This window comes from Castor canadensis, chromosome 6 (assembly GCF_047511655.1).
Source record: "Castor canadensis chromosome 6, mCasCan1.hap1v2, whole genome shotgun sequence".
Lineage (NCBI taxonomy): Eukaryota > Metazoa > Chordata > Mammalia > Rodentia > Castoridae > Castor > Castor canadensis.
In genome coordinates this window covers 33,285,266-33,357,354 of record NC_133391.1, presented here as the reverse complement: position 1 = coordinate 33,357,354, position 72,089 = coordinate 33,285,266, and the positions used below count along the sequence as shown (strand labels likewise).

Here is a 72,089-nt window from a genome sequence, read left to right as displayed (position 1 = left end):
TGAACACCTCTAATCCCAGCTAATTGGGAGGCAGAGATAGGTAATAAAGTTCAAGGCCAACTCTGGGCAAAAATACAAGAGCTGTTTAAAAAATAACTTACTTCAACATGTGTTCCTCACTCATGTTTTCACAATTAGTTATGTCTCACAGTAAACTAAGACATGTGGACCTGTGATAAACTCATTCAGAAATACATTTAAAAAGTAACAAAACAAAGCCAAAAGTAAACAAAAAATATTGACATGATTGCCAGTTTGGCAAAGTGTAACATCCTAGAAGGTCTGTATCTCAGTCTCCAGTAGATGGTTATCGTTAAGCATTTTGTTCTGAGTGAAGCTGGCCTTTCTCTGATGTGTCATTCAAGTAAAGAGATTGAGTTAATGCTTTCTCCTTCAGGTGATTCGAATTAATATAGGCAATCATAATTTTAATCGATCTCAGTGTAAAGTTTCAGTCTTAGTATTCAATTCAAATTCAACTAAAGTGCTTTGAATTAAAATAATTTGGATTCATATGTGTGTTTTAAATGATAAAAGTATTTTCGGGGGCAAGTACTTTACCAGGTAAGCCACACCCCGAGCTCTTTTTGTTTCAGTTTCTTTTCAGACACGGTCTTGCACTTTGCCCAGAGCTGGCCTCCATTGATGATCCTCTTTCCTCCAACACCCACCTAACTGGGATTACAGGTATGAGCCATAAGGCCCTATTGTTTTTTGAGATAGGGTCTCACTAACTTTTTTTCCCACACTGGCCTTGGACTATGACCCTGCAATCTCCACCGCTCTTATGCTTGGGATTACATGCATGAACCACCACACCAGGTCTTGTGATATAACCTTTTGACATTTATGCTATAACCTGTGGAATAATATTGTGATATGAATATACAAGAATTGGTCCATACTTTTATGTGTCTCTTGCTGTGGCTGCACTTAGAACCTGTGCTATCTAGTAATACAAAGTATGGGATGTTCCATTGCTTTATATGTAGTTTATTTTAAATGAGGTGGATTAAAAAAAACACAAGAAACTTATATTTTTATATCAGGTCTTGAGGATTCATTGGTGTAAAGGCAGGAAAGGTTTTAACACACTTGGGGAAAAGAAGTCCCAGAGCAAGAGATGGAGAAGTCTTATAACACACAACAAAAGTGTCTATGGATCTAACAGGGGGCTAATGACAACTTCAAGTGAAGATGAGCAGCAGGGGGTGTTTGATTCCACATATATAATTACATGATTTATTTCTGACTATTTATGTAGGCAAAATTTACCAATCCCTCAGGAAGTTACCCTTAAGAACTGGATTGTTAAATCAGACTCACAGCCATCATCAAAAATTTCACCTAAGACCAAGTTTTACTAACAATTTCAACATATTATAATTGTGAGGTTCAGACAGAGCGGGGAAAAGTCTGGTCTGGCAATGAGCCGTGCAGTTCTTTTCTTTCCACTTTAGGGCACTCTGGCCCAGACTAACAGATTAACATATGACATCTCAAAAGGATGTTTGTGGTTCTATGACTTACCCAAAAAGAGATGCATTTCCAGATTTTACTCAGATGGTTATATACTCATGTGACATTTTCCAGGAAGCCATACTCTACCAACCCTTAGATTCTAGTTTGTTTATTTGCCATAAGCAATTTCAGATAGCTAATATATCCCAATAAAAATATTGCATGCATAAATATTTTAGCAAACAAAACCCTACAGTATTCATTAATACTATATTCATTAATAGGTTTTCTGTGGGCATACACTTCCAGTTCAGAATTGTCTTTCTTTCTCAGGGAGCCCTCCATCCCTCTTGAAAGGAAATGAATTTCAGCATGGTATTAACAATTTTCTTTCCACTCAGAGAAAGCACATCTTTTTCAAAAGCAGTGCAACTGAAATAAATTTCTCATTTGGGGATCTTGGAATGTATACTACTAGAATGTTCTGCAATATTTTAGTTTTTTCTAGGTAGATAAAAGATTTCACTATTCATATCTTAACTTTCTTTTCCCTGGCTCTTTGTTCAAGTTTAAACAATGTTTTACTTAATGAAGTCATCACTTGCTGTGACCAAGGACACTAGAAATTACAGTATGGTTACCTTTAGAAGACACAAGAGGAGTGAGGGAACTATAAAGGGAGATAGGTCTTTTGGTAAAATACATAACTTTTCAAAAGCAAACTTAGATTTAATGAAGCTCTGTAGTTAATGGAATGTCAGTCTGTGATGATTCTGTAGAAACATTTTGAGTGCAGTTTATTTGGAATATAGAAGGAATAAGTCACTGTTAAAACATGAAGTGGATATGCAGGATTATTGCAGCACTATTCACAATAGCTAAGTTATGGAAACAACCAAGATGCCCTACTATTGATGAATGGATCAAAAAAATGTGGTATTTATACATAATGGAATTTTACTCAGCCATGAAGAAAAATGAAATCTTATCATTTGAAAGTAAATGGACAGAACTGGAGAACATTCTGAGTGAGATTAGCCAGGCTCAGAAGACCAAAAATCTTATGTTCTCCCTCATATGTGGTCTTTAGATCTAGGGCAAATACAGCAATGTTGCAGGACTTGGGTTACATGACAAGGGGAGAACATATACGGGAGGTACAGGGTTAGATAGAAAACCCAAAACATGAAAGCATCTGATGTCCCCACTCTAGAGGAACTAATGTAGAAACCTTAAAGCAACAGAGGTCAACATGAGAAGGGGATCAGGAACCAGTGTAAAGATCAGTTAGAGATGAATCAACCTGCGATGTAACACATTTGTAAATGGAAACAATGCTAGGAATCTCTCTGTATAGCTGTCCTTGTCCCAACTAGCAAAAATGCTTTCTTATTATTGCTTATTTCTACTCGTCAATGGAACTGGAGAAAAGCGCAGAAAAGGTTCTGTCTGGAAGGGAGGGGGGGAGAGGGTTGGGGGCAGGGGCAGGGGGGAAGAAATCACCCAAAGAATGTATGCACATGTGAATAAATGATTAAAAAAAAGTTTCATGAAACAATAAAAAAAACAAGAAGTGGAAAGGGCAAAATTTATGTTCTTTTCTCTTAATCTAGCTATTTAGAGGAGACTAGAGCTTTCCACAGTTGATAGATTCTGGGAAATTGAACACAGTGTTCAGAATTGTCTTTTCTTAGGAGAATGTTGATGAGTTTTACCAAATCCTCAGATTCATTGATTGAGATCCAGCACTTTTGGACTTTCACAACCATGTAAGAGGGCAGCAATGATTTTTAGCAGTTCTCAGAGAAAAAAAATAGCTCACAGATACAAAGACACAGGCAGTATTTGTCAGTTTACCAAATATTCATGTGATAACTTGTGTTACAAGTGGAAATGTGTGAAAGGGACACCATGGCATGGAAAAGATTGAACTATTTTCTTATGAAAAAGGAAGGAAAGAATCATTCATACAAGGTAGCTTAGAAAGAATTAAAGTGAGGGTTTGCAATGTATGTGCTTGTGTGTGCATAGGCATATATTTAGTCATCATCTGTCTTGAACTGGTGGGTTTGAACTGGTGGGTCTGAGTCAACCATCTTTTCTGGATTTTTACTTCTGAGTCAGTGAGCTAAGAATAAAAAGAGAAAGGATGGTGACTACTGCAAGTGTAACCAAGCATGAATCTGAAAACTTATAAAAGTGGTTATGCTAGTTTAAAGTATAATTCCTTCTTCAATTCTATTACATTGGTACCATCTCAAAAGAAAAACTAAAATCAAAATCCCAAACTCCTTTTTAAATTGAGGCAGTTTTACATGAGGCAACAACTGAACAACCAAGGTAGCAATCAAGGCAGCGTTCAGGTTTTTTGTTACACAAAACTGAACTTACCTCACAACTTTTATTCTGATCCACGTTTGAAATTCTCACTAATAAGGTTGCTCACCTGATGACAAAAACTGAAGGATCTGTACATTATCTGAATAATACAGCACAGTAACCAATTACAATAATTAGCATGCTAGTAAAGAAGTAATGTTCAAAGAACTTTAAGGGAGTGGGCAGTGATGTTGAAAGAAGCTTTCCAGGCTAATGTGGGTGAGCCACTGAAGTATTGCTTTATACTAACTGTGAGAGTTTTAGAGCACATTCATGTGTTTGTGTGTGTGTGTAAGTGGAAGAATAGTTTCTATCTTTTTGAATTTTGCCTGCCACAGCTTGTGCAAAGGAAGATAAATGAAAATCTATGAAATCTATAAATGTAGAGATGGGCTTGATTTGAAATGTATTGCACGTGTGCTCTGTAGAAGGAATGCCTGGATTTCAATACTAACGGGCAATGGGGAAGTCACCCAGCTCCACTATCCCTGTGTTTCCTTACTGCTAAAATTTTTCAGTCTTACTACCAAGTCAGTTTTAGAAGTAAGTGAGTTAGCTCATGCTAAGTGCTTTAGCTGTTATTAAGAAAGAAAAGTTCTGAGTGGGATTTATTACACTAAGCAAATTTATCATTGGTTCATGCATCTCTTTTCCTATTTTCCAAATAGTTTAGGACAACTTTGACATTCAAACATTGGAAACAAACTCCCTTTCAACTTCTTTTGTTCTAGTCAAAGTGTTTGCATTCTCAAAGTGCAGTGATAATTTCCTGTGTTGTGGTTCCTAGAACATTTTAGAAGCTTGTGATTTTTTTTTATACTTGCTATGCATACGTTTTGCCAGCAGTTGAATCAAGAACATCATTGAAATGCACCACTTTTATTTTTCTTTTTTACATTTAATTTCTTCATCCTTAGCCTCCTGCTCAGGTCCATGATCCAACACCATTCTTAAATAAGCACGTATTGTGTCTTCTCCACATTGACCTTGGAACGTCATTTCTCATGGCAGGTATGTGCAGCTCAGTCATAAGATTAAAACATTAAAAATAACCAGAAAAGATATCTCATGGATTAGCTGACACCAGGACAATGCTTTAAGAAAAAAACGTAATTAATAGTGTTTACTTTTAGGCTTTCCACGTGTCACCACTGTCTGCAGTCATTATTTTTGCTGGTTTTTCATTTTGTAAATTGAACATGATCTTGTGGACCAAAATCCTTGTAATCATCTTCTAATAGAGTTAAATAGTGACTTTGGTCAGGAATACTTCTACATTCAGATTGAAACTTGAATTTAATTGGTTAAATTGTGAACAGTATATTGCTAGCATAGAGATTAATGGAGAGTGCCAAATATTAATGATAAAATGTTTAGAAGTTTTTGCAAATTTAATATTTGTATGAAGACAGCATAATGGAGACCACCAAACACTATTGAAGAAGAGGTGAGGTGGAAGATGAGTGATGCAAATTTGATGGGACTAGTTCACTGTACACATGTATGGAATTATCATGGGACCTCTCATAGTGTTATTGTATAATACTTCAAAAAAATAAAATAATTTTAAGAGTTAATACTTGTGTTGTGATACCCCAAGATTTCACAGTTTGGCTGGTCATTATGCTGTTGTTAATGGCAATAACACTCTTTGAGGGTGTGCTAATGTTGATGCAGAATCTCCTAATGTTGAAATATTTTAGTCAAAAAGTAATTTTGAATATGAACAAATGTAAGGTTTTTGTAAAAAGCAAAAAGAAAAATGTTTATGTATCATAATTCATTGTGCTGTGAAGTGAACTTAGGTCCCCACCTTACACACTGGTTGTGGACCTTTCATCACACAAAGTATCCTCTATGCCTTCTTCCCTTTACTTCTTTAAACTAGTTTGTCTGAGCAGAGCCTACACTGAGATTAGGAGAAGACACACTCTTAAGTAATACCATTGTGACAATGGTAGAGCATGATAAATGAAAGATTCGGGCTCTAGACAGATTTTTGATGTGGACTCTTGCTAAATTTGATACCATAAGAAAATAATAAATTATTATTGGATGATTTTTCTCATCTGTTCAATGGTAACCATACCTATGTTGTTATTTTGGTGAGATCAAAAAGTAAATGTTTAGCAAATCCACCAAATACAATATGATGTCTGTTCATCTCTTCTTACTGCAGATATCAAAGCTTTTTTGTCAATTTAAGAAATGAATGCTAAATTCACTTTACTGAGACAGAATTGGCAAAGAAACACATGTATGGATAGTTTCATAGAAGAATAAGGCATACCATATAAAAATGTTGGTATTGGGTGGTATCCTGAATGGAATGTCTTCCTTTTTGAGTGCTTCTTTAGGGCAACGTCTATTTTATCAAATAAAGAATATTTTTTAAAAAAAATTATCTTTAATTTTTTATTGTTGTGCTGGGAGGTATTTTGTGGCATTTACAAAAGTTCTTACAATATATCAAATATATCATACTTGAACTCATCCCCTCCAACAGTCTTCTTAATCCCTCTTCCCCCCATTCCTGGAACAGTTTCAACAGGTACCATTTTTCCATTTGCATATAGGTGTACACAGTGTTTGTACTCTATTCACCCACCCATACAATTTCCCTACCTCCTCTACCCTCCCACTGGTAGCAACCCCCCAAGCAGGACCTGTTCTTTGGATGCACCCCCATTTTCCTGTATCCTTAAGAACTTCAGCTGTTATATTTGTTCTTTGAGTCATTTCTCTAAATGCCTTTTTTTCTCCCTATAGTTTCTCAGATCATTCTGTGGAGATTGACTTCTGGGGTCTTTGGAGTAATGTGCCTTTTCTTAATGGCTACTTTGGGAATTTTGATGAAAATTTGTAAGTGTTTCTAAGCAAGTCTATATAAAGATCAAAGTAATTTAATAATAAAGTTTTAATTTTATTAATGTGTAATATTGTAGTTTTAAATAAAGCCATCCCTAATTAAGCAAATCTGTGATAATTTCTTATAGCATTTACTAAACAAAGCATTCAGACAGCATTATCTCTGGGACCCATCATAGAATTCCAAGAAGGTATGTTCTATTCTTTGGTAAAACTTATGATTGATAAAAGTCGAAGTAGACAGGGTTTTCTTTTTTCACTTACAGGACAATGAGGGAATACTACATGTAGTAATGCAAGTCTGCCTACTAATTTTAGCATAGTACTGCATCACTGTTCTTTAATGTAAGGAAAATTACATTACATTGGATGTGCATGTGATTGTCAGCTTTCTGTTACTGTAAGAAATGCCTTAGATAATCAATTTATTAGAGAAAAGGTTCATTTTGGCTCCCAGATATAGAAGTTTTAGTCCATGATTCATTGGCCTTATTAATTGTGGACCTATCCAAAACAGCATATCATGGTGGAAGCATGTGGTGACAGAATCATGGTCAGAAGGTGAAAGAGGGAAAGAGGAAAAGGAAGATGCCAGGGTCCTACAATCTCCTTTGAGTGTCCTACTAGGTCCTACAATTCCAAGGTTCTATCACCTCCTATGAGCAACAAACTGGGCACCAAGTCTCTCACACATTGGCCACACATGAAGATGCTCAGACCTACATTATAGCAGTGCATCATTTATGAATTTTATGAATAAAGAAAATACAGCCATGTGTTGCCTGTGTTTTCTCATGATTAAGTAATAAATAATAATTAAGCTACAATGAATATTACTGTTAATTCTCATTATGCATGTTTTCCTGTTCTTACCTTTTCTTCTACTCGTGAATCACTTATCTAGTGAAAGCTAGCAGCAAGTCCAGTTTTAAAAGCATATTTTTCCAAAAGCTGTTCTCAATTTACTGTCTTCTACAATTATACAATGCTCTTTTATTCTTATCCCAATGCTACAGTACCATTTATTTAGCAAAGATATGAGTGTTTGTTATTTTTCCGTGATTTTCATTACTGAGGAAAAGAAATGTTTTATTATTGAGGAAAAGAAATGTTGAATACACTATTAGTCATTGATCAGAGTTGAATAAAATTGGTTTATTATCTTCATCTTTGAAAAATAGAATATAGAAACATAACAGAATTATTTCAAAGTGCCTTTTCCTTTTATGACTCAGAAAATACGGTAAAATATTTTACTCCTTTAAATCTCTCATAATATATAGTTAGCTCTTTTTTTTCTGGCTACAAGTTTATTCAATACAGTAAAATCCTCCCCAATATTAGGGAGGTGGCTGACCAGGTCCATGACCAATTCTGCCTCCAAACTGGAATTCAGTTGCTGACCCAGCTCTAGCCTTGGCTTTTTTGTCATAGTCCTTAGTTTTGGGGAACTCTTTCAAAAAATGTTCTTCTAACAGCCCCCATCCTATAATCCGCTACATGCTATTTTAACATCCTGTGTTTGTTTTGCCCCCTTATCTAATTGAACCCATCCCCTCCAACAGTCTTCCAGTTAACTAATAACTGGAAATTTAGTAATCCTGAAGCTATCTCAGAAATATCTCAATGAGAAACAATTTTCATGTATGGTTTATTCACTTTAATATCCCCTGAACTGTTGTATATATAGTAGATTCACAAAGAATAGTTGTAAAAATGAATAAATTCCAAATTTTTTGAGTAATTAAGCAGTAAAAAGATTTAAAACCTTCAATGACATCTGACATTATTATTTTTTCCTTAGTCTCTGACTGCTGTTCTTGCTCAGACAAGTGGATTGGTTACCAATGCAACTGTTACTTCTTTTCTACTGAAAGCAGCACTTGGGAAGAAAGTAGGCATTTCTGTGCTTCTAGGAACGCCAGTCTGTTTCAGCTCAAAAACAGTGGTGAATTGGCATGTACTTTCTTCTTATTTTGGTGGGACTGGGACTTAAACTCAGGGCTTCACACTTTCAAATCAGGCACTCTACTGCTTGATCCACACCTCCAGTCCATTTTGCTCTAGCTATTTTGGACATGGAGTCTCACAAACGATTTGTTGGGGCTGACCTCAAACTATAATCCTCCTGATTTCAACCTCCCAAGCAGCTAGGATTACAGGAGTAAGCCATTAGTGCTTGACTTAATTCTTGTTTCTCATATTGTATTTGATCTATAATATATACTGAGAAGATACATACTTTGATTCAAGTCTTTAATCTGATAGAAAAATGAATAGTTATATTTTAACTAGTGACCTATGAATTCATGTACCCTGAAATAATCATTAGAAAACCTGCATAAAATTCTTCAAAGATTTACATCAAAGGGATAAAAAGTATGGGTAGATACCATACAAGGTGCAAGAAACTTCAGGGAGAGTTAAAGGAAGAAGCAATAGATCACCAGTTTGAGTAATTTTGGTCAAAGAACCAAGTGACTTTGTAATTTTTAGCTCTTCTAATGGAATTTATCATTTCTTTTAAAATTATGTGGTGTTTGTCATCTTTCTGGGATATAATGTGGAACCAGTAATGGTGTGTGATCATAAAAAATATTCGTTTTTTATGGAAAGTGAAATTCTCAAGGTGCATGCAGAATCTGTGATAAATATCAGCTGAGCAGGCTTTACTCATGAGATTTATCCCTCAAGATACTGTTAATTTGAGATTGAATTTGATCATTGCTTCTTTGGGAAGGAAGTATTCCAAGAAAACTCTATGACATTTTTCATCATTTCAAGAAGTTATATTTTGTAGTAATTTTCCTCATAAAGGAAATTTGTGTCTAAACCTTATAAATTAGAAGTTACAAGTTATTTTCATTTGTTTAATAGAGTGTTCTGATTCTTATTCTGAATACTACTTTCTTGAAAGTACCTGATTATCAGAGAAAATTAAAATATGTTTATTGTGCTTTCTCTGTCTCCAAGGGCCATTTTCTGAACTCCATTCAAACACATTTTTGGATTGGAATGTTTTATAATAAAGAACATGCAGCCTGGCTATGGGAAGATGGCTCAGTTCCCTCCCAAGATCTGTAAGTTTCTGGCCATTAAGGTTTTTTTTTCTCTTTTTGAATTTATCTTTTGTTCTGACTAGTGAAGGCACCATTCAGGGGCACTGTAGTTACAGTAACCTGTGCAGAGCATGAAGATATGCAAGGGACAATAGTGGTAACACACACTCTTCACAATGTTCACAATGTCCCACAAATGATGAATGTATTAGGAAAATGTGGTATAGATACACATGAGGTTTTATTCAGCCATAAGGAATGAAATTATGTTGTTTTTAGGCAAATCGATATAACTGCAAACTAAGCCAGTATAAAAAACTTAAAAAACTCTAAGGTTGTATGTTTTCCCTCATATGTAGAAGTGAGACCTATAAGTTAAATGTACACATAAATACATATATGTTCATATGTGATCATATGGTAAGAGAGAGAGAGCAAGATTGTATTAGGAGGTCTGTGTGAGTGGACTACAAGATGTGGGAGAGGAAAGAGAATGTTAGAGAGTGAAAAATATTGAAACTTCCCATCTATATATAATATAACATCTGAATATAATACAATATTCCCATCTGAATGTAATATAACATAAAGCAGTACACTATAAGCTGCTGAATAATAGGGGAGTATGGAGATAAAGAAAGAATAAGTAATGAGAGAGCTAATAATGATTAAAGCACGATATATACATGTCTGAAACGCCAAGGTGAAACTCCCTTGAACTATCAATATACGTTTAAAAAATGAGCTACAGGAAGGTACAGGGTAGGTACAGGTGGGAGGGAAGAGGCCATAGGAAAAAGGTGAATGAAGGTGAATGTGGTGGATGTATTTTGTATCCATATATGAAAGCAGAAGAATGAACCCTGTTGAGTATGTTCTAAGAAGGGGGGACGGGAAAGGAAGGAGAACCATGGAGGTAATAAATCTAACTAAGATACATTGTAAGCACATATGTAAATATCACAATGTATCTTCTTATTCAACTTTTATATGCTAAAAGAGTTTTAAAAAATAGCGGCAACAGAATGACAATCACAGCTCCACCTAGAACACCCAAATTTATGATCAAGTGACAAGAAAGCTAGTGTATTTGTGACCATAAGAACTTGGATATATATATATTTATATATATATATATATAAATATATTATAAAATATATGTATAAAAATATATATAAAAATATATATACTATACATATATATATATATTTTTTTCTTTTCACCTCAGTCCAGAACTTGGAGGCATACACACATAGTACAGGGAAAATTGTGTATCTATTATTTTCTTTATTATGGTGGAGCCTGATACTCTTAGCACTCTTCCACATTTCAAATATGTATTGAGAGCTTATTTTCCATATATTTGTTTTTTTGAATCTCATTTTCACTCACAAACATAGGATGTAATGCCTTGTTTTCGTAGATCAGATCAACCAATATTTCTTTTTCTGTCTTTTTAAACCAAAATTTCTTAAACAAAATAGAAGTAAAACATATCACACATCAAAACAATTTCTTCCTTTCTTTATTTTTTTTTAAATTTTAGCACAACAGGATAAAGTAGGGAGAAGTAGGAAAGCATCCCTATTCAGGATGCTCTTGCATCAAAGCCATTCTGATAATGGTAAAGTAATAATAATAATGATGATAATGATAATAACAACAATAATAAATAAAACCAAAACCAAATACTCTGTCCTCAGTTATTGAAAGAATAATAAATTGAGTTTTATGTAACATTGTACTCTAAGATATTGAAGGTTGTGACCATTGAAAGAAAAAAAAAGACTCAGTTTGTTAATATCTCAAGTATTTTTAAAAGCTATGTCACTAAATAAAAATAAATTCCTGAATATTCTTATTACTTTTTCCTCAAAATGCTAATACTTTCTTTATCATTACAGATTTCCAACGTCTCAAAAGATTAGTACAAATTACTGCATGATGTATTCTCCAAGCCGAAGTTTTTTGGAAGAACACTGTGAAAAGAAAAATAATTTTATCTGTAAGCAGCAACTTATTTAAATGGTTTTTTTTGAGGCAGAGTGGTTAAATAATAAAGATCCAGAATTATTAAAAGTGGTGTCTTTACTTTTTATGTTATTATTAGTTACCTCTTTCTTAAGTCTCTAAAATGTTTCAAACTGTGACTTATCATACACTTTTCATATATTCAAAATCATATACTGTAAAATTGATGGAATCTATATATATACCTCAAATTATAAAGTGAAAACTAAATCATCTTATGAATATTTTGATCTCATTCATATGTTTTCTGTTAAATATAATTTTATTTTTGTAAATTCTCTTTGAAGAAATATAAATAAAATTTAATCCACACCAAAGGTTATATATCAATATCATTTCAGTCTTTGTATGGCATACTAAATTGAAAATATCCAGTCTCTCCTCATTTTTCTGAAGCAAAAATAATTTTAATGCTCTTTCTCAATATTTGATATACACATTTTTGGTAGTACTTAGATTTGAACTCAGGGTCTCATGCTTGCTTGGCAGATGCTCTACCACTTGAACCACACCCCAGTCCTTTTAACTTTACTTATATTTCAGGTAGGGTCTTGAGGTTTTTGCCCAGGCCAGCCTGGACAGAGATCTTCCTACTTAATCTTCCAACATGGATGGAATTACAGGCAAGCACAACTATGCTCAGCTTTTGCATTCAGACAGGATCTTGATAATGCTTTGCCTAGCTGGCAGTGAGCCACAATCCTCCCAATCTCTGCCTTCCAAGTCTCTGAGATTACAGGCATGAGCCACCATGTCAGGCTATAAATACATTTTTTTATTTTAAAGCTGAAAGTGTCATATGATACTGTTTGCAAATGTGTCATCTTGCTTCAGAAGAGAATACATCTGTATATCTGCTCTATGTTCTGGAGTTGTATAGAACGATTGCAAGTTGTTGACCAAATATCACTTCCCATGTGATTAATTCCAAATTTTTCAAGAGTAAAGGGAATCAATGCCTTAGTCGTATGGATTAATAGTACTTAATTTTTGTCTTATGCATAAGCATCAGGTACACAGCCACTTGCATGTGCATTGAAAATCTTATTCCTTATCCTAAAAATTTTGTATCTAATACAATTCCATTCTTGTAATGGGAGAGAGTAACCTAGTTTACTCAGGGACTTCTCAGTTTGTTAAAGAAGGGATATGGACAACAACAAAGTGTAAAACCTGTGACATGGATGCAATTTCCCAGAATTTACACCTATTAAAAGCTAAATCCTTTTTAAAACTATTGTGTGCACCTGTTAAAAAATAGGTATTGACATAACAATTTGATGGTTTTTGTTTTGTTTTAGCAGCACTGCAGGTTGAACTCAGGGCCTCACTTGTTAGGCAGGCTTTCTATCATTTAAGCCATACTGGTAGCTCTTTTTGCTCTGATTATATGGAGATAGGGTCTCCCATTTTTGCCAGACAAGGTTTCTCCTATTTTAGGCTATTGCCATCACTGGGATGACAGGCACATGCCATCACATCTAGTGTTTTCCATTGAGATGGGCTCTCACAAACTTTTCTCTTTGCTTGAACTGGTCTGGAACCCTAAGCCTCTAGACCTCAGACTTCTGTATAGCTTGAGATGACAGCTACACCACACTAAGCTATTGGTTGAGATTGGTCTCAACAACTCCATTGCACACCCCCACATCAACTTGCTGGCGACTAGGATTATAGGTTTGAGTCACTTACACCAGTTTGATATATATATATATATATATATATATATATATATATATATATACATATATAAAACAATTGAGAACTCAAAGTCCATTTTTAACATCTAAAGGGTCAGGACTAGGGTCCTCCTAAATTTTATTTCTCAAAATATGAATATAACAGGACTACGAACCAAACTCTTTGCCTTATTGCATGAAGGTTGTCTTAGGAAAAATGCTCTGTTAAATGGTTCAAGACACAGGACAGAATATAGATTTCAAAATTTAACTTGGACTAGGAGAACTTATCCACTGCATTTTCTGAAGATTTGAGTGTTTTAGTTTTGTTTCTCAGTGATTATAAAATGATTTGTTTCTTATTGAAATTTAAGCATAGTATAGACAAACTCAATGAAAATCAATAATTTTTGGTATCAATTATCCTATTTCTTTATCTTTTCTCCATAAGGTAATTTTTTTCTGTTCTGTTTTTGCTACTTGGAGTGAGCTTCTCTGTATTGAACCAAAGCTGGCTTGTTTATTTCATTTTGGCCCAGTATGAATCTCAAATGTTTTTCTTTCATTAATTAATTCATTCATTTAAAATATATAGATAACATATCTTTCATTGTGTACAAAATTAGGTTTGAAGTGTACATTATGGAATGCTTAAAGCTAGCTAATTAACAAATGTATTCCCTAACATGTTTTTCTTTTTTTGTGATGAGAGTACATAATATCCACTCTCTCTATTTTTTGCTAATATACTGTCATTGTTAGCTATCATCACCTGGATGTATAATAGACTTTTGGAATTTATTCCTTTGATCTAGCTATAATTAATTGTATTCCTTTCACCACACGTAAGTATATGTTTACATTGTAGCTTTTCACCCCTTCACCCCATCAGATGTCCAAAACTTGCTCTTCCTTTATCAGAACATTCATTGTAATTAGAACAGTGAAAACAGAGTTAAATGTGGTGGATAATGCCTAATTTCGTAGAGGAAACTATGCCAGAATTATCTCCTTTGGCAGAAGAAAATTCCTATTGATACCTAATTATAACTCAGATGTTATTTTTTAGCTGTTTTGTCATTTCAGAACATTTTTATGGGAAGTTCTGGCTTGAATGGAGGATCACTCAGGCCGTGTATTTCTCACAATATGCTATCACCACATTAGTCATGCTCAGTCCAGGTTTACAGGGTCAGTTTAATTTTTATTTATTTATTTATTTGCAGTATTCTCTGTATTCTGCTTTTCTTCATCCTGGAAATAGACTTTGGGATGGGACAGGTTTCTTTTATGAATAGGATTTTCTAATAATTCTCTTTTGATCCCACTAATTAGAGATTCATCATATTTTGTCTGGGGAAAGTTATATTATTTTCCTTTTTTGTTTTTTCCCCTATGAAATAGGCTAGTGTGCAAATCACATGTGGTAGGATACTATTTCCCAGAGCCAGTTTGTATTCTCTTAACTTCAGATGCAATGAAGAGTACTCAAACCCAGAGGGTATAAATATTATGGATAATGTCTAATTTCAGTTGTGTTCATTCTAAAAGGTAAAAGCTCAGTAAAGTATATATTATAACCAATCTGTAAATGTCCACCAATGGTGTACCTGCGTAATGTCCTTCCACATTGTATCAGGGTTGATCTGGTGGCCAAAGCAATACAATACACCACTTCTGAGGCTAGGTCATAAAAGAATCGACTTGAGAGAAGCCAGTTATAGTATCATGAGCAGACCTGTTGAAAAGCTTGTGTGACAGGGAACAGTATGTTCCCTGTTCTATGGTCAGTCTACAAGAGCTAAAGTCTAATTCCAACAGCTTTGTCATGAGCCTTTTCAGCAAAGGTGCTCTCCACCCTTATGATAGTTTTCAGATGACTTTACCCTCAGCCAACATTTTGATGATTCTGAGATGGTACTGGGGTTTGAACTCAGGGTCTCATGCTTACTAGGAAAGTGCTCTACCACTTGAGCCATACCTCCACCTCAATCTTCCTTCTTCATCACTTTTTTTTTTATTAGGAGGGTTATCTATCCAAGAATCATTTAAATATTGTTTGTTTCTTCTGCAAGTGATTCTTTTCAAGATAATTTTTATCTACACTGTAATGAGTAAATATCAAAATTGCTTTAGTTCTTTCAAGCACTTTTATTTGAAGTACATAGTTTTCTTCACTGAATATTTGGATGTCTTTGTCATAAATATATATGCAATCTATGTGACAGTTTAATGCTGGTTTTTGTATTTTGGCACCATGTTTTCACAGTACTCTACTGCCTTAAATAGTGTATCTTTAGAATACCTCTTGATATATGACTTTATTCTTTTATTTTTTAAACCATTCTTGACCTTGAAGAAATCAATGACATCACACACATTACTTTTAAAGTTCTATTACCTAGGAGAGTAAATGAAAGTAGGATGAGATATTTGATAATATATTGTACATAAATAGAAAAATGATATGTGGTGGTAAGAATGAACTATTTTCCCAATACACAATGCCTGTACTTCATTGAATCTGAAAATCTAAGCTATGAGGGACACATATTGGTCATTGCTGAAAATATGCAAGGTATGTAAAAATAACTAAAGGTCAGACTTACAAAAGTCCACAGACCTATAGATATTTCAAATGCAAAGGCTTCCTGTGTGGTTGCATCCGAATTGCTTTTGTTCTTACATTCCATGCTCACCTGTTAGTCTCTATTATAGGAGAAATTGATAAAGCTGTTAGCCTGCACAATTATTGCTTTTTCTTTAAAGGTGGCTTTGGATTTTAAATATCAAAGACCATCAAGAATCCCAAGTTTTGGACTTTTGTCTCATCAGCTAGCATCACCTTCTTGTTGGGAAATATACATTCTGCTAAGATCCTGGTGTCTTCCTCTAAAATCCAGGTACTTATAGTTTTCAGATTCTAACTTGAATTTTTCAAGGTCTGGTATTTTTATATTTTTCAGCAAAATTGTATCAAGATAGTTGAATCAAAAGATGAAAAGTTAGATTTATATATATGGAGGTATGGGTTCAGATAAAGGTCAATAGAGGGATAGTTAATAGAGAAGAACAGACTTAATTGTACTATACTTAGGACAAAAACATGAGAAATAAGACTATAAGAAAATTTGGAAATGAACTCTTAATATCTGTAGGGAACTACTGTTGAAGAAAATAAACAAAAGAAAAATTCTACAGGAAGTTCAGAAAACCTGTTACTAGATTTGCACGTAAGTAACATCTCAAGCAAAGAAGGACTATGTCGGTGTTAAAATATCCTTGAAGTTTTCTTTACAGTATTTTTAGATTTTTTTCTTAGCTATAATTTATTTAATATATAATAGTTTGATATAAAACTGAATTTATTGGGCTCTGAGTGTGCATAGTCTATGAGTGTGGATTTTGATTTTAAAAAATTACATGATGTCTTCCGTGATTTTGGACACTGACAGTGCACAAGTGGACTAAGAAGTAATTGTAGCAATAACAAAATTATGAAGACATGACTTCACAGAAAAACAGAAGATGATTACTAGTTGGAAGAAAAATGGGAAAAGCAACTAGAGTTCTTGGGAAGAAGAGATAAATTCTTATTGAAATATATAAGAAGTTTTCTTAAAATAAGTGGGATTTAAATTGTATTTTAAATAAGTACTTGGTGACCATGGGCAACATGTGTGAGCAAATATATAGCAGAAAGAGAAGAGCTTGGTGGGAACACAAAGATCTGTAAGAGTCGATCATAACAAAGAGAGTGATGAAGGAGATGGTGTGAAGATGCAAATAAAGGTGAGAGGACATGAAGGCTGCAAACTGTAGGTCACAGGTGAAACTGGAAGAATTTCTCATATCATGCTTTTTAAAAACTTTAGTCATTATGCAGTGACTTTCAAAAAATTCAACATGAGTCACCTGCTTGTAATTTATAATTTTAAAGAATGCTTAATTTGAGTTATAGTCCCCCAATATGACAGAGCAACACATTTTCTAAATCTTTGTATATTTCAGTGATTGTCTCTTCTTAAAGACATTCACTGATTTTAAAGATGCTCTAAATTTTTTATTAAGCTTAAATAAAAGCAATCTCTGTACATCATCTATTTTAATGGTGGTATTTCTATGGTGTATGAATTTATAAGAAGAGTTTTGTGTTTCTTTCAATGTATTTCTGCTTTCCAGAAATGAGAGCAGAAGAGGTCACTTACTCTGACTTGAGAATTCAGTCTCCATCCCACTTGCAGAGAGCCCCCAAAAGATCTGAAACCCAAAGGAACACCTGTTTGGAACATCTTGGTGTGTGTCTTTTTCAGTTATTTTATTATTTTACCCCATATTATAAAATAATGTCTGCAATATGTCTTTCACTCACACCTCAAATGAGCAAGCTTTTCCAAGCAAGCAGAGCTATAATCTTCCTAAGCTTAAAATAGTCTATGAATGTGGATATTTTTTCTGTCCCATCCACAACCCATTGAACCACTCATGCATTCTGAATATGGATTTTGGCTTAAAAAATTATACAATGTCTACCCATGATCTTAGCTATAGAGATTAAATAAAGGCATTTAAGTGGGCAAATAGATTTTGTAAATAGATAAAAGTTGTGTTATATATCTTATTCTTTTCAAGGTAACAGAATTATTATAATGAATAATATGAAAAATAAAGAGATTTGACTACTTATTCATACCTTCTGTGAATTCATGGTAATTTATTTAATTTTGAGAATTATGTCTCAATATTTTACCATTTTTATGTTTCCATTTTACCACTACAATTTCACTTTGCTCTCTTATTGGTCACACAAGTGTCTGCATTTTGGGCAACAGTATCTTTTGAAGTACAGTTTATGTCCACATTTTAACTGACAGAAATAGCAGTGATGTGTACCTTGTGCAATTAACTTTCTAAATGTCTAAGTATTGAATTAATTCTTTAGGAGAGATTGTCACTAGTGTAAATATTTAGGTATATGAACAATTTTCCTCAAGATGTGGGAATTGAAAACCTCTCATTGTCTTAGGTGCTGTTAGCTGTGGTATCAGGTGCCACAGGTCACACCCACCGTCCATGTGTGGAACTTGTTCTGTGATAGAATTGATGATTGCTAATAATGTAGAAAGGAAATATGTTTTCAAAGATATTTTGCTTCTCATGTTTAAAAAAGTTTCTTTTTCATTTGCTTATGAATTCTGTCTCAGAAAATCTGAAAATCTGACAAATTTTCTTAAATACAGGGTAATGATACCATTTGATTCAGGAGAAAATTTTCTCTTATGGTATGGGTTGGAGGAGAAAGGAAGGGATACTATATATTAATTATTGAGGACTCTAACACAATTACTTAAATGTTTATTTAAGCTGATTGGGTAAATTACAACAAGTACGAAGAGTAAAAATCTATCATGCAATCATGAATGTCCATTGCTTTTACTTGAAAATCCGAAAAGGAAAGAATAAGCTAAAAAAAGCAAAGATTTCAAGTAGAGAAAGATAAACAATACCACACAATACCCACAAAGCCAGCATGATTGTCATGGGTGAGTCATTAAACAAGATACTCACTGATATTTTTGAGAGCAATTTAGTAAGTGACGGAGTTGAAAATGGAGATGTTGAAAGAAACAAGGGGATGTCAAGATGGAAGACAGTGAGTTTAAATTATTCTTTAAATAATTTTTAAAGAGCGATAGCTTTATAGATGCAAAAGAATGTAGGAAGAAAGGGTGGTTGCTTACTTTCTTATTTTATTGTTGACTTGAAACTATTTTAGGTCAGAGAGACATAAAATGGCGTAAAGTGGAAGGAGTGAGCATAAATGTCAGGACTAACCAGTGTCCTGAGAAATGGGGAAGAAGTGTCTAAATGTAAGCACAATGGAACACATAATAGAAAATGCTGGTGTATTTGAAGGCATTAAAAATACTTAGTGTTTCTATAACAAAACTTTAAAAAGAAAAATAAGCAAAAAAATTTAACTATCTGCCCAGGGTCTGATATGTTGAATACATGATAGGCTCATATAAATAATAGATAATACAAAAATTCCATGGGAAAGGTATATCAGCATATTTTTAACAGAAAACATAGAAATACTTAAGATAGCCACTAAAAGTGTTGAAATTTCATAGCTGAGGAAAATGTGAACTGAAGCTGTAAGGTTTTATGGTTTGCCTACAAAATTTCAAACTTGATAGTAATTTATCATAGAGAACATTAATTACCTTAATGTTGGAAAAAAACCACAATAGACTTGTTGTGTATGCATGAGTATAAGTATTGTGTAGTCAATTTAAAAACTTTTTTTAAAAATGTAGCGATCTATAAAACAGTAAAAAATGTATTTTAAATGTGCAAAATAGATGTGGGAAAAGGTTAATTGGTTGTGGTGTGGTTTCTCAATGAGCTCATTAGTGATTGGGTTTTTAATTTTCTTTTTATCATTTCTCAAATTTTCAAATGTTTAAAATATCCCATATAACTTACGCTGAGGATGTTGCTCACATGGTAGAGCACTTGCCTGGCAAGCATGAGACCCCGAGTTCAATCTCCAGTACCAGGGGAAAAAATACCATATAACTTATAAGATTTTATTTTAAAAAGAAAAAAGATCTCATTTTATTTGATATTAAAATTAATATTATGACCATGAATTCCACAACAGTTTTACATCATGAATTCACAAATGAGCAAGTCATATAGCCTTATAAGTTCAAGGGATCTCCTTGGAGTTTGATTATGAAATAATAAAGTGTTGTGAATAAACATACAGAAGCTAATGGTGAACAATGTACTCATCTCTTCCCCATAGGTTTTTCTGCCTCATTGTCTTCATGGAAGTTAATTGCAGTGGTTCTGTGGTTCATCTCCTTGGGCCTCCTTTTGTCTGTTGGAATCTTAGCTTCAAGGTGTAAGTCTCTACAATATAAAAAGAAACTGGCTTGCTCAATAGTCATAGGAAGAAATCTCTTTAAGATCATTCATTTGTATTTTCAAATTTATTTCTCAAGTACCTGTTTTACCTTTGTCATAGTCCCTGTACTACAGATTATTTAAGAACCACATCAGAGTATGACCCAAGCCATTTTCTTGAACCGTGCCTAACTATCCTTACACTTATTCATGCTGTCTGATCTGTCTGTATTTCTTTCTTTCCTTGCCATTGACTTTTGTTTCATACTTACCTCATATCAGGGTTAGTTCTGAGAAATCTTCCTTTGGTTTTAAAAAACTAAAACAAATTGTTTGAGGATTAGGGTGTAGCTCAGTGATAGAGAATTTGCTTAACATGCATGAGGCCTTGAATTTGATCCGTAGTACTAGAAAAATATTATCAAAGTTTCAATAATTTGTTTTCTTTTAATGTGTTAATTTTCCTATCAGATTTGTATTATTTTAAAATTTGTTTGTGTATGCTCTCCAATTATATTGTGCCATTATGGGGCCTTTGACAATATATTGTTAGTGCTAGCATTCTCACAACAAATGAAGTTTTTTGGGCAATACCAAATTGATCTTTGTTTAAATGTGATGAACCAAACTGACGTTTGTAATTTGTTTTTCAGTAGCACAGACATATTCAGGAAATCTCACCTCTAGCCTGGAAGTAGATCAGAAAGGATTGAGTTTAGGAAATCTGGGGAGTCAAGAGTCATCAGCAAATGCTCAAGGTAATAAGACAAGATCGTGAGTCTCCTAATAATTAGAAAATAAGTGTAATTTATTATACTTATTTATTAGACCTATTAGACTAGGTGATATAGTGTTAGTCATTGAGGACCATGTTCACTAAAATCCACTGTAGGAGATTATTGATAATGCTCACATATTAGCAGTGGTTGTGCTAGTAGAATTATAGTGTTATGTCTCAGCATTTTAAAAATTACAAATTATGGCAGCAATTTAAATTGGGTGAATATATTTTTGTCATTTAATATATTTGTTATTCATCTCATTCCACAATTTTAACACTCATCCTTCAAATTATAAATGGATGGGTAGAAGACATTTAGACTTAACCAAATTCTGTCTTTAGTTTGGAAATGTCACCCTTGTGATGACAACTGGCACCAGCATGGGAGCAACTGCTACACGTTTTCTAAAACTTTGGTTACTTGGAATGATTGTCAACTTCATTGCTCATCTTTGCTTTCAAGTTTTCTTACATTAAATTCTGAAGAAGAGAAGGTAAAGATAAGTATATGATTCTTAAACATTTGTTAAGATTCTCCAGAATAAATTTCTTTGACTGTAGGCTGTTTCTTAGAGAGATAGCTATCTCTGACAACTTTGTATGGTACACATGGGATTCTGTTACATTTTCCTTAAACAGTTCCTCAGCCCCTTGTATAAAATCCCTCATCCACAGAATTCACATTTCACTCTTGCCTATTTCTCTGGCCTCTGAGGTACCAGTGATTTTCCATCTTCCTTAAAGTGTAATCTAAAATCTAATCTGCTCCCTTTCCCTCATAACCTGTGTAATCTTTTCTGATAAATGCCCATTTACTTTTACAGTTTACCATAGAATTGCTATGTCTTAAAAAAAAAAAAACAAAAAAACTTTTCAGTTGAGTGCTGGTAGCTCACACCTAAAATCAGGAGAATCACAGTTTGAAGCCAGCCTGGGCAACTAGTTTGTAAGCACCTATTTTGAAAAAAACAAAAAAATCAGAACTGGTGGAGTGGCTCAAGGTGAAGGCCCTGAGTTCAAGCCCCAATACCACCCAAAACACCACCAAGAACAAAAAAACATTTTCAGTTCCCTTAAACCTACAGGAGTTACTGATAAGTGCTGTCATTTCCCTTTTGGTAGTACTTATTAGTTTTGCCTTTTCTCAGATTGTTTGGTAACGAGGCTATGGAGTGCTTTATAACACCCAGTAACCTGGTACAATGCTAGAATATTTTAAGGTCTCCATAATGGTTTTTGATGAGTAAGTGAAGTATTGCTTATTAGTGGGTAAAATCCCAAGAATATTTTTTACTATAGTGATATTCTTTCAGAAAAAAATGCTGAATAATGTAAAAACAACCAAATTACTGTATACACATAGCCAACCAATCAAATTAGCAGATTTGATTTTTAATACTCTAATTCTTTTCAGGAGTTTGTTAAAAAAATGTTAACTAGTCAGTGTAATAGACATCAGGATAAATTCTGGATCAGTTTACGCTATAACCATAGCCAATTGAAATGGACTTGGCTTCTTAACTCGGATATTACCTTGGAGAAGTAAGTATCTTCTGCTTTTATAAAGCTTGCTTGTGGAATAGGAATGTTAATGAGCTAATTATAGACTGTAAATATGATCAGATATTAAATTCCACAGCTTATAATTCCATAACATGGTAAAAAAGACAAAAGAAAGGAAGTTGAATTGGAAAAGTTGCAAAGTAAAATTACATTAGTAGTGTGCTAAAAATTGTACTGAAATAATCTGAATCATTTTTAATTTTAATTTTATGGTTTCTTTATTGTTTCTTACATTTTTATATAAATAAAATAATGCTTAGATTACTTAACTTGCACAAAATTATAAACTTGGTATATATAAAAATAAAACATAGAAGTAGATATAATATCAATAATTCATATAATCAATAAGGTAATGAGGTTCCTTGGAAGTTATAGGAGACTGTAGCTAATAAAATCTAAAGTTCTGGCCTTCATCCAACGTTGTGTTACCAGCAGAATTTTGTAATTGCCAGACATAGTAATGTTTAGGTCAGTTGCAATATTTGTTTCCTAAAGTCCCTCTCTGTATTATCAGTTGCATCAGTAATATGGATAGTGAAAAGGAGTCAAACTATTTAAAAATAAAAGTGAAATTCTTCACAGAGAAAAGTACACTTAATAAACCTAGCTTAAATATTTTAAGTGATTATGCAGTTTTAATTTCAGTATCCCATTCAAAACTTATTCTAACCACTCCAACTCAACCGTAAGTATACAAATATTTAACCCTTACAAATGAGCTTCACTAATGTTTAATGTACAGTCTAATGTTGTATAACCTTCTATAAAACAGCTAACTTTCTAGGTATAGTTGTATTTTGCTTTCTGAACCACAGTGATTTTGTAAGTACTAAACTGCATTTGGGAGGACAGCAAGACCATTATTTCCATAATGATACTGAAATGCTGTTTGGTCTTTTCAATCTCACTCTTTATGAACACATGATGGGGCAATAGTGAAGCCTTACAATGTGTCAAATTCAATAGACAAAAAGCTCGATGAGAACTGAGCTGTCTCTAATTATGCCAGACAACAAAAAGATTTGCTATATGTAAAGCAAAGTTTGTATCCTCACTATTGTTTTTGTTTTAGAAAATATAATTATTCTTATAGTAACAAAAGCACATACACATTTATTAATATTATATATAATTTAGGGAAAATTTAAAAATTCACCCATTTTAGTTTTTGACATGGCAAAATGGAAGGATATATACTAAATAACAAAAAACTAGAGGTATTACTCTGTAAGTTTTACTGTTTTGGGGGTGGTGATATTGGGGTTTGAACTTAGGGCCTTTTGCTTGCTAGGCAGGTGCTCTACCTCATGAACTATGCTTCCAGTCCATCTAAATAATTTTTAATGGTTGAAAGGAGTCCTGAAACAAAATTTTTTGGGAATGTCCTTTAAAAATCTATGAAATAAATATTTCACAGACTTTCCTATCAAAATGCTTATATATATAGAAGGCACTCAGTTTACCCTAGCACACTTTTAATGTAACACAAACTTCATATTTTATCTGAGTACACATAGAGGATAACCAGGAGTAAAGACATTTTACCATCCTACTCCATCATCTTTTGAAAATTTCAGTGCTCTTTAATCAAAATTTAGCAGCTTCTTTTTTGTTAGGTTCTCTCATTGTTGTTATATGGTTTTGTTAGTTTCTACAATTTTGAGAAGCTGAGAGTGTTTGCTTCATTGTGTAACTAGATAGTTTAGAAATTGCCCTTTCTGCAATCTCCTTCATTAACTTTGGAATAAAACAAATCATCTTTATTGCTTACATATTCAGTAAATATGCCAAAAAAAGAAAACGTGTTTCTTTACATTTTAAATAAAGGGATCATAATATTCATTTAATAGAACCATTATATGAAGTAAATTTTAATTTCGAATTGAAATTCTTTTCTCTTCTAGGATTCAACTAAAGAGACCTACAACTGATAATAATCACTGCAAATACATACAAAAAGGCCAGTTACTTGATGGTAATTGCATGGAGCATGGTTATTGTCTATGTGAGAAGACAACAAATACATATGGAGGTTAATATTTTAAAATTATAAGAAAAAAAAAGAAATATCAAAACTTTTTCAAGATGATTTTTTACGTCATTTAAGAAAAATCTTTAATTTACTTAAATATGTATCTTTAAGGTATTAAATACAATATTTGCAATAAATACTGTAATAAACTAAACTTAAACATGGTAGCCAAAAGGACTCCAGTATGTGACATGTTAGTAGTGAAGAATGAATGAAGAATAGAAAGGATGAAAGAACTTAAGAAAACATAGGAAAAGTTCTCATAAATCACTGATAATTGAAGTTTTAAGTCCTTCAAAATCTTAAAGTCTATTCTAATACAGTGGAGCCATTTTACATAACTTCATACTGTAAACACAAGTGTTTAGGATTTTATGGGTTCTTGCATTTGCATTGTCATAATGGCCTATGACTAATAGAAGGATAAGAATATTTGCTGCCTATGGAAATTAGGTTTTTTCACAAGTCTAGAAAGATATGTTTGTGAAGAACTGAAAGATTAGAACTATTTCTTAATTCAAAAATAAAAGGGCATGGAAGGAGAGAAAAAGGTTTTTAGACACTATGTATGTTTTATATTCTTAAGAATGCATTTAAATGACAAATGACAAATGACAAATAATATCAAAATTTAAAAGAAAATGAAATAATTGTATTTAGTTGTATATAAATTGGTAACACTAGATCATACAGCAAAAATATTGAGGGATAAGAGAATTAGCATAACTAACCAAGAAAATGTAGCATTCACAGTATGCAAACGTGTAATGACATAGCTTCAAAATGCATAAAAAAATTAAGAGAGATACTGGGATAAATGGAAAAAGTGAAATCACCTTCATAGTGAGTTATTTTTACATGTCTCACAAACTATTAAAATAAGACTTGAATAAGAAAATTAGCAATATTTTCTTTTAACATAAGAAGTTAAATATTAAGTTATTAGAGAATATCATTTTTCTCAACATCACAGAAAAAGTTAAAGGATGAATCTGCAAAGCAACAGGTTGATTATTTTGAAAAACTAATAAAACAGATGAACTTTCAGAAAAATGTTAGAAGGCATAGATAAATCATGTTAAGTATTAATAAAGGGACTTATATAGAGAAAAAATAATTTAGAGAATTAAAAAGAAAAGTATTAGTTTTAGTGCAAATAAGTTTGATAATGTCAAAAATAGAGAGATCTGGGCAAAGGTAACTGATGTAAAGTTCAAAGAGTTTTAAAATCATGAAAATATCAAATTAGAGGTTTATGGTCTCCCCACAAAAGAACAACAGAGGACATGATTTCACAAAAATTTCATGTGGTATGTTTTTCAATGTTTTATAAAACAATCTGTACAATACAAAAAGAGCATTGCTGAACTCATTCCATAAGACTAGTTTGACATTGACCAAGACAGAATAGATCTTAATGGCCAGTGATTAAAATACTACATTAAATAAGCTTGGATTTTTTTGTGAACACCTATACCTATAGTTTTGAAACTTATAAAACTGATTACTACAACTGACAGTCGTAAAAATCTTTAGAAGTTAATTTTTATTTATATGTTTAATTTCTGATTAATTTGAAAGTATGGAATTCTTTGATGAGTATTCTGTAATGTAAGAAATAGCAAAACTCCCAAATCGTCATCAAAATCAAAAGAAGAAACACTCTTCTAAAAAATTACTTGATCAAATAACACATTTAAATAAGATTTTAGAAATATTTTTTGGAGTCAAAGTATGCAAGGATGTGAAAGATTTTTCCTCCACAAAAACCACAAGAAAAATGGATAAATTTCACTTTTACAGATGTATAGCTTTCTATAAGTCTATAGGAGTGGAATGAATCAAAAAGGAAGCTTATTTGATCAGAATTTTATCAAAGGACAAAACTCCATTGAAGAGGGACCACTACTGCTCATATACCAGGAGAGGTGCTAGCTTGGTAATGGATGACAAAGAAGCAGCTCAACAAGAGTCAAGTGATTTTCTTGCCAATGTGTATTGGTAGAATAATTTGGAAACTTTAAGGGCTCCAATAAGAAGAATATAAGATTTATAGTTATCATTCTACCCACCTCCCATCAAAGATGTTTTTCTTAAAAATATGCATGGGGAAGAAGTGGGAAAGCAATATGAATTTTGCACAGCTTTTAGCATTTCTAGGTGCTCAGGTTCTAGAGGCTGACTGCAAAGATGAACCAATCTCTGAAACTCAGCTGGAATACCTGCCAGAGTAAATACCAAAAAGATTTTGATAGTTGGCCTTGGTGACACAGTATGGCTATTCTCTGGAATGTTGTAGACCAACCCAATTGCTTCCTCCTTTCTTGCTTGTAGTTCTCAAGAATGTAGCAGGAATTCAGCAACCTCACAGAAGGGCAGAGGACTGGCTGATACAGTGTGTGTTCTATTGCTCTGTTGCCTAGAAACAGGGTGTCCTTCAGTGTTTTAACTGAGTAGATCGTCTTGCCCTGAGGCATAGAACCAGGGTGAGCTGCCTTTTCACAGTCCTTCAGCTGCTGTGAAAATGTGGCAAACTCAGATGAGGATCCATCAACCCCAGACAGCTTTTCTGAGTCTCAGAGAATTAAGTCAGCACAAATCCCAGGTTTCTGCTGTCCTTTGCTACCTAAGTAATACATTTCCTTCCTGTGACTTTTTGAAGATCTGGGTTTGGTTTCAGCAGATCCAAATAAGCTGGTAGCCAGTGTACAGCAAGCCAGTTTCACAGTGAAATGGCAGGTAAAGAGTAAAAGAGAATTCAATATAATTGAGTTAGCCCAGCCCAGCTCACCTCTACTCATAGTAGAATATAAATGAACAGTCTCTAATCTTGAGATGGAGTCAGGATTTTGCAATCTCTAACGAGAACAGGAAAAGAAGGTTCATAAGTCATTTCTCATCTTTTTTTGTAGTGTTCAGCATGTGATAAAAACATTGAACATATGGAGAAGCAGCAAATATCTCCCATAATCAATACAACATAGAGAATAGAGGTTCAAAGATGACACAAATATTGAGATATACAGAAAATAATTGCAAACAAATATTCAAAAAAGATCAAATTTAGAAGTAGAGAAGCTTATAATGAATGAAGAGATGATAAGTACCTGGGTGTGGTGGTGTACCCTGTAATCCTACTACTACTTGAGTAGTAAAGGAAGGAGGATGGCAAGTTTGAGGTCACATTGGGTTAAATAATAAGACTGTCTCAAAACAAAACAAAAAATTAGATGATATTTGTAGGCAAAATAGAAAATGTAAAAAATGAGAAATTCTACAACTGAAAAATCCATGATCTAAAAACCAAAATATGTTACAGCCTTAACTGTACCTTACAAAATGCAAACATAAGGGTAAGTAAATTTTAAACGGTCAATAGAAAGTATGCATATTAAAGACCTAAGTAAAAAGAATTGAAATAAACAGACCATAAATGACCTGTGGAGCAATATCAAGGAGACTAAAATACATGTAACAGATGTTCCAGAAAGAGGAGCAAATACTTATAATAATTTAAGACCTGGTAGTAAAATTATTCCCAATTTGATCAAAGTACAATTTCACATAACAATTATGGACTAATTCAAGGTAAAATGATCACACACATATACATATATACTTACTAGATTAATCAGAGAAAAAGCAATGTAAATCAAAGATGAACATAAAATATCGAGAAGCAGACAGAAAAATAACATTATATATAAAAGAAAAATTTATAATGGTGACTTAAGATCAGAATAACAAATATCTCATTCAAATATATAGTATAAAAAGATAAAATCTAGACTTCTGGTTCTATCAAGTTGAAATAACATCATTCCAGCTAGTTCTTCTGTCTGATATTTAAATAACACAGACATACATATATGAAACAAGTGTGGGAGACTGTGAAAGAGGAAAACAGATTGCCTAGACTTTAGAGTTTAAGAAACAGCAGAGTTGGCTGGGTTCTTCCTTTATTGCTTCCTATGTGTCTGAGATTGGGAACTTCATACACCCAGAACCATCAGCAAAAGGTGGTCAGACAACATCAAACAGCAGGAAAGTTTTTGCCCTACTTCAGAAAAATACTATCAGGCAATTTGTACCTTCTACCTCCCGCCCCCTGCATTTTGGTAAAGCTGAACACAGTATTGTTCTCATGTCACACTACAACCACTTTGCTCACCAGAAGCAGTCATAGCTCCAATTCTCCCTCCACAATTGTGTCAATAGGGATCACTAGGAAGTTGACCCTAAATCCCATTCAGAAAAAGCTAGGCAGTGCTAGTTTGGGGAGATAAACTTCTACCTCACAAGTCTGCCATAAAACATGAATCAGGGCCCCACTCTTACTAGGATTGTTTCAAGGGGCAGAGGAAAGCTGGGTTTGCACGCTCACTCATAGGCTACCCTATGGTGAGGTGTGCTCCACTTCCACAAGAAAAGTGTCTTTAGGGCTGATGGGGAGATGAACTTCTGTCCCATGCTGTAAATCAGTGTCTGATTTTATCAGGGCGGTACGAGAAAGATCCAGTGGAAGGCTGAACATACATACTTAGCTGTCCCTTTGCTACACCATAGCAGGAGAAGTTCATTAGAATGAAAAAAAGATTAAATCAGATCCAGATCCTTGTAAGAAAATATCCAAAATACTTGAGATGTAATAAAAAAATCACCATAATGACAGGGACCTAAAAATCATAACACTAATGAGAAAAAAACCACTGGCTGAGACCAATGCTGAGATGAATTGTATGAATTCTAGACAAGAACTTTAGACAGACATTATAAAAATGCTTCCATGAGCAATTATTAATTTTTTTTGGGAAAATGATTTGAAATATCAGCCAAGAAATAGAACTATAAAAAGAATCAAGTAGATATCTATAATTTCCTTAATTACTATTTAACATATATACACTTGCCCCATGATTAATATTATCACTAGATGAGTTAAATATTTCTAATTTTTTTGTTTTGTTTTTAGTTTTTCGGTGGGACTGGGGTTTGAACACAAGGTCTCATGGTTGCTACGCAGGTGCTCTTCCATTTAATCTACTCCACGAGCCTGAACTTTTTACTTCTAAATTAAAGAAGCATATTCATCACTCTTACTGACATTTTACACTTACCAAATACTTTCAAAGTTGTTTTCTTTCATTTGTAAGCAAATGTACAGGCTTCTATAAATTTTCAGCTTTATTTGTAGTTATTTTTTTCAACTCAGGGCCACCACTCAAACAGGTGTTCTACCACCTGAGCCAGATCGTCAACTCATAATTTTAATCATAGAACTTTATTAACTTTTACTTGTTTGAAAATTTTGTCCCACAAAGATAAATTGTATAAAAATGCATTTCAAGGTGCTTTCAATTTCATTATAATGTATTTTTGTTTGAAATTATGTTATTAATAATTGTTAGCAAACATTAATAAGCATTTAAATTTCTATGTGAAAAATGAAAGAAATTCAAATTACAGAACTAAAAAACATACAGGAACAACATATTGTGGTACAGTTTCATGAGATATCATCATTGGAGGAAAGGGAAACACAGAATCTCTGTATTATTCTTTACAATAACATATGAGTCTATCATAATTGCTGAGGAATAGTTTAATGCATGGCCTTCGGTTCAATCCCCAGCACAAAATAAGTTTAATTTTAAAAACTGAAGAAAAAAATATATTTTCAAATTAGTAAAAAAAATACATAAATTTTTCCCGCAGTTCCACATTGTAAGAAACACTAACAGATGTTCTTCTTACTGAAGGAAAAATTACTAGATAGAACTTGAATGTAAAGGGAAGAGGAGGAGAGTTAGAATGATAAATATATGAATAAATAGAAAAAAACCTGAAATACCTTGTATGCTAACTAAACTCTTAAAGCAAAAATAAATGCAAAACCTCTTTATTGAACTCAGATTTTAAAAATTCTCAGTAAAATACTGACAAACTGAACTTGACAACATATCTAAAAGATCATACACCATGATCAAGTCAGTTTCATCCCAGATACTCAGGGACGGTTCAACATATCAAAAACATTAAATGTAAACCAGAATGTTAATAGAAGTAAAGAAAAAAATTGCATGATTATCTCAATAGAGGCAGAAAAACACTTTGATAAAATTCAACATCCTTCATGATAAAAGTTTGGAAGAAATTAGGATAGAAAGAATATACCTCACCATAATACAGGCTGTATACAACAATCCTATAACCAAGATCATACTAACTGGAGAATAACTGAAACCATTTCCTCTAAAGTCAGGAACAAGATAAGAATGTCCACACTCTCCACTCATATTCCACATCATCTTAGAATTCCTAGCCAGAGTAGTAAAACAAGAAGGAGAAATAAAAGGAATTCAAATAAGATAGGAAGTATTCAAGCTATCCCTAGTTGCAGATGACATGATCTTATACCTAAAATACCCAGAAAGCTACCAAAAAACTCCTAGACATCATAAACACCTAAAGTGAAGTAGCAGGATACAAAACTCAGTAGCTTTTCTATATACCAACAATGGACATACTAAGAAAGAATATAGGAAAAAATTCCATTTAAAGCAGTTTCAAAAATAATAAAATATCTGGAAATAAACTTAACAAAGAAAACAAAAGACAAAACTGTAAACCACTGGAGAAAGAAATTAAAGAAGACTTCAGATGAAAGAAAGTTCTCCCATGAAAATGAACTGGCAGAATCAATACTGTGAAAAATGGCTATATTTACAAAAGCAATCTACACATTCAATGCATTCCCCATCAAAATTCAAATGACATGCTTCACAGAGATTCAAAAATTAACCCTAACATTCACATGAAAACACAAAATACCTCACATAGCCAAGGCAATACTGAGCAAAAAGAGGAATGCAGGAGGTACCACAATAACCGACTTCAAACTATACTCAGAGAAATAGCAACAAAAACAACATGGTATTGCCATGAGAACAGACAAGAAGAACAATGGAATACAATAGAAGACCCAGATATGAATGCACACAGCTATGCCCATGTGATTTATTTTTGATGGTACTGGTATATGAACTCAGGGCCTCACACTTGCTGGGCAGGTACTCTCCCACTTGAGCCACTCCTCCAGCCCTCTACCTGATTTTTGACATAGGTGCCCAAAACCTACAATGGGGAAAAGACAGCCTGTTTAACAAATATTGCTGGGAAAACTGAATATTTTCATGCAGAAAACTAAAACTAGATCCATGTCTCTCACCCTCTACATGTTATCAACTCAAAGTGGATTAAAGACCTTACCATAATATCTAAAACTTTGAATCTAGTGCAGGAAAGAGCAGGGAATATGCTGGATCTTATAAGCATAAGCAATAACTTCCTAAATAAAATTCCAATGGCTCAGCAACTAAGAGAAAAGACTGACAAATGGCATACATGAAACTAAAAGGCTTCTGCACAATGAAAGAAATGGTCACCAAACTAATGAGACAGTCCACAGAATGGGAAAAAACTTTGCTAGTTATACATCTGATAAGAAATTAATAACCAGGATATATAGGGAGCTCAGAAATGTAAATTCCCCCAAATCAATGACCCAATGAAGAAATGGGCAAATGAATGACCAATGCATTTTCAGAGGAAGAAGTCAAAATGGCCAAAAAACACATGAAGAACTACTCAACATCCCTGGCCATAAAGAAAATGTGAATCAATACCATGTTAAAATTCCATCTCACTCCTGTTAGAATGACTACCATCAAGAACACAAGAAACAACAAATGTTGGTGAAGATGTGGGGGAAAAGGAACTCTCATGCACTGTTGGTAGGAATGGAAATTAGTGCAACCACTATGGAAAAGAGTATGGGGTTTCCTCAAAAAAACCGAAAATAGAACTGTCTTATGATCCAGCTACGCTAGGGCTAGGCATAGTCAGGTTACAATAAAGGCACTTGCACACATGCATATTGCAGTATTATTCACAATAGGCAAACCATGAAAACAGCCAAGATGCCTGACACTTGCTGAATTGATTAAGAAAATGTGGTGTTTATATTCAAAAGAATTTTAATCAGCCATAAATAAAATGGATGGAACTAAAGAATATCAACCTAAGTGAAGTTAGCCAGATTCAAAAAGCCAAAGGCTACATGTTTTCTTTCATATGTGGAATATAGACCCAATATAAATACAATTAGTATTACATATACATACAAATATATACAGAACATGTACTCAAAAGTGGGACTGATAGAGGATACCAAGGGAGAAGGAAAAGGAAAGAAAGACAGAGAATAACAATAAAATACATGAATTCTGTGTAGGAACAAGATACAGTGAAACACACGGTAAACTGTTGAATAACACAGGATGGGGGAAAGGGTGAGGAAGTGGAATGGAAATGGTTTACATTGACTCAAGCACAATCTATGTATAGGCATAATACCAGCCCAAAATCTCACTGAACAATGAACAGATACCTAAAATATGAATGAAAAACAGGTCATGCTAAGGGAAGGTCATGAATGGGAGGAGGAAGGTAAAAGAAGGAAGTTAAGAAGGTGAATATGGTTGATGTACTTTCTATACAAAAATGAATATGGTATTTTTTAGTTTTATTTTATTGTTTTTACATTACTTATATGTGTATATATTATTTGGGGCTTAAACCTCTTGAAATCACCATAAGAAGAGGACTAATATAGAAAGAAAAATAGAGGGGATGAACCAATTCGAGTTATAATACATATATACATGTAAATGCCATGGTGAAACACAGATATATTAAACAAACATACCTTTTATCAAAAATGGAGAACAGAAAGGTAAGACATGTCCTGTCTGGGAGTTGGTGCCAGTGGGAGGGGTGATAATATAAGGAGAGTGTGCAGTAGGGTAAATATGGTGGAAATATTATGTATTCAGGTATGAAAATGGACAAAAAAGACCTTTGAAAGTATTCTAGGAATTGGGGAGGGGGAGAAAGGAGAATGATAGAGGGTCTTAACTATGATATAGTGTAAGAACTTTTGTAAATGTCACAGTGTATCCCAGGTACAACAATAATATGGTAATAAAAAGAAAATAATAATGTATATAGAATATTTAACCTATTGAATTCACCTCAAGAAAGGGACTAACAAAGAAAGGAGAAAATGGAGGGAATGAATGAATTCAGGAGATGTTAGGTATATACATGGAAACGTCATAACGAAACTCCCTGTACAGATATCTTAAGCAAATAAAAAATTCTTTTTTTAAAAAAATGGACAAAGGTAAAAACAGGTCCAGTCTGGGGGTTGGTGCCAGTTAGAGGGAGCAGGATATAAGGAAAGGGTGAAGGATGGTGACTATGGTGGAAATATTACGTACTCATGTATGAAAATGGAGAAATGAGACCTGTTGAAACTATTCTTAGAAGGGGGGTAGGGTATAAAGGAGAATGATGGATGGGTGAATTTAACTAAGATATAGTGTAAGCACTTTTGTAAATGTCACAGTCTACCCTTAGTACAACAATAATATCCTAATAAAAATATAATTGAAAATAGCATATGTTTCTGGACTTATATGTTGAAAGAAATTATTCCATTGCAGCAATTATAATGAAATAAATACAAGTGGAAGTGAAACTAAACTATTATAATTTGGACTTTGTATGTGAAATTATATATTACTTCAATGGGTGTTAAGAATAAATATCTAAGTCCTAAGAAAACAAAAAGCAGAATGAGACAAAGAAGTATACCTAACAATGTAATAAAGCAGTTAAAATACACACAAATAATAAAAGATATTATATTAACAGAAGACTGTCAAGAGTGGTTCAAAATGGCAAAGGACACATGAAAAAATACAAAAGAGGGTGATATAAAGGGAATCCATCATATAATAAATACATTTAATGAAATGCATTAAATAAAGGGTATTTTTTCAATAGAAGGAAAGAAAAATCCAAGCATAAGATGTTTACACTCAACTCACTTTAAACAATAAGGTTCAGGCTGAAAGTAAAAGGTAGAATAAAGATATGCCATAAGAAAAAATTCACCAGGCAAATAATCATAAACAATTTGATGTAATTATGCTCACAAAAGATGGAGTAAACTTTAAAACAAGATATCAAAATTACATCAGGGTTAATTCATTAAGAAAAGAGAATATTCCTAAATATGCATGGCAAACTTCAAAGTTTATGAAGCAAAATTTGACATACCTTATCCAAAGTAGAGACATGACCATAAATGGAGCTATTAACACTCATGATTGAACAATTAGACAAAAGGTTTATAAAGTCAGAATATATTATCAACTAACATGAAATGATTCACATTTGCATAACATTACATTAAAATATGTAGAAATATTCATTATTTTCAAATGATCAAAACACTATTTGTAATGTAGAATGTATGCAGAGCCACCAGTTACATAAGTAGGACTCTGGCTGTGATGTAATAAAGTCCCAATTTACTCTCAGGAAAAATGAGTAATAGTTGGAAATTGTCTGTGATAATGGTTGATAGCCAGAATTACGAACATTGTTGCCATTTCCAATTCCAGATTTAAGTTTTGGGTGATGCATAATACATTTATCATTCTTTGCATTGTTTTAACACTGAGAAAGTATCATTTCTGCATCTTCACAATTACATACAAATATAATTAATTTTAAAAATGCTACTAATATCAATTAAATTTGGCATTTTAGGGAAAGTATCTTCTCTTCTAATACGGATATGGATTGCTAATAAAAATATAAAATATGGCTGGATAATTTCTGAGGATTCCCAAAGTAATGACTATTATATCTTTAAGAAGAGAATATATTCAGATTAAATATATCAGAAAGAAAAAACAGTGAATGCTTCAATGCTTGATATTTTCCAGCATGATGACTTCAACTATGTGAAATATTTACTTAGTAGAAAATAGATGTCATTAAACTCAAAGTCCGTATATAATTTTTAGTCGTTAATACTTAATAACAGGATAAATGCAATGAGGAATGGTAAAAGAAAATAATGAATGTGAAGGGTATTACTGTGACAGAGGTACTAAATAAAACGTTTCTGAATTTAGTTTTAAGACCTAGTGATCTTTCAGTACTTTAAAAATAAATGTCCTTATTATAGTTTCAGACTCTGGGTTTTTATAAAATTCTAGTTTATCTTTGCCTATTTATGGTTGTCTATGAGAAGGTTGACTGGTTAAGGTAAAAGACGAAATAGACATGAGTTAATAATGTCAAGGAAGTACACTGTAGTGTATGTCCAAATTCTCAGCACTCAGGAGACCACGGCAGGAGGATCTGAGGTCAGTGAGGGTTATAAAGAAAGCTTGAAGCTGGCCTGCTATAAAGTGAGACCTTATCTGAAAAAAAATTTATCATAAAATTTCAATCTCCAAAACAATCAAATATATCTTCTAAAATTCAATGGAAATTAAATAGAAGACTAAAACAAGAAAGCAATATTGGTGAACTCAAAGCTAGTCAATATAAAATACATGAATGAAAAGAGACAGCAGGAAAAAAACATCTAACTGAAGAATAAATTATGTTATGGACTCAACAGGAAAATGTATGCAGAATTGAAATCATAGGATGAGACTAGAGAACAAATGAAACTATACCTGTATGTAGAAGACTTAGGACAGAATAAACAAATAAAACCTATTCTAAGGCATAATGGAGTCAAGATGCTGAAAGCAAAGAAGAACAGAAAACCTTAAAGGTGGTAAGAAGAGGAGACACAATAATAAACTAAGAAGCTAACTTCTTAGCAAGAACAATAGGAGGCAGAATTCAATGGTATTTCAGGGTGAAACTGACAAATGAATTGCCAGAATAACATCCAAATACCCAGTAAAAATATCCTTCCAAGATTAAGGTAAAATAAAACTATTTCATGCAAATAATAATTTGCAGTTTATTAATATTAATAGACCTGGTAGCAATGGAGGTAGTAAGAAATGTCTACAGTCTTGTGTGTCTGTGTGTATGTGCATATCACATGGATTTGTTGATGTATTAGATGGAGTGTATAAGAGAAAGAGGGCTTCAAACATGACCCCAATTTTGCTTGCTCATTTTAGATCTTTATTTTGAAAAAATTTTAGGATTACAAAGATTGTGATAGAGTAGAACAAAAAACGACTGTAAACCCTAACCCAATTTTTAGTATATTAAAATTTTATCAATTTTATTATATCGTTCTCTCTCTTTGTCGCTCCCCTTCTCTCTCTCTGTTTTTCTCTCTCTCTCTCTCTCTGTCTGTCTCTGTCTCTCTCCCTCTCTTTCTCTCCATCATCGCTCACTTCCTTTGTTTTCTAATTTTTGTCTTTGTGTTCAGGGAATTTGGGAAGTTATTTGTCAGATGTCCTAAGAATTGTTTGAGGTGATTTTCTTTCAGAAAATATTAGACTTATTTAAACATAGAGACCAACCAAAAGAGGGAAAAAGTGATTAAATGGTAGGAATGGTCCATCTGGCAGATCAGACCTGTTTTGTGCTTTCACAGCAAACCCAAGAAAGGGCATAAATAGTGATCCAGGACTCACATGCAGCCCCAGAATTAAAAATACAACATTTACAAACACATCCTACTAACACAGATGCAAGGAAGTGTCAGCTCTTGAAAACATGCCTGTCCCTAGTAGTCAAGGTTGATCCATGAGCTGCCCACAACTGAGATGAGACATTCTACCAGTCAGAACCAGACACTCTCTGCAAGCTTGAATCCTTTTGTGCGTGTGTGTGTGTGTGTGTGTGTGTGTGTGTGTGTGTGTGTGTGTGTGTAGATACTGACAGTGACCAATCAGTAGTGAAGTCTCTCTGTAAACTGGATTCCCTTGTTGACTGAAAGAGCTTGATGAGCACTTTTGGCTTGGAACACTTCCTATATTAGATACCCCTTTTCCTTTGTCCTGGAAACAGCTACCTGACTTGCCATAGGTCAGATCTACTTGTGATTTGAGCAGGTGTTTGAATGAAAGTGTTGTCTGCACCCCTTTGGGTCTGGTCTCATTTCCACGATATCTGGACCCAAGAACCAAATTCTTGTAACTTCATTAATGGTCAGACTATTATTAACTTTGAACTACTTAAAATATTTCTTACTGCAATGCTTTTGGACCTCTTTGTTAGCCAGAACCAAACATGGGCTGTAAACCTAATGAGCACTCAGTTGTGGTTACAAATGTTTGCTGAAGGTTCTCATTTTCTCTTCCATCTCATCAGCGGTTAGAGACTAGCAAAAGTCCTGGTTACTATTTCCTGAACTGTAGGTTTTGTTACTTCTTTTATAAGCTTGTAGCCTTTGGGGGAATCACGATTTTAGAAAAAGACCTTCAATTTTTCCTTTCAGTTTTGGTGGCCCCTAAGATTTATTTTGTGTTTCCAGTGTTCCATGACAACCATTAAAATAGAAACTAAGTTTCCCCAAATTTATCGTAAACTCTTAAAACAAAAGTCAGTTTCTGTGGTTGCTTTTATGCTGTGATTTCTATTTTTTATTTTTGCTATTCTACAGAATTTTTTATCAGCCTGTCAGTTTGGGAATATTTTTCCCAAGTTGCAATGTATTATATAACAATATTATAAAACATTTTCTTTTATTTTCAGTGTGCCCAGTATGATGCTATCTTCTCATTTGAACTTAGCTTATTTGGGATACTATAATAAAGTCCCATACATTGATGAGTTATAAACAACACAAATTTATTTCTTCCAATTCTGGAGGCTGGAAGCCCAGCATGGCTCTGTCCTGGTGGGGGCCCTCCTGCAGGTTGTAGAGTCCAATTATCATTATATTCTCTTGTGGCAGAAGACTAGTGGAGCCTCTGGAATCTTTTTTTTCTTTTAAGGTATTAACCCACTCACGAGAATTTTACCTTCACATTCTTCCAAATCCTTACCTTTCAATATTATAATGCTAAATGTTGTGATTTAAAATATGAATTTTGGAAGGATACAAACATTTGGTCTATTATACTCCACTCCTGGACAATGAAATCATGTCCTTCTCATATGTAGAACACATCCATTCTATCCCCAAAATCCAAAAAGTCTTTACTCCTTCCAGTATCTACTCACCTAAAGTCCAAAATCTCATCTAAATATTATCCAAGTCAGATGTAGGTGAGAACGAGAAATTATTCTCCAGTTGTGAACTTATGAAATAAAACAAGTCATGTGCTTTCAGAATACAATGATGGGACAGGCATCAAATAGATATTCCTATCCCAAAAGGAGGAAACAGGAAAAGCTGATGGATACCAAGAAATTCCAAAATCTAGCAAGGCAAACTCCATAAGACTTAAGGCTCAAGAAGAATCTTCGTTGGCTTCATACTCTGCCCTCCAGTGCACAAGGGGAGAAGTCATGTCTTCTTGCATCATGTCCCCACCTGGACATGGCACTGCCTACCCTTGAGTCTCTGCTGTGGCACTATCCATATGGCAGTTTTCTAGTTGGTGAAGGTTGTACCACCAGAACTATGTAGGGACTTATTCACTCACTACTCCTCTAGATGTTGGTCCCACTGTTAGATATCCAAGATGTCTCCCACCTGCCTATTCTGTACCATCTGGGTTGTGGTGAGAAGGGCCATCTTGATGACCCCTGAGTTGTCCTCCGTTGTCTTGCAGAATATCAGACATTTGCAGTAGTGAATTGTTCTATGGTTTGGCCCTGAAGGGCCTAAGAAGTTTGTTTTCTGTGTTTGTCTCATTTTCCTTGTTTCCTGTCATCCCAGATGACATTTTTCTTGTTGGAGAATTCCTTCTCTATTCCTGGTTTTTATTGAGATGGTTTATGAAGTCCTCACACAGCCCTCTGCATGCATATGTAGGTGTTTGGAGTTAAACAGTTTTCTGTATAGGCTTTAAAGCTGGAACCATAGACAGCACAACTTCCATTCTGCATTTTCACCAATGTTAATCTGGATCAGAGAGAATTTCACATTACATTCATGGCTATATTTAAGCAGCAATACAAAAATGATATAAGGTTTGTATGATTTGTAATGTAGGAATTTAAAAGATATTACAGGACTTTTTGGACCTTATCTGGCCCAGTTAATTCATGGATATGCAAAATAGAAACAGATAGCAAAACAAAATTTGCATTCTATTGTAAATTATATGCTACTATTTTTCCATATTTTGGACATTAAATCATTTTAGATGTCTAAAATTAAGAACTCAACTTAGAATTCAACATTTGTAGTGTTTTACAGAAAAATACACCATCGACCTCAGATATTATTGGCCTTCTGTATCTGTAGGTTCTACATTTCTACATCTGCAGACAAAAAATATTCAGAATAAACTGCATCTATACTGAAAATGTACAATTCTTCTTGTTCTTCCCTAAATGATGTAACATTTAGTTACATAGCATTTATTTCCCATTAGATATTGTCAGTCACCTAAAGATGATTCCAAGTACACAAAGTTGTGTGTGAGAGTAACATGCGAACACTATTTCATTTTTATATAAGGGACTTATGCCTCCATGGGTTTTGTTATTCACCTGCTGAGAGGTGTGGGGTCTTGGAACCAGTCTCCTGTGGGTACCAAGGGATTACTGCATATGGAATTTTACTTGATAAAGAAATAAAATAAATAGAAAAATACACACACAAGCATATGAGTGCGTATCCATATATTGAATTGAGGTGAACCTGTTATTTGTATAAAAACAACTGGACACTACAGGAGAAAAAGATTTAAGAGATTTTTAGTAACGGTTCTTAGTGTCTCAATCTGAGTACATTAGAGCCTCTTTATTTATTTTTTTGACACTATAATTATATGTGTTTCTGTCCGGTACAATCTGGTGTTTTGATACATATGTGCATACTGCATATTGATCAAATGAGGGTAGTTAGCATGTCCATCATCTCACGTGTGTCATTTCAAGCGTTCTATTGCACAAAGTGGTCATTACAGGTAGCAATACAGTAAGAGAATTTTTTTAAAATGTTCTTATTACAAAGAAATGATAGAGCTCATTTTCTCTAATTTCAATTTCTTCATTTGTTCCTTTGATTTCTGTGTCTGCTTTCCCATATCACTCTCATCACACTTCTTTCAAAATACTGATCTTACTGGATTATAATTGTTTAAAACCATATTTCATAGTTCTTTTGTGTTGGTAGGGATTAAACCCAGGTTCTCATGCATGCTAGGCAAGACTTCTACCACTGAAGTATACCTCCAGCCCCCTTATAATGACATTTCTGACTGTAGTGTGAAACTCTTGAAAGAGTTATGTCCTATTCACCTCTATAGTTATATCTACATAGTTCTTGGAAGTTGACTAGGGCTCGAAAGATATTTTACTTAAATACTTTGAGATATAGTCAATAGCAGAAATTAGCATACTAATGATTTGATTTACAAAAATAATTTTATACTTTGCAGGTGGAGGTAATATGACATGCAATACTATTACAATCTTCAGAGAAGAATATGTTGTTCTGTCAAAAATAAAATCTCAGAGCTGGGGATACAGCTCAGGGGGAGTATACTTGCCTATCATGGGTGAGGCCATGGGTTTGATCTCCAGTACTACAAAAAATTCAAATAAAGAAAAATTAGGCCATCTTATATTAATTTTAAAGTGTCCTGGAGCCTCTACATCACAAATATTAAATGAGGGAGGAAGATAGGTAGTACTTGTCATAGTCTTTGGAAATAGCACATGACGATTAAAAGGTTGATCACTGACTGTAGCCATTAAACATTAGAGTGATGAAACAAATTTTAAAAATCAGTGAAAAAATGATTTGTCATTTGATGGTAACTCTGGGACTAGTGTCAAGTATGCATATATCAGAATCCCTGCTACAACAATGGTTAATTTCATGACTTTAGTGAACCATTTATATGCTCTTATGATTCCGTTCCTTATTAATAAGATTAAGCCACATTAATACCTGTTATGTGAGATATTTAAGAGTCCTTAATGAGTGGATACATAGGTCTTGAAATTATCTCTGACAGATAAGAAGTACGTCATTAATCTGACATTAACATTAGTTGTGTTAGGATTATTTTTATTTTTTATGGAGAGATCAGATATTCAAGTAACTAAAATGTCTCTGAAATAAAGAAATTTAAAATATTTGCAGGCTTAAAAACTTCTGTTTCATTTGAATATTATGGAACCAAAAGAAAGGAAAGATATAGTAACAAAATATTTAGTTTCCCCCACCCCCCCAATCTTTTGTGTCAGAATGGACAAATTACTAAACAGTAATTTATCATAGGCCAGCACTTCTAAATGATAAGAATGACTTTTCTTGAATGCTATCCTGGCATTCTTCTACAGGATTAAGGCTATATTCTTAAACTCAATGAATAACAAAGTCTTGTCACTTAGCCCTGGTATGCAGAGTTGGTCAGTGCTATCAAGTGGATAAAATAGTGGGCTGAGAGTACATAAAGACCAGCATACAGAACCTAAGAAGACAGATCTCAATAAATATGAAACCCAAAGATACATATTCAGATGGTTCCCTTTGAGTACTTAGCGGACTTCTAATTAGTGCATGTGTGCGAAAGAAATACTCAAAGATGGAGAGAAATTGTAAGGAAAGACTTAGTGTGAGTAGTACCTAGTGCTTACATAGGCTCTAAAACCATGCCTGTTTTCACCAGCCATGATGTAAAACCTCATATTTAATGCACAGTTGAGCAGATTACATAGAAAGGACTTATCCCAATAGTGGGGATAATTAACTTCAGACTGAATGGCCTGACTAATATTACTTAAAAGCAAGACCCTAACAGATTAATTAGTTTCTAAATAAAATTACATGATAACAACAGAGATAAATTCCATTGTCTTACAAAAACAATTCTCACAGATTCATTAAGAAACAAAAATATACAACATCAAAGAAGGTAAAGTTCAAAGTGTGTGGAATTTAATTTTAAAAAGTAGCTGATAAGTAAATAAATGGAATAGTATGATCATAATAAGAAGATAAATTAATCAATAAAAATGCATCCAGAACTAAACCAGATGGCAGAGTAAACAGCTTAGAAAAGTTTTTATGACCACATTCCATGTTTCCAAAATTTAAGTAAATGCATAGAAAGTATACAAATACCACACATCTCAAAATTAACACTTCAATGCCTGAGATCAAATATACATTGATATGATTAAGGAAACAGTGTACCTTAAAGAAGAAAAGATTAATTATTTTTCTTGATGATAGGTATTATCCAAAATGAAAATCAAAGAGAAATGGAAAATGTGAATGGAGCATCAGTGAAAATTTTCAGTTTCAATGAGCTGAATGTAGCTGTAATTTGAGAGCCTGAAGAGGAAGACACAGAAATGGGGAGGGAAAAGATTTGAAGAAACAATAATATTAAGTAATCTAATTTTAGTAAAAATTATAAACACATCTATTCAATAGTTTCAAAAATGCAACAGAAGAAATATAAAGAAAACTAAAAAATGCATATTCCAAACAATTTTCTCAAATTATTAAAGAAAAACAATTATATGGAAAAAGACATGTTACATACAGCAGAACAAGATGAGGGTGAGAACAGATTTCTTAGGCAAATAACAGAAGTGAGGAGAATTTTTTGGAAAGTACTGAGGAAAAAAACACAACTTAAAAATTTATGAATGAAAATATCTCTCAAAAATTAAGGTAAAAGAAAGAAATTTTCAGACTCAAAGAGGAAATATTTATCAACAGACAATCCAAAGTACAAATTAATGCTAAAAGAAGCCCCTAATGTAGAGTAATTATCACACCACATGGAAATAAGTTTCTACCAAAAATGGTGGCACAAATGAAATAAGTTTCATAATTTTTTTCTTACTGTTTAAATATAAGTGATGGTTTGAATAAAATTCATAGTAACAGCATGAGATTTATGATATTTATAAAGGTAAACTTATGACTAAAATAGCACAAAGTTAGAAAAGGGGTAAACAGAAAGATAATATTGTGAAAATCTTAAACTATACATGAAGTGATATAGTATCACTGATGTATAAAAATACACAAAATAAACTAGAGGAGACAACACCAACATCAAAATATCTAATAAGCCAAAACAAGAGACAAAATAAATACAATATTTTTTAAGAACTCAAAAGGAGAAAAATAATAATAATTAAAAATGGAACAAAAAGAAAATGAATAGAACCAATGGTTTAAACTTAAAACTTTTCATCCAACTGGATGAAAAAGTAAAATTCTGGTCTGTTCACTAGGGACTCACTTTTAATATTAAGATCCATATAGATTAAAATATATGCCATATTAACTCTAACTGAAAAGAAGTTGGAGTGACTATACTTCTAATGGACAAAGAATTTCAAAGCACATTAGCTTAAGAGTTAATTATATATTACAGGAGATGGAAATGTTCACTATCTTGATTCTATCAGTATGCATGTATATGTCCTAAATTATCATACTATACTCCATAAATGTATATAATTAAAATGTTGACAAGTGAAAATAAATGTTATTGTGTAAAAACCAAAGAGTTCATTATATAATGATAAAGTCATGCTAATGGAAAGTGTCCAAATACTAAACCTTTATGTACCTAGTAACAGAGCTTCAAAATATGTCAGGCAGAAGACATTTGAACTGCAAAGATGCACTTATTCTTCATATTTATAATCAAGATACAAGATTTCAATACAGTTCTTCTATAATTGATACTTTTTCAAAAACAAACAAAACCATGTAAACAGACTGTTATCAGAAAGAATACTGAAGACTTGAGCCATACTGTCAATTGACTTGACTTAATTAACACTTCTAGAACATTGTACTCAAATATGGTTCTGTTCAAATGTACATGGAACATTTCCAAAATGTAAAGTACAGTTAAGTTCATAAAACTAATCTCAAATTTAAAAGATTTCAAGTCATAGTAAATTTATTAAAATGGAATTAAATTAGAAATCAGTTACAGAAAGGTCTCTGGACATTTTCAAAATGTTAGAAAATAAACAACACTCTTCTGAATAATCCATGAATCAAAGACAAATGCAGAATGGAATTTAGAAACTTTTTAGAATTGAATGGAAATGAAAACACAGTAACACAAGGAGATTGCCAATAATCTCAAATATTAACAGCACGAAAACATCTATTAGAAAAGGTGGTTACAAATCAATGTCTCAAATTTCACCATAAAAAACTAGAAAAAAGAAAGCAAATTTAACCTACGATGAGAAGATAGTACATAACACGATCATACCAGAAAAGCAATGAAATAGAAAACTTAAAAATAACAAGCAGTAGAAATGGTCCTCATTAGTCATTAAGGAAATGCAAGTCAAAAACACAATTGAGGTAGCATACCCATTAAATGTCTGAAATTTAAATGACCAATGGTGAGTGTTGGCCAAGATGTGTAGCACCTAGGACTCTCATGTCCTGCTAGAGGGAATGTAAAACATGTAAAACTTCTTGATAACTTTGATAGCAGTTGGAAAGTTTCTTAAAAAGTTAAGCACATACCTATTATATGACCCAACCGTTTTATTAAGCATTTGTACAAGAGAAAGAAAAGCTTCTGTTCACGCAATCACCCAGAAATATTTACAGCAGCCAGCTTCATTTTTTTTTCAGTTTACCATTTTATTCTCTTCTTACTGTTAAACTTTTTTGAAATGGGTATTTACAACTTTATAGTTAATGTTTTATTTTATGTATTATTTATTTATTTAAATTTTTATTGTTTTATTATTCATATGTGCATACAATTCTTGGGTCATTTCTCCCCCTTACCCCCACCCCCTCCCTTACCACCCACTCTGCCCCCTCCGTCTCCCCTCCACCCCCTCCATACCTGGTAGAAACTATTTTGCCCTTATCTCTAATTTTGTTGAAGAGAGAGTATAAGCAATAATAGGAAGGAACAAGGGTTTTTGCTGGTTGAGATAAGGATAGCTATACAGGGAGTTGACTCACATTGATTTCCTGTGCATGTGTGTTACCTTCTAGGTTAATTCTTTTTGATCTAACTTTTTCTCTAGTTCCTGTTCCCCTTCTCCTATTTGCCAGCTTCGTTTGTAATAGCAACTAAGAACTACTTAAGATATGCAGACACAAGCAAAAGGAACAACAAATTGTGCTACATTCACAATAAGCTTCTCTCTCAGGAATTAAAAAAACCTAACACTCTTCATACTAAGATGGGTATATTTCAAAATAGTTATGGTAAATAGGAAAAAAACAGACAAAATCAGCATAATCATCATATACTGTAGGACTTCATTTATATCGAATACTAAATTTAACTTTAATAAAAATTAAATGTAAGTTGCAAACTAATACATAGTGACAGAAAACAGATTCATTTCCTGGAAAGAGGAAGAGGTGTGTACAGAGGGGCACAAATAAGGGATCATAGAGGTTTGAAATGAAAATTTTGCTGATGATAAATATGTTAATTATTGGTATTATTAATACCATGAGTGTTTACTTGTCAAAACTTAACAAATTTTGCTCTTTATGTATGTGCAGTTTATTGTATGTCAGTTATATCTCAATAAAATTACAAATAAATATGAAAATAGTATGGTATTCTTTAACCTCTCTGCTTCAATCTCCTTTCTATAAAATAGACATAATACATCTACCTTGTAGAATACTTAGCAATAATATATCATTTATGTTATTTTTATTATTCATATTGTCTACTCATATTGTCTACTCTGCACCACTCTTCTAAATTTACAGCCTATGTACCTTTTAAAAAATATATTAGAGTATGGAATGCCTGTGATTTTGCAAAAGAAAATGTAACAGATGAGTGACCACAGGGATGGATTAGGAACAAATCCAAAACTAGAGACCTATTGTGCCAGAGACTTACTGGTTGGGTGAGAGAATGGAACCATCTTCCCACTGCCAGGATTCATTTGTTGGAATCTTTACTAGTCCCATCCAATGATATGACTTCACCAATTTAAAAAAATCCTGTGTGAAACCACCAATAAAGTACAATTCAGTGCTCAGAATTTTAGCAAATGTGAAGCCTTAATCAACCACTTCTCTCACTTGGGGAAAAAATGTGTTTGTCTCCTAGCTAGCTCAATTCCCACTTAACCAGTACACACATATTCTCTGAAACTTCTGTGCTTCATTAATTTCAATGAAGAAAGAATTGGGGTGGATATTAGGATACATAAGTCCTAGTGCTGCCTTTATGTTACAAGTCTGTGTTCCATTGAGTTGCCTAGGGTGTTAGAATTAAATATAGGACAGGGAATTAAATACTCAACCTGGTCCACTTTACTATAAATCTTCAGAAGGCTGGAATTTTGAGACATACAGGAAGCCTGGCTCTGGTACCAGTTTTTGCTCTCATCAGAAAATCGGTAGCAATTGTTTCTATAACATACCCAGTTTGTAGGGCATGGGCCACAGTAACCCTCTAGAAAGAAAGAATATATTATTAATTCTACACAACTGGGATATCGTAACTTATCTATATAAGTTAAAGGTCTTTTCCATTTCAACTCCAAAATTCCAAATATTTAAAGTACTATAGTCATATCTAAAGACTTATCTCTACACATTTATAGGAAGGAAGATGCCCAAATTTAAGGATCTTCTACTCTTGATAAATATGCCTTCATTGTCCAAAAAAAATAAAGCTTGAGTGGAATATGGAAAAGAATCGACCATTTCTAATCCTTCTTTTAATGCTATTGGACACATAATGTGCCCCAGTATATAAAAATATATGCAAATTGTGCTTTGAAATATTAAAAAACCTATTATTTTTATTTTCTATGCAGATACAACAATAAAAACAAACATTCCCTTAACCACGTTCCCTCAACTCACCGTTTGAAGGAACTGAACATTCTTGGTTGAGTAAGGCTATTAAAATAATCATAATATTGTTAAAATGATTGTTATTGTTAGTAACATTTAAAATAATCATAATATTAAAAGGATTGGTATTGTTAGTAATTTATAGTTCAAGCAAAGCATCATTGGTAAATTTCTATATGAATAGCAAAAATATAGTAAGAACACTTATTCAGTAGTGTTTGTTTATATTTCTCTGCTTCCAAATAATAATGAAAACAATGCATTGCAACTGTTTGATCAAAATGTTGCAATGTATTCCTTTGTTATCACTTACAATTTATGAATACAGTGGTCCATATCGTTACCATAACAATGAAACGGATTGCCATAGCTGCAGCAATGAGACGGACAAAAAATAATGGAGATACTGTGAAAGATAAAAGAAAGATCAGCAAAAAGGGAAGCATAAAGGATTCTTTTTGTTTATCATAATGTTTAATTTAATATGTTTTTCTGCTTTAATTGCTTTTCTCACAAAAGGTAACACAAGTATTTTGTAAATGAATAATAATCCATTGTAATGTTCTATTGTTTCTTTTGTGTGGTCCAATTGATATTTGTGTGTGTGTGTGTGTGTGTGTAATATATTTGACAGGAACTCAAATTTATAGGAACTTTCCTTTGCCAAACTTTTCTAGCACTATTTATTGAATCACCTAATGTCTCCTCACTGATATGAAATGTTGCCTCTAGTATATAATAAATCTCTACAAGTACATGTATTCCTATATAGACTACACCTTCAATAAAAGCGAGAGCACACAAGGGAGGGGTGAGGATAGGTAAGACACCTAAAAAACTAGCTAGCATTTGTTGCCCTTAATGCAGAGAAACTAAAGCAGATACCTTAAAGCAACTGAGGCCAATAGGAAAAGGGGACCAGGAACTAGAGAAAAGGTTAGATTAAAAAGAATTAACCTAGAAGGTAACACCCACGCACAGGAAATCAATGTGAGTCAATGCCCTGTATAGCTATCCTTATCTCAACCAGCAAAACCCCTTGTTCCTTCCTATTATTGCTTATACTCTCTCTACAACAAAATTAGGGATAAGGGCAAAATAGTTTCTGCTGGGTATTGAGGGGGGGAGCGGGAGGGGGTGGAGTGGGTGGTAAGGGAGGGGGTGGGGGCAGGGGGGAGAAATAAACCAAGCCTTGTATGCACATATGAATAATAAAAGAAAAAAAAATTTCCCTAGCTTTATGAAGCACCTGAATGTTTGTGCCTAAAATCTTATAGTACATTGGTTTTATAGACTATTTTGGTTAACATTACAGTTTATTTATACCTTACAAGTTTTAAAATGAGTCTTTCAAGAACATGGCACTTCTAAAATACAATGAAAAGAATTACATTAAATTCACACGTGTATGGAGTTAATTTATGTCTGAAAGATAGTCTCTGTTATGCTTTAATGGTTCCTATTTTATTTCTGAATATTTTAGACATTGTTCATTAGAAATCTAAATGAAGAAATTTGGAATATAGTTAATTTATCTGTGTCATTAAGTGATTTTTGGGTTGATCATTTAAAAAGAATTGTTAAATGAATTCAAGGAGCAATTAGCTTGTATTATTTTCTAATAAATACTGGAAATTTTTATAAAGGAAATTTATTCCTAATTTTTAAAACAAAACTTCATTTCTACTTTTCCTGATTTGTGGTTATAAAACATGACATTTTCTTTCATCAGAGTTTCCTTACACTTGGACTGAGTGAGGTTAGCCACGTTCAGAAAACCAAACATCATATGTTTTCTCTCACACACGGTCTTTGGATCTAGGGCAAATACAGCAATGTTGTTGGACTTGGGTCACATGACAAGGGGAGAACACATATGGGAGGTATGTGGATAGGTAGAAAACCCAGAACATGAAAGCATTTGATGTCCCCACTCCAGAAGAACTAAAACAGAAACCTTAAAGCAACAGAGGTCAATATGAGAACGGGATCAAGAACCAGTATAAAGATCAGTTAGAGATGAATCAACATGGATTGTAACACATTTGTACATGAAAGCAATCCTAGGAATCTCTCTGTATAGTTGTCCTTATCTCAACTAGCAAAAATGCTATGTCTTTTTTCTTATTGCTTATTTCTACTCTTCAACAGAACTGGAGAAAAGCGCAGAACAGGTTCTGCCTGGAAGTGAGCAGGGAGGGGAGAGAGTGGAGATGGAGGGGGAGAAATGACCGGACTCAAACAATGTATGCACATGTGAATAAATGAATAATAAAAAATGTACATATTTATAAAAAAAGCTGATATCTAAATCTTAATTTTTCAATCAAGTCTTCATGTCAACTTGTCTTATTCTGTACTGATTAAGGGCTATACATTGTGAGATTTAAAATATTTTCAATCATACATTTTGTTTTTTAAATTATGGTTATTAGCAGTTATATTTTTGCCTTTCCTTGGTAATTAATCATCCGTCATCGACAAAACAATCAATATTAAGCAAAAGTAGTAATAGAAAACCTTTTTGCCTTTTTGTAACAGTAATAAAAATGCTTCTAGAGTTTACATACTTTATATATATATGTATACATGTGCCATGCATATGTATTCTACTTCTGTATGTATGTAATTATCAAGTACAGTGTGTATATTTTAGAGGTTTTAAAATTAAGGTGTTTTGTTTCAAATTATTTTACTTTTTGTGAGGCTGGGGATTGAACCTAGGGCATTGCACACACTCTATCTCTGAGCTATATACCTACCTTCAAAATAAAGGGGTTTTTTTAGTCAAGAATTTCTATTGAGTTTTAGTCAATGCTTTTTCAATACTATGCACACAATACTGTAATCATTTGGTTATTACATACAACTCATTTGCATTCTTACGATTTAATTTTCTAAAATGACTTATTTGTCAATTTATTTGTCAGTTTATAATCAAAACTCAAAGATGAGGGTTGTGTGTTGGTTTTCTTGTTTATATAAGCTATCTTAAGTTCTTATATCAATAACATTCTGCCTTGAAAAAAGATACTTGAGTTATGTGGCTTCTCTACATTCAGAAACATTTTTCTTAGTAGCAGTCAAGTTACTGCTTCTTTAATGTTTAAGAACATATTCTGGAATTTTCTTTTTACTTTTTAGCAGTACCAGGAGTTGAACTCAGGGCCTTATGCTTGCTAGGCAGGTGCTCTACCACTTAAGCCATGTCCCCAGTCCATTTCTCTCTGGTCATTTTTTAGATAGGCTCTCACTTTACACCCATGCTGGCCTGGGACACAATTCTCCTATTTGTGCTTCCTGACAGCTGAGCTGACAGGCTCCTGACACCATGTCCAAGCGTTGGTTGAGATGGGTTCTCCTGAACATTTGTTTTGCCCAGATTGGCCTTGAGCCACTGTTTTCCAGATCTCCACCTCCCATATAGCCAGGATTACAGACATTAGCCACCACACCTGGCCAACTCTGGAGAAATTTTAAAAATTTCTCTTTTATTTCTATTCTATTTATTTTTCCTTAAAGCTCATTACTAAATGATTCCGCAGACTCTCTAGTGTTAATTTTTAATTTCGGGATCAATAATTTCACCATTTTTTAGTGTATGAGAAAGTCCGAAAACAAGTTTCTCCTAACCTCATTGTAAATTCCATATTCTGTTAGGATAAGTGTCATTTCTGCTTCCCTCTTGAAGGTAAATGAAACTGAATGATTATCATTTATTTAATCACATGTTATCTCTTAGAAACCTCAGTGCACTGAGAGATGACAAGTGAAATAGACAACTTACAGTTTTGTCGATATTTGCTTGTAATTAGAGCAGGTCTTTGTTTTTGCCATCGTGTACAAGCGTCACAATTTTTCAGTTCAAACTTGTAATTATGGCATTCCCTCATCTCTGGAGAAAAAAAATTCAAGTCAAAATGAGTTATACACTTTCTGCCACTTGGTACATACATTTTAATATTTTAACTTGCCTTTTCCATTAATGTATTTCCCATGAATAGCCTTTTAAAATATACAACAGGGATTTATTTTTGCTTTTCATGACTTCATTATCATGATGTTTACTCTTTGTTATGGAGATAAAATTGTATTTATTCCATTAGCAAGATCTTACACTCTTTTAAAATGAATTAATATATAACATAAAATGAAATTCAATGTTAGATTAAAAAATACTTTACACAGTGCAAAAACAAGGACAGAGGAGGTTCACATAGATTTACATCACAGATGCAGATTTACTAACTTGATAAACACAAATCATTTAAAGTTTGTATGCCATGTTTCTAACTTGAAAAAGAACAAAGAAAGCAACATGAAAAGGTATCAATACAAGCCATTAAGGATATTTTAAAAATAAAATCAATATGATGAATTTAGTATCTATAATGTCAGTCACATATTACAAACATTTAGTAAATATTAGTATATTGAATTTTCTTCATAGTGAAAAACATATAAAGACTACAAGAGTAGAATCTGAAGTTTTAGGATAAATGTAATAAAAATATCTTGCCTCTAAACAAAACAAGTAAAAAATGTTTTGTTCTCATCTTGAATTCACTGAATACCTAAAGCCATTTATAAATGAAATGATAATATTAATTAGCTTTTATAACTAAATATTAGACTTATACATTGTCTATAAGTCTACATATGTAATTCAACAATTAAACCTGAAGAAAAGAGGATGGGTATCATTTTTATGGATGAAGAATATTGAATAATATAGATAGATAAATCATGTTGTTTATTTATCAGAAAGTCACAAATCATGAATTAGTCATAACACTTTTAGGTTAAGAAGTCCTTTCAAATTATATGTCATTTGATTTGAATATTATAGAACTCCACTAAGGTAAATATGTGTTTCATTTCTCTAGTTGACAGCATAAAGAAATGAAAATATATAGAGGTATGGATCGCTCTATCTCAAGCATAGAAAGTGCTAAGAGTTTGATTAAAATTCAGCTCTTCTGACTCCAAATCTTAATGCTATTTCAGTATTTCAAGCTCCTTTAAATTGTGAGTGACTTCACAATAGGTAGAGAGTGAAAAGGAAAAATCTTTTCAAATCTTCAAAAAGTTGATTTAAAATATAAACATAAATGAAATGAATGTACAGTGAATGGGAATAAATTGCTTTCCTATGGTTTAATTATTTGTACAAAATTCTGGAAGTCTAAAAAACTATGCAGAAGCAGAAGTGCACATCCATGTGGACAGTACATACCCGAGCTGTGATTAGATTTCCGGTCACGAATCAGCCCCATCGTGCAAAGATGAGTGCATGTCTTTCCCAGAGATGAATCTAAAGTCTTCAATTAGCAAAGGACTACTGAATAAAACTGAGTACTTAGGATTTCTTTTTGTTTTTTTTTTTTTGTGGTCAGATGAATGATTTTGATTGTACAACTTAAATATAGAAAAAATTTCCTTTAGGAAAATGCATCATTCATGTAAAGCCAGATAAGATTAATTTTATAAATTTTGCTTGGTTATAAAATGATGACCAATTATTTCAAAATGTCATAAGAATACAACTGGTATTTTAATTCACTTACATTAAAATTTTTTGGCTAATATATTTTAAACTTCTGTCTGTATCATGATCATCATCAATAATAACAAAAATTATCACCATCATTAACAAACATAATTTCATATAGTAGTATTTTTCAGTGTCTAAAAAAAAGCAGCTATTCAATAAATATACATAGTACTTATATTTTAAAAATGAAAGTTACTCATATTTGATCATGATGTTTGGAAGAAATGGGTATAATTTGCTTCATCTTGCATGTAACATTGTATATCACAGAGGTTAAGCACCTTCCATAGAATTAGAAAATAAAATGGAGTTTCACCTTCTAGTTTTGCTTGCAGACAGGCTAATTTTAGCAACATCATAACTTCTGATTCTTCCATAAGTATATCCTAATTACACACCATTGGATACAGTTATAGGGATTATACCTCCGAAGTTATAAACATTTCTTGCCCTTAGCAATTCAATTCAAACACATAAGACACGATTAGAATTATTTATACTATAAATAGTTTTAAAAGACTTTCTTAAGCTTGAAATATAGTTCCTCATTTCTTGAAAACTAGCTGTTAAACATAACACACACCTGCTCAGAGAAAGAAGATCCTTGTTCTTGTGGATAAAAGCCTCCTAACAAAGCAAAAAAATCTGGACATGTCCTGAGCACCTAATTTATAGTTGAAGGTAGAGACGGCAATTTTAATCCTGAGTAAAATGTGATATATGTTATTTGAATCTCATCTTCCTGTGAAGAAAACCTGATATAAACCACAATACTTCCGTCTTATCACTAGACAGAAAATTTGGCCAATGTGGTAAATTAAGTATGACCACCTTTTCTGGATAAATGTGAAATCCTTATAATATTTTAGGATTTAAAATATTTTTTTGGTGATAAGAAGGAACACATAGATTTGAGAAACAAGTGATTTTTTTCTCTTTCTGAATAAAAAGTAGAAAAAAATATACAAAATGTGGTTTTAAGAACTGTGTGAAATTAAACAGAGAAGAATGTTTAATAAATGTCTTAGTCACCATGAACATAAGTTCGAATTAAATCAAGTAAGCTGCATTATGTAGGTTTGAACTACAGAGAAGATATGCTTTTCACATGGAAACATACAATAAATATTTATGTAATGCATACATCTGACATTGTGAAAATATAAAATGTATATAAATAAATAGCCCCATGATGAGTCATCATACTTATAGTTCAAATAATTATCACCTGTGGTCAATATTCATCCACATATGATTCGTCTGGGTATCTCAGATTCACCTCCACTTTCTCCTTTTTCCCTGTAGACATCAATCATTATGATTCATTTGTTCCTAAGAACAATGGTGAAAAATTTCATTCAAGAATAACAACATAATCAGCTGTCTCGTTGTTCTAGTTTCTGGCTACTTGAAATTTTTATTGAATTGAAAAATGATAAGGAAACTATCACAGTCAAAAGGAGGCTGAGGGGACTCGACAACTACGTGTAATGTAATATCCTGAAAGGGACAATGGAACAGAAGAACACCAGACATAAAAATTAAGGAAATTTGAGTAAAATATGAACCTTAGTAATAATGTATCAATATTGGTTCATTAGTTTTGACAAAATAATCACAATAATAGAATATTAACAATAAGGAAAGTTAGGTATGGAGTAATATCAGAATTCTTTTTTTTTTTTTTCATTTTTCTTTTATTATTCATATGTGCATACAAGGCTTGGTTTATTTCTCCCCCCTGCCCCCACCCCCTCCCTTACCACCCACTCCACCCCCTCCCGCTCCCCCCCTCAATACCCAGCAGAAACTATTTTGCCCTTATCCCTAATTTTGTTGTAGAGAGAGTATAAGCAATAATAGGAAGGAACAAGGGGTTTTGCTGGTTGAGATAAGGATAGCTATACAGGGCATTGACTCACATTGATTTCCTGTGCGTGGGTGTTACCTTCTAGGTTAATTCTTTTTAATCTAACCTTTTCTCTAGTTCCTGGTCCCCTTTTCCTATTGGCCTCAGTTGCTTTAAGGTATCTGCTTTAGTTTCTCTGCATTAAGGGCAACAAATGCTAGCTAGTTTTTTAGGTGTCTTACCTATCCTCACCCCTCCCTTGTGTGCTCTCGCTTTTATCATGTGCTCATAGTCCAATCCCCTTGTTGTGACTATCAGAATTCTTAAGAGTATTTTTGCAACTTTTCTAAAAGTTTAGGAGTATTCTAAAATAAAGTTTATTAAAATAATAGTTGGAGCTTCTTTAAAAAAATAATAATATAATACCTGGGACCTGTGAGATGAAAACAAAGAAAAAGACAAATGACCCAAATAACAAAATCCCAGAGAGAAAAATGGAAGAAACAGACATTACAACTTTTTAAAAAGAAAGAAAAGGTTTAAAACCAATAAGGTACTAATTCTAAATAAAGACACAATTTCAAATACGCATGTTATTTTTATATCAACAGATATAGTAAAACTAGAATTTTTTTACTTCACAATTTCCCTTTGTATTTAAAACTTGGATAGTTTAACTCTTAAGACTGTGATAGATTTTTTTTACAGTTAACCAGATTAAATTGAAAGCTAGAATAATTTTAATCAGCTCACTAGGTTATTTTTTTTAATTTTTTAATTTTTATTTTTTTGTATTAAAGGCACTATATTTGAATTTAATAATTGTTCTTTAGCTAAAAAGCAGAGCTTTATTTACTAAATGAAGATAGTTAAGAAAATGTCAAATGAATCTCTGGATTTGGAAATTAAGTCACTGTGTTAGGAAGAAAGTGTCCATTTATCCTTCTCCATTCTCTGTTAGCCATAAAGTAAAATATTGCCCTGTGATGTCTCTATTCTAAGATGTTTGCCTTTGGTGCACTTAGACTTCTTTTTTTTTTTCTGTTTGTAAGATTCAAGTTCTTTTTTTTTATTGTTTTATTATTCATATGTACATACAAGGCTTGGGTCATTTCTACCCGCTGCCCCCACCCCTTCCCTTACCACCCACTCCTTCCCTCCTTCTCCTCCCCACCCCCTCAATACCCAGCAGAAACTATTTTGCCCTTATTTCTAATTTTGTTAAAGAGAGAGTATAAGCAATAATAGGAAGGAACAAGGGTTTTTGCTGGTTGAGATAAGGATAGCTATACAGGGAGTTGACTCACATTAATTTCCTGTGCGTGTGTTACCTTCTAGGTAATTCTTTTTGATTTCACCTTTTCTCTAGTTCCTGGTCCCCTTTTCCTATTGGCCTCAGTTGCTTTTAAGGTATCTGCTTTAGCTTCTCTGCGTTAAGGGCAACAAATGCTAGCTAATTTCTTAGGGGTCTTACCTATCCTCACCCCTCCCTTGTGTGCTCTCGCTTTTATCATGTGCTCAAAGTCCAATCCCCTTGTTGTGTTTGCCCTTGATCTTATGTCTGCATATCAGGGAGAACATACTATTTTTGGTCTTTTGGGCCAGGCTAACCTCACTCAGAATGATGCTCTCCAATTCCATCCATTTACCAGCAAATGATAACATTTCGCTCTTCTTCATGGCTGCATAAAATTCCATTGTGTATAGATACCACATTTTCTTAATCCATTCGTCAGTGGTGGGACATCTTGGCTGTTTCCATTACTTGGCTATTGTGAATAGTGCTGCAATAAACATAAGTGTGAAGGTGCCTCTGGAGTAACCTGTGTCACAGTCTTTTGGGTATATCCCCAAGAGTGGTATTGTTGGATCAAATGGTAGATCAATGTTTAGCTTTTTAAGTCGCCTCCAAATTTTTTTCCAGAGTGGTTGTACTAGTTTACATTCCCACCAACAGTGTATGAGGGCTGCTTTTTCCCCACATCCTCACAAACACCTGGTGTTGGTGGTGTTGCTAATGATGGCTATTCTAACAGGGGTGAGGTGGAATCTTAGTGTGGTTTTAATTTGCATTTCCTTTATTGCTAGAGATGGTGAGCATTTTTTCATGTGTGTTTTGGCCATTTGAATTTCTTCTTTTGAGAAAGTTCTGTTTAGTTCACTTGCCCATTTCTTTATTGGTTCATTAGTTTTGGGAAAATTTAGTTTTTTAAGTTCCCTATATATTCTGGTTATCAGTCCTTTGTCTGATGTGTAGCTGGCAAATATTTTCTCCCACTCTGTGGGTGTTCTCTTCAATTTAGAGACCATTTCTTTTGATGAAGAGAAGCTTTTTAGTTTTATGAGGTCCCATTTATCTATGCTATCTCTTAGTTGCTGTGCTGCTGGGGTTCCATTGAGAAAGTTCTTACCTATACCTACTAACTCCAGAGTATTTCCTACTCTTTCCTGTATCAACTTTAGAGTTTGTGGTCTGATATTAAGATCCTTGATCAATTTTGAGTTAATATTTGTATAGGGTGATATACATGGATCTACTTTCAGTTTTTTGCAGACTGCTAACCAGTCTTCCCAAAAGTTTTTGTTGAAGAGGCTGCTATTTCTCCATAGTATATTTTTAGTTCCTTTGTCAAAGACAAGTTGGTTATAGTTGTGTGGCTTCATATCTGGGTCCTCTATTCTGTTCCACTGGTCTTCATGTCTGTTTTTGTGCTAGTACCATGCTGTTCTTATCTTTATTGTTTGGTAATACAGTTTGAAGTCAGGTATTGTGATACCTCCAACATTGTTCTTTTGACTGGGTATTGCCTTGGCTATTCGTGGCCTCTTGTGTTTCTGTATAAATTTCATGGTAGATTTTTCAATCTCTTTATTGAATGTCATTGGAATTTTGATGGGAATTGCATTAAACATGTAGATTACTTTTGGGAGTATAGACATTTTTACTATGTGGATTCTACCAATCCATGAGCATGGGAGATCTCTCCACTTTCTATAGTCTTCCTCAATCTCTTTCTTCACAAGTGTATAGTTTTCCTTGTAGAGGTCTTTCACATCTTTTGTTAGGTTTACAACTAGGTATTTGATTTTTTTTGAGGCTATTATAAATGGAATTGTTTTCATACATTCTTTTTCAGTTTACTCATTATTAGTGTATAGAAATGCTGATGATTTTTCTATGTTGATTTTATATCCTGCTGCCTTGGTGTAGCTATTGATGATGTCTAGAAGCTTCTGAGTAGAGTTTTTCGGTCTTTAAGGTATAGGATCATGTCATATGGAAATAGGGATATTTTGACAGTTTCTTTACCTATTTGTCTTCCTTTTATTCCTTCTTCTTGCCTAATTGCTCTGCCTAGGAATTCCAGTACTATGTTGAATAGGAGTGGAGATAGTTGGCATCCTTGTCTGGTTCCTGATTTTAGAGGGAATGGTTTCAGTTTTTCTCCATTAAGTATAATGCTGGCTGTAGGTTTGTCATATATAGCTTTTATAATGTTGAGGTACTTTCCTTCTATTCCTAGTTTTCTTAGAGCTTTTATCATGAAATGGTGTTGGATCTTATCAAAGGCTTTTTCTGCATCTATTGAGATGATCAAGTGGTTTTTGTCAAAATCTGGAGGCTACTTAAAAAGCTGGACATCGATCTACCATTTGATCCAGCAATACCACTCTTGGGGATATACCCAAAAGACTGTTACTCCAGAGGCACCTGCACACCCATGTTTATTGCAGCACTATTCACAATAGCCAAGTTATGGAAACAGCCAAGATGTCCCACCACTGACGAATGGATTAAGAAAATGTGGTATCTATACACAATGGAATTTTATGCAGCCATGAAGAAGACCGAAATGTTATCATTCGCTGGTAAATGGATGGAATTGGAGAGCATCATTCTGAATGAGGTTAGCCTGGCTCAAAAGACCAAAAATCGTATGTTCTCCCTCATATGTGGACATTAGATCAAGGGCAAACACAACAAGGGGATTGGACTATGAGCACATGATAAAAGAGAGAGCACACAAGGGAGGGATGAGGATAGGTAAGACACCTAAAAAACTAGCTAGCATTTGTTGCCCTCAATGCAGAGAAACTAAAGCAGATACCTTAAAGCAACTGAGGCCAATAGGAAAAGGGGAACAGGTACTAGAGAAAGGGTTAGATCAAAAAGAATTAACCTAGAAGGTAACACCCATGCACAGGAAATCAATGTGAGTCAATGCCCTGTATAGCTATCCTTATCTCAACCAGCAAAAACCCTTGTTCCTTCCTATTATTGCTTATACTCTCTCTACAACAAAATTAGAAATAAGGGCAAAATAGTTTCTGCTGGGTATTGAGGGGCGGGGAGAGGGAGGGCGCGGAGTGGGTGGTAAGGGAGAGGGTGGGGGCAGTGGGGAGAAATGAACCAATCCTTGTATGCACATATGAATAATAAAAGAAAAATGAAAAAAAAAGTGGTTTTTGTCTTTGCTTCTCTTAATGTAGTTTATTACATTTATTGATTTTCATAAGTTGAACCACCCCTGCATTCCTGGGATGAAGCCTACCTGGTCATGGTGAATAATCTTTTTGATGTGTTGTTGAATTTGGTTTGCCATTATTTTCTTGAGCATTTTTGCATCAATGTTCATTAAGGAGATTGGCCTATAGTTTTCTTTTTTGGAGGTGTCTTTGCCTAGTTTTGGGATAAGAGTAATACTGGCTTCAAAAAATGTGTTTGGCAGTTTTCCTTCCCTTTCTATTTCATGGAACAGTTTAAGGAGGGTTGGTATCAGTTCTTCTTTAAAAGTCTGATAGAATTCAGCAGAGAATCCATCAGGTCTTGGACTTTTCTTTTTGGGGAGACTCTTGATTGCTGCTTCAATTTCATTTTGTGTTATAGATCTATTCATGTGATTAATTTCCTCTTGGTTCAGTTTTGGATGCTCATATGTATCTAGAAATCTGTCCATTTCTTTAAGATTTTCAAATTTATTTGAATTTAGGTTCTCGAAGTAGTCTTTGATGATTTCTTGGACTTCCATGGTGTTTGTTGTTATCTCTCCTTTTGCATTCCTGATTCTACTAATTTGGGTTTTTTCTCTCCTCATTGTAGTCAGGTTTGCCAGGGGTCTATCAATCTTGTTTATTTTTTCAAAGAACCAACTTTTTGTTTCATTAATTCTTTGTATGTTTCTTTTGGTTTCTATTTCATTGGTTTCAGCTCTTATTTTTATTATTTCTCTCCTTCTATTTGTTTTGGGATTTGCTTGTTCTTGTTTTTTCTAAGAGTTTGAGATGTATCATTAGGTCATTGATTTGGGATCTTTCAGTCTTTTTAATATATGCACTCATGGCTATAAACTTTCCTTTCAGGACTGCCTTTGCTGTGTCCCATAGGTTCCGGTAGGTTGTGTTTTCATTTTCATTGACTTCCAGGAACTTTTAAATTTCCTCTTTTATTTCATCAATGATCCATTGTTCATTAAGTAATGAGTTATTTAGTTTCCAGCTGTTAGCATGTTTTTTGTCTTTACTTTTGTTGTTGAGTTCTACTTTTACTGCATTGTATGCACTGCATTGTATATGTGCATAGTATGCACAGTATAATTTCTGTTTTCTTATATTTGCTGAGACTTGCTTTGTGCCCTAGGATATGATCTATTTTGGAGAAGGTTCCATGGGCTGCTGAGAAGAATGTATATTGTGTAGAAGTTGGATGAAATGTTCTGTAGACATCAACTAGGTCCATTTGATCTATTGTATATTTTAGATCTAGGATTTCTTTATTGATTTTTTGTTTTGATGACCTATCTATTAATGATAATGGGGTGTTAAAGTCTCCCACAACCACTGTGTTGGTGTTAATATATGATTTTAGGTCTTCAGGGTATGTTTGATGAAATTGGGTGTGTTGACGTTTTGTGCATATAGGTTGATAATTGTTATTTCCTTTTGGTCTATTTCCCCTTTTATTAGTATGTTATGTCCTTCTTTATCTCATTTGATCAATGAAGGTTTGAAGTCTACTTTGTCAGAGATAAGTATTGCTACTCCTGCCTGTTTTCGGGGGCCATTGGCTTGGTAAATATTCTTCCAGTCTTTCATCCTAAGCCTATGCTTATTTCTGTCAGTGAGATTGGTCTCCTGTAAGCAACAAATTGTTGGATCTTCCCTTTTAATCCATTTCATCAAATGGTGCCTTTTGATGGGTAAATTAAGTCCATTAACATTAAGTATTAGTATTGATAGGTAATGTGGTGATTCCTGTCATTTAGTTGTCTTAGTTGTTTGAAGGTTTGATTTTGTGTACCTAAGTTGAGGTTACTCTCTACTTTCTTGTTTTTTCTTTTCCTGTAGTTTGGTGCTGCTTGCCCTTTCATGGTTAAGTTGGGTTTCACTTTCTGTGTGCAGAATCCCTTGAAGAATCTTTTGTAGTGGTGGCTTTGTGGTCACATATTGTTTTAGTTTCTGCTTCTCATGGAAGACTTTTATTCCACCATCTATTTTGAATGATAGTTTTGCTGGGTAGAGTATCTTGGGGTTGAATTTATTTTCATTCAGTGCCCAGAAGATCTCACCCCACACTCTTCTTGCTTTTATGTTTCTGTTGAGAAGTCTGCTGTGATTTTTATGGATTTACCTTTGTATGTTATTTATTTTTTCTCTCTTACAGCCTTCAATACTCTTTCCGTAGTTTCTGAACTTGTTTTTTTAATGATGATATGTCATGGGGTAGTTCTATTTTGATCTGGTCTATTTGGTGTCCTGAAGGCCTCTTGCATCTGTATGGAATATCTTTCTCTAGATTTGGGAAATTTTCTTTTATTATTTTGTTGAATATATTACTCATTCCCTTCACTTGCACCTCTTCTCCTTCTTCGATGCCCATGATTCTCAAGTTTGGTCTTTTGATGAAATCGGTGAGTTCTTGCATTTTCTTTTCACAGGTCTTGAGTTGTTTAATTAATAGTTCTTCAGTTTTTCCTTTAATTACCATTTCATCTTCAAGTTCTGAGATTCTTTCTTCTTTTTGTCCTATTCTGCTGGATTGGCCTTTTGTTTTGTTTTGCAGTTCTGTTTCATTCTTTTTTTGGAGGTTTTCCATATCCTGGGTGGTTTCCTCTTTTATGTTGTCTATTTTGTCCTGAGTTCATTTATCTGTTTATTCATTGTGTTCTCTCTTTCACTTTGGTATTTATACAGTGCTTCTATGGTTTCCTTTATTTCTTCCTTTGCTTTTTCAAATTCTCTATTTTTGTTGTCTTGGAATTTCTTGAGTGTCTCCTGTACATTTTGGTTGACCCTATCCAGTATCCTCTCTATAAAATTCTCATTGAGTACCTGTAGTACGTCTTCTTTTAAATATTCTTGTGGGCTTAATTTTTCCTTTGGCATAGTTTATCTTCATTTTGTTGGAGTCTGGATCTGAGTATCTGTTTTCTTCATTTCCCTCTGGTTCCTGTACTAATTTTTTGCTGTGGGGAAACTGGTTTCCCTGTTTTTTCAGTCTTCCCATCATTGTTCTTGGTGTTGTTTCTGTCCCTATACTGTGTGCAAGTAAGTATTTTCTAGCTTGTAATAATAACAATGGTAATATTTAGAATGGAAGGGTGAGAGGAGATGGACAGCAAGAAGTTAAAGAAAAAGGGAAAAACAAATAAACAGACAAGTAGGAAAAAACAAAACAAGGAATCAGACAAAAAATTTCATAGGAAAAAACAGGGAGCATTGGTGTCCTAATCGACAGTAAGCTGAACAGGCATTAGAGACACAGAGAGAAGATTGAAAATAAAAAATAAAAAGAATAAAGAGTAGAATAAAAATAAAAAATACATAAATGAAATAAATATATGTATATATATAAATAAAATAAAACAAAATGAAAAATAGAAAATAAAAAAAATTTAAAAAAAACCCTCCAAGTTCAAATGCAATGAAGTTTCAGTCTTAATAATTTTGGTGTCCATCTCAGTTTCCAATCCTGGAGATGGTGCCTTAGATGTTGTTCTGTAGTTGTCTCATCAAAGGGGGATGCACTAAGTAGAACAAGAACTTGTCCGCGTCTTCCTAAGCCATCTGGGCACAGGCGAGTGGTGGCCCAAGGGCCCTCCTGGTTTCTCTGTTTAACTTGAAGTGGAGATTCTCTGTGCTGGCTGGATGTGTGGAGGCGTCAAAGTTTTCCCTCTTCTCAGTGGTTTTGCCTGCAAGGTGTGTGTCCAGTGTCTCTCCAAGATTTCACTATAGGAGGCACGCTTTTGCTTCTTCCCTCTAGCTGCCATCTTGTAATCTCCTCTCAATAGGTTTTTTAAAATCTTCCCACAAGCAATACAATGTCCAGAGAGTTTTGCAGGAGAATAGTAGCAATGAACTTTCAAGAAAGATATCATTGTAATTGTATAGAAATTCTTCATGGACTGGAGATGTAGGTGTTGTAGGGCCCATGCTTAGCATGTGTAAATGTGTGAGTCCCTGAATTCATTCCCAGCATCAAAAACAAAAAAGCAAATGAACAACTAACACCCCCCTCAAAAAAATATCTTCTAGAAAGGGGGGAAGAAGGAGAAAGAAGGGAAAGAGGAACAGACAGAAAAAGAGAGGGAGAAGGGAAAGGAAGAAAAAGAAGGAGAAGGTAGAGGATGAGAAGATCATAAGCATGTCAAAAAATCATAAAGGTATTAAGTAATCTTAAAATATTTTAGAAATTTAGTTTGGTTCCAATTAATACTTCAGGTTTTATTGTGGGACTTACAATGCAGAACCCTAAATGGGTACTAGGTTACAAAAGCCAAAAGAGGAGGGAAATCATTATTAAAGATGGAGGAAAAGTGCAGCCTTGTTCTATTGGATACTATGACCTATGCTAAAAGCATTTTAATTCAGCAAAGTGATCTTGTTAGGTAGCAACTAGCCATGAATGACAAATAGGGTAAGGTAGATAGATAAAGGGACAGAAATATCATATTATTTTTAAATCACTAAAGTTATGCATTGGAACAAGTAAAACTAAAAAGCCAGAACAGCTGGCTCTTTTGGTCCACAAAGAGGTGAATGCTCCTTCACCTGCAGACCTGATCTGGGTTTAAGCATCATTCACAGAATCCACTCAGAGTGGGCCAAGCACAGGTAAGTGTGGATACTCCTTTCCACCTTCACAGGAATGGACATCCCCCCATGGTTTATTTGGAGGCCAGACGGGGGGAAACGGACACCTTGTCTACATTCCAAACTCTGTATTGTCCTAAAAAAGCTTGAGATTTCTTTGACTCTCATACCCTAAAGGCTGACTTCTCCAAGATGCTCAATTTAAAAATAAACACAGATGCTGGAAGGAAAAGAGGTACCAGTAGGAGGAAATTAGAAAGGCAAGCTATGCTAATTTCCTGGTCACTAGAAGGATGCTTTGAAAGTGACCACATAGGTTTCTCTAGCTTGTAGGCCAGGGGATATTCCTCCCATAACCTAGGCTCAAGGCTTTGACCTAGGCTCAAGGCAGTCTCTCTGGAAAGAGATGCTCTTCCTGGATGATGACAATGGGCTTTCTTCCTTTCTTCCAGATGGAAACTATGTTGCTTGTTCCTACAGACACACCCCTAAGATGCATTCTTTGTAATGTGGCATGGCTAATTTACAGACTGCCAGATCAAGAAGTCTGGCTTCAAGGCGGCACACTTGCTGGATTTTTTTCTGCTATAATTTCTCTAAATGGTTTGAAGTTCACTATGTCTATCTAGACCTTCGGGCTCCTCTCATAGAATCTGGGCCTGTAGGAATGATGCCAATTATACCTGTTCTGTCCCAGACATTATAGATGATCCCTAGCCCTCTTCTGGTTTACTCTGCTGTCTATACAGTCCACTGATCTTTCTCCTCCCTCCTTCTACTACTGTTCATGTGATGTGGTTTCTCCCATTTACCATGTAGGACAAGTTCAACTGCTACTAGTCAAAAAATGGCTCATGATCTAGTGCTATGGAAATCTTCAAGTTTACAACTGCACAAGTCTAATGGCTCCTCTCCTGACTCTGATACAATTCCCAAAGAATTACACCCCTTTCCTTATCTTCTTGGCTTGTGCTCACCCAATACCCAAGGAATGTCTTTAACCTGCTTAGACATTTCTTTTTTGTGCCCATTTGTTTATTCTGTGTTTGTTTCTTGTTTCATACATGTATGTTGTATATGACATGACTTTATGTTCCATCTAAATGACCTTTGGAAAAAAACCACATGGTCACAAAAAGTGCTGCTGACTTGATGGGACCACCACACCTTATCTAGTGGCCCATTTCCATTTTTGCCATGATAGTGGGATGGCAGACATGTGGCATATGCCATCTTGCTATTCCCTAGGGAGGATTATAATTAACCTATGGCTAAATGGTCTAAGAGTACTCTAAATTAGTATCATTGTATAAATGTGTAAATTAGTCTGCCAAGCACAGGGCAAAAACTTTGTTTGCTTCTGGAATTCCAGAAGACAACTAATTACTATGGTTGATTATCAGTTTTTTTTTTTAATGCATGCTTCAGTGTTGCCATGCCTAATTTGAAACATTGTGTGTGTGTGTGTTGTGTGTGTGTGTGTGCATAGCTATCTATAGGATGGTTCTTAAATTTCTATTCTAATGCTAATATGTTAAACTGTTGCCACTCTAAAAAAATACGGTGTAAAAATATGTGAACGTGTATGTAAAGGTAAAAATGAGACCTGTTGAAAGTATGCCAGGAATGGGGAGGAGAGATAGAAAAAAGTGCTGGAGGGGGTAAATTCAATTATGTTATATTTGATATATTGTAAGAACCTTTGTAAATGCCACAATGTACCCTACCCCGCACAACAATAAAGGAAAAAAATGTTATTTTTATCTCAATTATGCTTAACTACGTTCAGGAATTAACTCAAGTACACACTAAAAAAAATAAAAAAAAAAAAACCAAAAAAGTTAAAGATAAAAAGAAGGCTTTTAAATAAAGGATTTGTATAGAGTAAGGTTTGTATGTGATTAATATGGCTATTAACTAAGGGGTTAAAAGGTTATCTAAAGAATTTCCTAAAGTCAAAATTTAATAAATTGTTGAATAGCTAGCAACTAATACACTGTCTTAAAAAATATTCTGCTCTTAATAAATGATAAAAACTGGCTTATAGGAGAGTTTTGGTTTTTTTTTATCCAGGAAGTAATTGCTTGTCTTCTTGCTAACTTCATCGGGCTTTGATTATTTGGGAAACTGAGTCCTAAGAAAATCAATTCATTTAATTATCTGTCTTTTCATTGATTTTAATACATTTAATACTCTACTAAAATGTATGACCTATATATTTAAACTTCATTTAAATATTATAGAAATATTTAGACTTAAGTATGTATACGTTTAGTACAGGTAAAATGACCCACTGATATGATGCTAGTTTATCTAAGACACGTTGTATATAAAACTCCTACATGTAAAAATGGTCATTAGGACCTTCAGTATTTCTGCTGTTTATGGTCCGTGCCATCCAGATGGGAGAGGCTCTTTGAAACCTGTAGTGTTTCTTTTTGTCTTGGATGAGTAAACATTGTATGTGTACATACATATACATATACATACATATATGATGGAATGAAAAAGTAAGGGTGGCCAGGCACTGGTTGCTCATGCCTGTAATCCTAGCTACTTAGGAGGCAGAGATCAGGAGGATATCCTGTACCATAAAAAAAAATAGGGGCTATTTGGGGTCACTGACACTGTACCCCTAACTGGTGGGAAATTTAGGGTTTTCTTTTTTGTCAGTGCTGTATACCTGCTATTTTACCTATCAGAAGATTCAAGGTTTTACTCCAAGGATAACAACAAAGTAAATATATTTATGTGATATGTATTAAAATATGATGCTAACTGTTGTTGGCTCCTTCTCAAGTTAAATGTATTTGTGTTTTCCAAGTAAGCCTTCTAAAATACGATATTTTAAAAAATATACCAAGATGATATTCTCCAAATTAAAACTGTTAATGATGGCTAATTTATAGGTTTGTGTATGGGTGTTCCCAGCTGTAGCAAGGAAAGCTTAATGGTGCCGATGTATTGCTGTCAGTTATAAGTATTATCCTAAAATGCTATGTACAATGGAAATAACTAAACTATTGTCTATTTCCAAAGATTCAAAAATTCTAACAGTGACTGTTCTAAGTGTTCTTGTCAGCTGTAATTTGGCTTGTTCTCTAAGGCATTTACACTCAATCTCATGGAAAACAAGATTAGAAAGTTCTTAGTTTTCAAACATTTGTTTCTTTAAAAATTTGCTCCAATTTGTTTTGTTTTATATTTTCCTTGTAAAATTTAATTTTTGTCAGTTGATGTTCTACAGAAGTATAATTTGTATCTAACAAACTAAACTAAGAAGCATTTTAAGATTCTAGGACATAACCTATAAGACCGACAAAATTACAATTAATGGACTTCAGATAAGCCTGGCCTAGGAGTCACTCCTTCTAAACCTCTTTGTTGCTTAAATTTGGCCAAAAAGGGTCTTCATGACAGTAACTCCTACCTGACCTGACTGTCACTACCTCTAATGTGGAAACAAATTAGACCAACCAAGACATCTTATACTGGAAATGAGGAAAAACATACTGGGACAAAGTTGTCCCAGCAGTGAGGTACCTTACAAAGCAGTTTTAAAAAAGACTAAACCATTCAGACAAGAGAGAAAATGCATCAGTTTCCAAATGGAGTCGCTTGTGCCCTGCCCATCCAAAAGCAATTAAAGCCGAGAGGTTAAAAAGGAGCGATTTGTAAACATGATTACCTAATGCTCATGCCTGGGTATTTTACAAATGGACAAAATCTCCCCTCGCCTTCCTATTACCCACTATTTCTATAGCTCCAGGAGAACTCCAGATGCTCCTGATTAAGTCTTATATTAATTTTCAACCAAATTTGTTTCCTCTTGTCTATAGACTGTAAAACTACAAATCATACAATTTAAGGGATAACTGCACTAAACTCTGAGCATTGTTCCTCCTCCTTAAATACAACTACCACTGGTTATAATCTCTAAAAAGCACACCCCCTTCTACAAGGCCCCCCTGGATCATACATGTCTTTGGATTCCCACTATCTCCATTGGCAAAAAACAAGGACAAGAAACTCCTGACCTGGGCCTATATCCCACATCAACAGCAAGTAGCTAATGACTATGAATTCCCATTCCCTAAAAGATTTCAGGATCCTATTCCTTGAGTGGGGAAATGTTAGGTAGCAGTTAGACATGAATAAAGGATGAAACAAGATAGATGAGGAAACAGAGAAATTATTTTTAAAAGTGACAAACCCCAACAGTAAAACCCAAAGAGCCAGAATAGCTAGGGCACCTGCCCCCGGTGCCCCAATCTCCTTTTAGATGTTAAATTACAAGAACAGGACTCTGTATTCCAGGGCTATCTGTATCCTCCTTTCTTTGAGATGTTAACAAGCCCCTAGGCTCCTTGGGTGGTTGGAGAACATTATGTCAAACCAATGAAAGTTTTCAAGTGTACCTGTTCTCCCTGTGATTTGGGTGGACCTGATGACATCTCCTTGTTTTAACAGCCATTTCAGCCACTCATATCCATTGTCTTTGACCATGAGCACACCACCCTCCCCAACTCTCTGGAAGTATAAGACTAAGAGATGGGAGTTTCCATTCTGAGTCTCTACTCCAGTTTATTTCTTGCATGGGGGGCAGGCAATGTTTCTCCCTTTTTTTCCAGTTCTCACTATTCATTTTGTTGTTGTTGTTTTTGTTTTATGAAGAACTGGGGTTTGACCTCAGGGCGTTCACCTTAAGTCACTCCACCAGCCTTCATAATTTTTGTGAAGGAATTTTTGAGATAAGTTCTCAAAGAACTATTTGCCCAAGCTTATGTCAAACCATGATGCTCTTGATTTCTGCCTCCTGAGTAGCTAGGATTACAGGCTTGAGCCACCAGCATCAGGCATTTCTCCCTATTCTTATCCTTTACTAAATTCCTATTCTAATAAATTTTATTATTACTTTTACTATACTTGCATCTTGCTTGAGTTCATCTCTTGCCGGATGCAAGAACCTAGGTATTTTGCCAATTAACATTCTGAGATTCCCAATAGATAAATTAAAAAGGGCCCAAGTATAGACCAGGAAGAGTCATGTGCATAGAATGAAAAAAATTGAGGAAGCATTGCAGATAAAGAAGGAAATGAGACCTGGGTGACACCTGTGAGGTCAGTGGGAGATGTGCCACTGTGGGCAAGGGTGATGTGGATCCTGGCAGTATTCAGCTGGTAGAAACTTGTGGGAGGCAAATAAGGATAAAATAATGCCCACCAACTTAAAATGTCTTTCCTTGGGAAGTTTGGTCTTTCAGACTCAGTGTGCCTCTAACCATGAGTTGTTCTAGGTCTTTAAAAGAAGAAGCACTCCATTATCTATCCTCTACAGCAGTGGTTTTTGCTGAGCTTTGTAGATAATGGCCTGCACTTTACTCATCTCCAAAGACAGTGAATGTAGCCTAAGGGTACTCAATCCAATACCACATAATGAAATTCTTATCCTTAAAATTTTATTTTTGAATTCACAGTAATATGAGGGGATTTCATTGTGATAATTCCACACATAATACAATATACTTTGAACAAGTTCATCTCCTCCATTATGTTTCCATCATCCCCCTTTCCAAGCAATGTTTGGTGGATTTCACTATGCTGTCTTCACATGTATATATGCAGTGTCCTTCCATCTTTTTCACCTCCATTATCCTTTCATTTCCCCCTCCCTCCTCCTGCTGATACTTGCAGACAGTCCCCAATATACATTCATGTCCATTCTTATTATTGTTATTGTCATCATCATTATAGGTCTGGGTTCCACAAATGAGTGAGAATATGCAATAATTGACTCTTTGAACTTGGCATGATGATCTCCAGTTCTACCTACTGTCCTGCAAATTATATAATTTCATTTTCTTTCTGGCTAAGTAATATTCCATGGCATGTACATATTGTATAATATATGATATATATATTGTATAATATGCAGTAATTTTATCTATTCATAGAAGAGAGCTGTAATAAACATGGGCCATGCAAGCATTTCTTTTGTATACTGATTTGCATTCTTTCAGGTATATGACCAAGAGTGGTATAATGGGATCATAACCTAGGTCCATTTTCAGCTTTTTGAGGAGCCTCCAAGCTGATTGCCATAGTGGTTTTACTAGCTTATATTTCCACCAACTGTATGTGAGGAATACCTTTTGCTGAATCCTCACCAATATTTGCTATTTGTTGTTTGATGATAGCCATTCTGACTGAGGTGAGATGCAATCTTAGTACATGATGAAATTCTTAATAAACCTATGGAAACACACTTCTTATCTCAACATGTGTATTTTCTCTTCAGAATAACTTATTCTATGTAACACTGTCAAATCTAAATGCAACTTCTTATCAGGTCACCTATCAGTTGAAAATTCTTACAAAGGTGTTATTTTCTGTCTATACTTGGGAAAAATATTAGGTGTGTACCGGTGATTCTTCATAGTAATTTTGATGATTGGGAGCTGCTTTTTTGTACATTGGCCTTCAGGTTCTCAAGAGCTTAATTATAAGGAACTTTCAACTGGCTCTCAATTTGTAAGGTTCATGGCAGTTTTCACAGCATAGCTTTGCTGGAATTTATTTTGAGAAAATCTTTTTTTTTTCACTTTTTAAAAATTTATTTCTTTGCTCATTTATTCACATGTGCATGCATTGTTTGGGTCATTTCCCCACCCTGCCCCCCTACCCCACCTTTTCCCCACTCCCCCCCTCAGTTTCATGCAGGTCCCTTTCTGCCCTTATCACTGATTTTGTTGAAGAAAAGACATAAGCATAAAAAGAAAGACAAAGCGTTTTTGCTAGTTGAGTTAAGGATAGCTATGCAGAGAGATTTCTACTGTTGCTTTCATGTACCCATGTGTTACAACACATATTGATTTAACTCTAACTGATTTTTACATTGGTTCCTGATCCCCTGCTCATGATAACCTGTCATTTTAAGGTTTCTGTATGAGTTCCTCTGGAGTGGGGACATCAAACTCTTTCATGTTTTGGGTTTTCTACCTATTCCTATATCTCCTGTATGTGCTCTCCCCTTGTCATGTGATCCAAATCCATTCACATTGCTGCATTTTCTCTAGATCTAAAGTCTGCATATGAGGGAGAACATACGATTTTTGGTCTTCTGAGCCTGGCTGACCTCACTCAGAATGATGTTCTCCAGTTCCATCCATTTACCTACAAATGATAAGATTTCATTTTTATTCATGGCTGAGTAAAATTCCATTGTGTACAAGTACTACATTTTCTTGATCCATTCATCAGTAGCAAGGCATCTTGGTTGTTTCCATAACTTGTCTATTGTGAGTAGTGCTGCAATAAACATGGGTGTGCAGGTGCCTCTGGAGTAACCTGTGCTTCATTCCTTTGGGTATATCCTGAGGAGTGGGATTGCTGGATCATATGGCAGGTCTATGTTTAGATTTTTAAGAAGTCTCCAAATTTTTTTTCAGAGTGATTGCACCAGCTTGCATTCCTACCGACAGTGGGTTAGGGTTCTTTTTTTCCCACATCCTTGCCAACACTCTTTGTTGGTGGTGTTTTGGATAATGGCTATTCTAACAGGGGTGAGGTGGAATCTTAGTGTGGTTTTGATTTGCATTTCCTTTATTGTTAGGGATGGTCAGCATTTTTTCATGTGTTTTTTGGCCATTTGAATTTCTTCTTTTTAAAAAGTTCTGTTTAGTTCAGTTGCCCATTTCTTACTTGGTTCATTGATTTTAGGAGAGTTTAGTTTCTTAAGTTCCCTGTATATTCTGGTTATCAGTCCCTTGTCTGATGTATAGCTGGCAAATATTTTCTCCCACTCTGTGGGTGGTCTTTTCAGTTTAGAGACCATTTCTTTTGTTGTGCAGAAGCTTTTTAATTATATGAAGTCCCATTTATTCATCCTTTTTCTTAGTTGCTGGACTGCTAGTGTTCTACTGAGGAAGTCTTTTCCTATATACATTAGTTCCAGAGTGATTCCTGCTCCTTCCTGTAGTAACTTCAGTTTCAGGTCTGATATTTAGGTC

The 72,089-nt window shown here is 33.9% G+C and overlaps 2 protein-coding genes, 1 long non-coding RNA gene and 1 pseudogene across 10 annotated transcripts; 3 read left to right on the top strand and 1 right to left on the bottom strand.

Annotated features, from left to right (window-relative positions):
* The first annotated feature begins 602 nt into the window (after positions 1 to 602).
* Positions 603 to 11,846, top strand: LOC109689715 (natural killer cells antigen CD94). Of its 3 annotated transcripts, XM_074076063.1 has the most exons (7): positions 603 to 687; positions 4,758 to 4,851; positions 6,610 to 6,702; positions 6,837 to 6,899; positions 8,513 to 8,664; positions 9,682 to 9,788; positions 11,672 to 11,846. In XM_074076063.1, the coding sequence occupies exons 2-7, from the start codon at positions 4,845 to 4,847 to the stop codon at positions 11,790 to 11,792; spliced, it is 543 nt and encodes a 180-aa protein (XP_073932164.1). In that variant the 5' UTR covers positions 603 to 687; positions 4,758 to 4,844; the 3' UTR covers positions 11,793 to 11,846. The 3 variants fall into 3 exon arrangements, with proteins under 3 accessions (XP_073932164.1, XP_073932165.1, XP_020024280.1); XM_074076064.1 differs by lacking the exon at positions 6,610 to 6,702; XM_020168691.2 differs by lacking the exons at positions 603 to 687; positions 6,610 to 6,702 and having other exon boundaries at positions 4,662 to 4,851.
* A 7,235-nt stretch (positions 11,847 to 19,081) lies between these two features.
* LOC141424039 (uncharacterized) lies at positions 19,082 to 22,200 on the top strand. The gene is made up of 4 exons (XR_012448846.1): positions 19,082 to 19,130; positions 20,292 to 20,390; positions 21,046 to 21,150; positions 21,516 to 22,200. It is a non-coding gene; the product is annotated as an uncharacterized lncRNA (long non-coding RNA).
* Klrk1 (killer cell lectin like receptor K1) lies at positions 20,190 to 53,872 on the bottom strand. 6 transcript variants are annotated; one of them, XM_074076058.1, is made up of 8 exons: positions 53,725 to 53,872; positions 52,824 to 53,592; positions 51,375 to 51,482; positions 47,901 to 47,993; positions 47,597 to 47,632; positions 47,029 to 47,180; positions 46,620 to 46,723; positions 20,190 to 20,398 (listed from the first exon to the last, which is right to left on the bottom strand). In XM_074076058.1, the coding sequence occupies exons 2-8, from the start codon at positions 52,861 to 52,863 to the stop codon at positions 20,275 to 20,277; spliced, it is 657 nt and encodes a 218-aa protein (XP_073932159.1). In that variant the 5' UTR covers positions 52,864 to 53,592; positions 53,725 to 53,872; the 3' UTR covers positions 20,190 to 20,274. The 6 variants fall into 6 exon arrangements, 5 of the variants coding, with proteins under 5 accessions (XP_073932159.1, XP_073932158.1, XP_073932161.1 ...); XR_012448845.1 differs by lacking the exon at positions 20,190 to 20,398 and adding exons at positions 39,595 to 39,682; positions 42,935 to 43,075 and having other exon boundaries at positions 52,824 to 53,872; XM_074076057.1 differs by having other exon boundaries at positions 52,824 to 53,872.
* A 15,424-nt stretch (positions 53,873 to 69,296) lies between these two features.
* The window catches only part of LOC109692065 (UDP-N-acetylglucosamine transporter-like), a 9,439-nt pseudogene continuing 6,646 nt past the window's right edge, over positions 69,297 to 72,089 (top strand).

Coding starts and splice junctions, on each gene's coding strand:
- LOC109689715 (XM_074076063.1), top strand. Junction 6,900..8,512: donor CATCATAGAATTCCAAGAAG/GTATGTTCTATT, acceptor TTTTTTCCTTAG/TCTCTGACTGCTGTTCTTGC. Junction 8,665..9,681: donor TCAAAAACAGTGGTGAATTG/GCATGTACTTTC, acceptor TCTGTCTCCAAG/GGCCATTTTCTGAACTCCAT.
- Klrk1 (XM_074076057.1), bottom strand. CDS start 52,863: ATGGGGCTGATTCGTGACCGGAAATCTAATCACAGCTCGG. Junction 47,633..47,900: donor GACCACTGTATTCATAAATT/GTAAGTGATAAC, acceptor TTATTTTAATAG/CCTTACTCAACCAAGAATGT. Junction 46,724..47,028: donor TTTATAGTAAAGTGGACCAG/GTTGAGTATTTA, acceptor GGTTTCACACAG/GATTTTTTTAAATTGGTGAA.